Consider the following 72,089-nt stretch of genomic DNA (forward strand, 5'->3'; position numbering starts at 1 on the left):
TTGTCCAATTTTACAAGAAATTTCCCTGTATGTTTCATCCACTGATACAGACTATAATTGCATTCTAAAATACTGACACTGTGCTAATTTTTCCATATACCCCACAGAAAAATTTCCAAAAACTTGAATAAAAAATTTTGGAGAATATCTTCAATTGTAGAAAGCTTAAGTGGTTGAGTATACCACAATGTTGTAACCCTACTATATGTAATGGGTATTCTCTCAAGCACTTTGTACATTTAACAATTCATGGTATAGCTGTCAAGTTAAGGTCTCCATCGTGAGAGAACCCATCCTAGCTAATTTAAGCAGGATTCATTAAATCATATTATCCCACAGAATCTCTGAGGAGACCAAGGATTTAATTTTGACACGTAATTCAAATTATACCCCCAGGTCAGTCTAGATGATACAGGTGTGGCATTCACTCTGCGAGTGCTGCCCTTGGAAACAAACATTTCTTGCCATCCTCACCACAGTGATTCTTCAGGGAACTTCTTTCCTCAAGTCATTCTTTTCAAAATCAAAGTTGCACACAAATGTATCTTGTTGGAAAAGCCCAGGTCCCATGCCCACAGTCACTTGCAAGAAAAGGTGGGTAAGTGAGATTTCTGTCTTTCTAGAAAGGTGACCCATATCATGTAAAGTCCCACAGCTAGAAAGAATATGGGCAGACAGGAATGTCCATTACAGCAAATGTTAGAACCACCATGTTACAGATAAAGAACTGAGGCTCAGTGAATTTCTCAAAATTCCACAGCAAAAACTGACTTCAAACTCAATTCTATCTGGTTCTAAACCCTGAAGCCTCTGTGCTTTTTGCAGCAATGCCTTCTTTATGCAGCATTTTATCATGATGATTTTTTAAAATCAGATAAAATTGACATATAACATTGTATTAGTTTTAAGTGTATAATATTCATCACCAGACATAGTTATGAGCTGTTTTTTTCCTCTTGTAATGAGAACTTTTAAGATCTACTCTTCTAGTAACTTTGAAATATACGACACAATATTGTTAACTACAGTTATTATGCTTACATTACATCCTCAGGAATAATTTATAGTGTAAGGGGAAGTTTATACCTTTGGACTACCTTCACCTATTTCACCCAACCCCACCTCTGGTAACCACCAATCTGTTTTCTATATCTATGAGCTCTGTTTTGTTTTCGATTCCACGTATATGTGAGAACATACAGTATCTGTCTTACTCTGTCTGGCTTATTTTATTTAGCATATAATGTGCTCAAGTCTATCCATGTTATGGCACCTTGCAGGATAATCTTCCATTGTATCCATATACCACACTAAATTTTCTTTATTCACTTATCTTTTGATGAACACAGCCTGTTTCCATTTCTTGGCTATTGTAAATAATGCTCAATAAACATGGAGGTGCGGAGGTCTTTCCGAGATAGTGATTTATTTTCAGATAAACACCCAGTAGAATTGCTAGTTCATATGGTAGTTTTATATATATATATATATATATATATATATATATATATATATATAACTTTTTTTGAGGAATCTCCATACTGTTTTCTGAAGTGACTATACCAATTTATATTCTCTCAAACAGCGCACAAGAGCTCACTTTTCTGTCTATCCTTACCAACACTTGTTGTTTCTTGTCTTTTTGATAATATGCAATCTAATGGGTATGAGGTCAGCTCTCATTGTTTTGGTTTTCATTTCCCTGATGATTAGTGACATTGGACACATTTCATGGAGCTGTTGGTTGTTTGTATGTCATCTTTGGAAAAATGCTTATTCACATCCTCTGCCCATTTTTTAATTGTTTTTGTTCTATTGAGGTGTAGAAGTCCTTTATATATTTTGTGTATTAACCCCTTATCACATATGTAGTTTGCAAATATTTTGCCCTTTTTGGTAGGTTACTTTTTCATATTGTAGAGGGTTTCTTCTGCTAAACAGAAGCTTTTTAGTTGGATGCAGCCCCACTTGTTCATTTTTGCATTTGTTGCCTTTGCTTTTCATGTCAAATCCAAGAAATCTTTGCAAGGGCCAACCCTAACCCTAACCCCGATGAGGGAGAAAGAGAAACTGGGGAAGAGGGAGAGAGACATTGCCTTTTAAAAATTGGCTCAGTGGGGCGCCTGGGTGGCGCAGTCAGTTAAGCGTCCGACTTCAGCCAGGTCACGATCTCGCGGTCCGGGAGTTCGAGCCCCGCGTCAGGCTCTGGGCTGATGGCTCAGAGCCTGGAGCCTGTTTCCGATTCTGTGTCTCCCTCTCTCTCTGCCCCTCCCCCGTTCATGCTCTGTCTCTCTCTGTCCCAAAAATAAATATAAAAATTGGCTCAGTGATCAGGGAGGCTGGCAAGTCCAAATCTCCAAGAGGTTGGAGACTCAGGGAAGAGCAAATGTTATAGTTCAAGTCCAAAGGCCTTCAGGCTCAAAAGACAGGAAAAGCCTATGTTGCAGTTTGTCTGAAGACCATCTGCTATCAGAGTTCCCTCTTGTTCAGAGAAGTTCAGTTTTCTGTTCTAGTCAGGACCTCAACTGATTGAATAAAGCAGATCATCCTTCATAATGTGGATGGGCCTCATCCAAAGTCCACTTATTTAACACCCTCAAAGAAACATCCAGAACACCTATGAGCACGTATCTGGGCACCATGAGTCAGTCAAGTTAACTTAAAATGAATGATCACAATATGCCACAGGTGTTATGATGTGCTTTTCTACATCCTATTGAAACAAATTTCAAAACAATTAGCTAGCATTTGTTAGGATTAACTGTGAGATACACACACACACACACACACACACACACACACACACATCCCTACCTCATTCTTTTGTGTTTGGAATTTCATTTTACCAAATTTGGAGGTGTGAAAAAAAATTACTATATTTAGGAAAGTTGGCTTTATCTGGTCTCAAGTACTTATTGATGATAAATAATTAGAAGTGGCTGTCATTGGAAGCTAAGTTGGAACATAAATACAAAATATTATTGGTTAATTTTCTTTGAATGTGCTTATACTATTTCTGAGATACTTTTATAATACTGAATACACTTTAAAACTATACTTATGCATCATAGGGAAAATAAAAGAAATTTCTAGATGAATACCCAATAAGTAATAGATATTAATTACACATTTTCCATATATATATATAGATAGATAGATAGATATATAGATAGATAGATATCTATATATAGATATATATATAGATATATATATATCTATATATATATCCTCAGTATCTGTTTCTTAATTCAAATCAACACAAATGTACATTATAATCTAAATTGGCTGGATATACATATATACCTTTTAAAATTAATTTTGAAGTCATAAACTTTTGAAACTATAAAAGATAAAATAATTTTCATTAGCACGTATTTAAAAGTGTTCTTAAACTAGTGTGTTTTATTCTAACTCATAAAGTGGATTTTAATGATCTACAAAGCAAAACATTTGCCAGATGTGAATGAAAACAGGCAAAGATTGTTCCCCTGCTCACTCCATTTCCATCAGAGCTAAATGGGATTTTGAGATTCCTCATTTATAAAATGAGTTTATAGAATGAGGTAAACATGATTTTTAAAATGTATTTTTCTTTTCTTAAAATTTTTTTAATGTTTATTCATTTTTGAGAGAGAGCTCGCAAGTGGGGAAGGGGCAGAGAGAGAGGGAGACACAGAATCCAAAGCAGGCTCCAGGCTCTGAGCTGTCAGCACAGAGTCCAACGAGGGGCTGGAGCTCATGTGCTATGAGATCATGACCTGAACCAAAGTCAGATCCTTAACCAGTTGAGCCACCCAGGTTCCCCTAAAATATATTTTTCTAAGTGTGAAAAGAAGTCATTGCAATAAGCCTATAGTTATTGTGTCTGTTATAGTAACCATATATTAGACTTTGAAAATAATTATTTCTGCTTTTCATTTTTTTTCCTAGACCTCACTGGAAAAAGGGCCTCTTAGAAGTTTGAGAAAGCCATTAGATTTTCCTAAAATATTACACACACACCCCAAAAAGAAAGAAAACTTCATTGAATCAAGAGGAAAAATACTATATTTAGAATTAAAAAAATAATAGAACGCATTTTTTATTTTTTAGAAGAAAAAATTATTCATCTAGAACACCCCAGAAGAAAATATTTTTAGGAGACTAGATTTGTTAATATAGAGAGTTAAATACTGAGTGCCTTAGTTATTCTTTTCTCCCCCCCACCCCCTTTTTTTTTAATGTAGGAAGTTTGGGTGGGAAGAATCTACCTTCTCACTACTATTACCCGATGGAAAATTTAGAACCCTTTTCATTTAACGGGGCATGAACAGAGCAAGTAATTATATACTTGGTTTTTGCCTATCATTAAAATCTCTGTCAAATGTGAAAAGCACAGAAGAGTCAATTTATGGCTATGATTATCTATACATAGATGCAATTGACAGGCCTACATATAGAATAAATTATAAAATTTTAGAGCGCAATTAGATTCAAAATACTCCTTCACCAAAATACATAATGTAGTATTCTAAGCATATAATTATGAGATTGAGGTAAATTTACAATATTGGCATTTGGATAAAAGTCCTTCATGGCAGAGAGAAATTCCAAGTGCCAACAAACTCAGTATTTTACTGTTGATTTCAATGTGTATGTCTGATGCTTTACATTTATACGGTGTTTAACCATCTCCTTTTCTTTGCTGTCAACTTACTTTAAAAAAAAAAGTTATAAAGAAAAAAAAATTCCCTCCCAAATCATGGGATCTCTTTTCAAAAGTTGTTCTACAAGGAAGAAAGATAAACATTTTTTAGTGATATAAAACAGATAAATATCGTTAGAACCAAGGTGGTTTTCCAACTGAATACACAAGCTGGTAATATTTCCAGTAACATATCTGATAATTATCAAGAGAGGAAAACAAAACAGAGCAACAAGAACAATAAAAAGACAACAAGAATGCTCCTCTTTGCATGAATTGTACCTGCCTTACTTAGCATAGTTGATAAGATATCCACATTTTTAGGTTTTCTATGAATGCTGGTGTACATTCTTCTGCAACAAAGAAACTTTGATCTTGGAATAATACAAACGAGGAAGGGGGAAGTGTGTTGGAAGTAAATAGTCTCCCTAAATAAACTTTGTGTATTATGTAGAAGAAACTGCCTTTGGAGCTAAGTAGCTGGAATATCCCACTTCTCATCATGGTCATTTTGACTACTGTCGATTTGTTTTGCATCCCTGTAGCCACTTTTATTCCACTACCTGAATGATACAATTAAAATGACTCATCTGTGTGTTTCTTAAATAGATGATGCTGATTGTATTTTGAATTTAGTGATGAAATTTCATTATGTACCATTATTGAAATGTTTGTAAAAAGTTATGTTTATAGAGGCTAGTTGGGTGTTTTGGAAAAAAAGAAAAATTTGATATAAGTAATTGTGTTAGTTGAGGCTGCTGCAACAAGTAGCCACAGATTGGGTGACTTGAACAACAAAAATTTATTTCTCACAGTTCTGTGGACTGGGAAGTCCAAGATCAAGGCTCTGGCAGATCTGGTATCAGGTGAGTACATTCTGCCTGGTTTGTAGACAGCCCTGGTATCATTGTACCTCCTCATCAAAAAGTGAGAGTGAGTATGTGCTAGCGTTAGTCACATCACCCTCTTATAAGGACACTAATCCCATTCATGGAGGTTCTACATCATGACCTAATTCCCTCCCATAGCCCCCACTTCCTATTACAATTATATAGGGGGTTAGGATTTAAACATAGGAATTTGGGGAGATGAAAACATTCAGTCCACAGTAGATAATTATACTAATGGGTGACTAAGATTTATTAAAACTGATTGTAAATACTAAACTCTAAAAAGGTACTGCCCATAGTAGAGCAAATATATTTCCTATAGTACTCAGAAAGTACAGTTTGTTGTGGGGCACCTGGGTGGCTCAGCTGGTTGAGCAACCGACTTCAGCTCAGGTCATGATCCCCCAGCTCGTGGGTTCAAGCCCCACATCAGGCTCTGTGCTGACAGCTCAGAGCCTGGAGCCTGCTTCAGATTCTGTGTTTCCCTGTCTCCCTGCCCCTCCTCCCTCAAAAATAAACATTAAAAAACATTTAAAAAGGGGTGCCTGGGTGGCTCAGTCAGTTGAATGTCTGACCAGCTCAGGTCATGATCTCATGGTTAGTGGGTTTGAATCCAGCATCGGGCTCTGTGCTGACAGTTCAGATCCTGCTGGAGCCTGCTTTGGATTCTATGTCTCCCTCTCTCTCTGCCCCACTCCTACTGTGCTCTGTCTCCGTCTCCAAAAAATGAATAAATATTTAAAAACATTCTTTTTAATTTAAAAACAAAGTACAATTTGTCTTAGTTGTTTTATTCTGGGGTGCCTGTGTGTCTCAGTTGGTTAAGCATCCAGCTCTCAGTTTCAGCTCAGGTCACGATCTCACAGTTCGTGGGTTTGAGCACCACATCAGGCTCTGCACTGACAGTGAGAGCCTGATTGGGACTTCTCTCTCTCTTTCCCTAGCTTGCTCTCTATCTCAAAAATAAGTTTAAAAATTTTTAAATTGTTTTATCCTATTTTATGTTACATATACTATATATTATGTAATTATTACATACAATAAATATACATTGGATTTTTAGGTTAAAATAAAAGTTTATATACCTTTATGTACTTATTACTTTAGGATTCTCTGTCTTGACTGGGTTTTAATTTTTTTTTTAACATTTATTCATTTTTGAAAGGCAGAGAGAGACAGACAGAGTGAGAATGGGGGAGGGGCAGAGAGAGGGAGACACAGAAACAGAAGCAGGCTCCAGGTTCTGAACTGTCAGCACAGAGCTGGATGCGGGGCTCGAACTCACAGACTGTGAGATCATGACCTGAGCCGAAGTCAGCCGCTCAACCAACTAAGCCACCCAGGCGCCCCTTGACTGGGTTTTAAATGAACTGGCAAATAGAATTTATATTTTCTCTCTCTACTTTCACTTCATCACTAAGTAAATATATAAATAATGCCTTCATGTGTGGAGAAGGTACCTTACTGAAGATAGCTAGAAACATGTTTAAAGCGATGTGTCCTTGTCATTTTTTTTGCTTTTCTAAAGTCTCACAGGCATAGTTAATTTTTAAGTTTCTCATCAAATGTGTAGTAGAACAACAACTAAAAATAATTATTGTTTGACCACATTAGTATATTCTGGCCCTATTAATTAACTGGACATTATATTTCACTTTTCAATGTCAATTCAAAAACAATAATAAAAATAAACAGGTTTTTGCTTCTCCATTTGGCTTAGAAATGAATTTGCCATTTTCTCAAATAGCATTAGCAGTAGGCCTTAGATAAAAATCATTTCTAGGTAAGTGCTTGTCTCTTATAAGTCATTTACGAATTAGATACAACACATTTGTCAGTTAAACAAAACCTTTGTGTACATCCCCCCCTGAAGTCAGCAATGGAAATACTTCATCATGATCAGGAGCCAGAGTGTAAGAGGAACACAAAAATGCTGGGCTAAACCTGCCCCAAGGAAGGAAAGTTTTGTTTTGTTTTGTTTTGTTTTGTTTTGTTTCTGAATTCTCACAGAGGGGACTGATGAGTTAGCCCCTGGAAGAGGCAGTGATTCCATTATTTCTCGGACACTGGAAACCTACTTGGGCTGCTTGTAATTAGAATAATCTTACTGCTATGATTGTCAGTGAAAGACAGGCCCTGTGCATTCATCTGTGTGCCCTGCTACAACATACTGCTCATGCACCCTGGTGATAACGTCTTTGAAAAGTGTCTTTCTCATTGCAAAATTCTAGAGGGAAAAGCAGTAGTTTATATTTCATTTATTCATCTACGCTTTTATATTGAAGTTCTTTTTTAGAACTTGGATTAATGGCTTGAAAACTGCATCTCAGCATTTGTCCTCATGTCATTGGATTGTCTAGAGGGACACCTTTTAAGTAGGGCTACATTTTACTGACATACTTGCAAGATCTAATTTTCCGTTTTTCCTACATTGGGAGTAGATCAGATGAGAAGATTACTTCTCCAGTCTTTCTGAGCTTTTCAAAACCTAGACTCTTTGTGTGTTTTTTGGTTCTTATTGTTTTGCTGTGTACAATTCTGATCTTTACTTGAAGCTCTCAGCTCCCAATTGCATATTTTTTAATGTACTCATACCAACAGAAAAATAACAATCATACTGAAGTGGCAAAAATTCTGCAAGTATTATATGACAGAATATATTTCTCTAAAAAGGAAAATCAACAGGGACACCTGGGTGGCTCAGTTGGTTAAGCATCCAACTTCTGCTCAGGTCATGATCTCATGGTTTGTGGGTTTGAGCCCCACATAGGGCTATGTGCTGACAGCTCAGAGCCTGGAGCCTGCTTCAGATTCTGTGTCTCCCTCTCTGTGGCCCTCCCCTGCTCGTGCTCTCTTTTTCTCTCAAAGAATAAATTAAAAAAAGGAAAATCAATATTTAAGTGGGAATATGTGTGCCAATGATGCTTTGTCTGATGATATGCTCCACCCGGACCTGGGTTAAATTATTTGTCCCTCAGAAGGCCACTTTTTTTCCTGCTTCTTTTACCTCTCTGATTTTTATTTACACCTGTGCTTGTCCTCCAAACCTCCAAAAATGTGTACTGTATGACTCCTAATCTCTTGATATTCCAACTGACCAGATCTATGAAGAAAGATTAAAAATAGCATATATACCCAGAGCCATTGGGAAGCCATTGCATGCAGAGCCATTGGGAAGATGTTGCTTGCACATTGTGCATTTATCTTTGTTTCTGTGAGGAAGGCTCTTTGTCAGAGCCCATTTGCTTCATGCCTAGAACAACAGCATCCGCACCTCATTATTCTTTCCAAATTAGCCCAGCTCTAAGCAGAGAATATAACTTGCTGAGTGTGCAGAAATTTTGACAAATACTTAACCCCACTCACCAGTGCTAACATTTTTGAAATTCAGTTACCTTGGTCCCCGGGAATAGGGGGCCTATTATGATCCAGTAAGGAATAACATCTTTATCTTGACTTTTTAGACCATTTCATTATTGTTTTATTTTTTAATGACTTCATATTGTGTAAGATGGTCTACTCTAAATCAGTCTTCAGCTGATGATGTTTTAGGACACTATTGGTTCTCTAATTGGTTCCTTTAAGGTTGTTGGGGACTTACCTTTCCATATATAAAGCATCCAAAGAATTTGGTTCTGGTTTTCGAAAGGTATTGATTAGAAAACAGTGACCAGACAGACCTTTTGTTTCTCAATAATCCTGTGTCAACAGTAATTCTGTTGAAGATGTTTGGTAGTTTTTCCTCCCCTTCAGAGTTATATATTCACTAGACTGGGGGTTCAGTATTCTTGAGAAGAGACAGCTAGCTCGAAGAAACATGCTGAATTCATTTATCCAGCATATGTTTACTGAGTATCTTTTAATCTGTATTATTTGCTGTGAAAATACTGAAAAGACATTGGAGAACAGATTGGGTTATTACCTTTATGAGATTAGAGTCCAGTGGAGGATGTAGACATTAATATTTGCAATGTCTGAGGGTACCTGTGAGGCTCAATTGAGCATCTGTCTCTTGGTTTCGGTTCAGGTCGTGATCTCACAGTTCATGAGTTCAAGCACCATGTTGTACTCCGCACTTAGAGTGCAGAGCCTGCTTGGGATTCTCTCCCTCTCTTTCTGTCCTTCCCTCCCCCCCCCGCCTCCAACCCTCAGCTGTGTGCTTTCTCTCAAAATAAATAAACTTAAAAAGAAATTTGCAATTACTTTTGATGAACTAAATTATTTCCATGGAGGTGGGAGTGCTGACTAGTCCCAGGCCTGGAAAGATTTCCTAAGGAATTAGGAGAAGAAGGAATTTACAGTTAGTGTAGGGAGAGGACAATTCTAGGCCTAGGGAACAGCATATGTAAAGGTTCTGATATGGGAAGAATGTGGCCTCTCATGAAGGGGAAGGAAAAGATGATAAAATCCAAAAGTTACTAAAAAGAAGTATTTTTTTCTCTGATTCCAATACCGACTTGTAAGAATTGTACCGAAAAAGAAATCCTGAAAGAGATAAACTTATTAATATTCATAAACTGAATTACAGATACCAAATCCATTTGTGAGAGCCTTATAAATTTTGATTTAGTTCAAGTTCTGCATCAACTTGATTTAGTAAACTGTTTTTCAACACTGTTGCTTTGACTTTCCTACTTGTTAAAGGGCATTTCAGTTCCCACCCTCAGCAATCTGAACTTGTTACTCTTAATAGCTTGTCATACAGTTCAATCTACAGCAAACTAAAAGCTAAATCAATCTTATCTGTTTGTCAAAGAATTTACCACCAAAATAAGCTGGGGAAGTTCTGTATCCATATCCTTTTATGTTCTATTTCCTTTCCTTTCATCATCTTCTAGTAAATATTTTCACTTACAAACACCGCCTTTGGTTTTCACCTGAGGTTTCTACTGTTAACCTTTACTTTGCCTAGTCTGCTGCTGCTTTCTAACTATCTTAGCTTCTCAGATCATTCTGGAGGGAAAAATCTTTCCAGGTCGTTTCATTGTCCCTGCTGCTTAGCACAGTCCCTGGGACATGTTAGATATTTAATAAATACACTCTTAATTTTTTTTTTTTAGAAATGTCAATGAAAACTCTCCCTTCCTATTTTCTTTTGGGAGGGTTATCTAAAGGGGGCTCCATAAAGGCAGAGATGTTTTTGTTTTCGTGTCTGGTTTATACCTACTCCTTAGAATGGTATCTGGCACATAATAGGCATTCTATAAACATTCATTGAATTAATGATTTAATCAATATTCATATTTTCTAAAGCATTGTATATGAATTCAAAAAACTTGAGTACTGACGGTAGTGTAATAGAATTATATCAAACAATATTTTAAGGCAAAAGTTAACATGACATGAAATTTACTTCCAAATACTTGCCTGTTATTTAGCAAACTATGGGCAGTGTAATTTTTCCAGTACTGGTACATATACCTGATGTAGTGGAGGTTACTGTTAGGTAATTAAAATATACCTGAATAAGTAACATTTCAATTCAAGATTATACTGCTATGGGATCCTAAGTGACTACATTTACTGATGTTGTTGGCTATGGTCCAAATGTGAAATATCAGGGTTATTAAATGTACCTGTTGGCATTTGATCTGCTAATTACTGTGTAAAGGAAACGTCCTTGACATTTCAAGAGTTATTTCCAATCATTGCGGCTACAGTGTGCTATATACTGCTTTTCCTTGCAAAAAAAAAGGAGGGGGAATCCTATAAAGCTATAATAGCAGATATTGAATAAATATTGTCATTAGAATAGAATAGCTTCTTACAGAATAACAGCCATACTGGTAAAAAGGCAGCCCAAGAATCCCTATGGTATGAGAATCACTAACTATTACTTAATGCACTCTTGGAGGTACTGCACTCCGAGTGGCCACTACAGTGTGTGGTGTGTGAGTGAGTGATTACTAAGAAGGTCTAGGCTGATTGGTTTAAGCCTTTGTCTACAAACCAGTGAGGCACGAATGATTCCTTGCAGAAGCCATACTCTGGTATCTTAATTTTCTGCCTCCGGTTTTAGCTGGTACCAAATATGTTCTCCGGTACAAGTTGAGACAAAAGCCTGACAATCAAAAGGAATAAATTTCTAGCTTTAGAAATTAAACATATGTCAATACTCTTGAGATCTCATTCAATTGCAAATATAAAGAAGTTCTGTATTCTGATTCAAATAAAAAAGACTATAAAAATTAAGACAATTGGAACAGTTTGAGTAGATTTTGATGATATTAAGAAATTGTTTCCTTTATAGAAGTGCGATAATGACATTAGTGTGTTTTTAAAATGGCCTATTTATGAACAAAATGATATGATATTTGGGATTGGCTTCACAATGATCCAGCAAGGGGAGTAGGTATAGGTATGAATGAAACAAGCTTGGTTTTGAGTAGTAGTCATTAAAACTATGTGTTGGGTCCCTGATGTTCAATACAATATTCTCTTGTCTTGTGTATAGGTTTTATTTGTCTATAATTTAAAACAAAACCTAGAAGCAAAATTCTCCTATAAATGGAAGAGAAGACTGAATAAGGAGGAAAGGATGCTCCTTACCATAAAGGCAAAGAGAAATGAAATTAGCCTCCACAGAGCTGTCTCTTCCCAGTCTATGTTGCATATAGTAGTAACAGAACTACCCCTTTTAAGTAAATATTTTCCTATTTCTTCTGTATTTTACCCAACTATATTCTTAGCTAATGGAAGGAAGCTACTTTCTCTTAAAATGTTTTTGTATCCTCTACAATAAGCAGAAGCTGATACTTTACTAATAATTTTTAACTAGAAAAAGTAAAATGGAAATTTCTATTAAAGTAACTACAGTATCTAAATTAAGATTAAAGACAATGTAAGTGTATGAATACATGAAGCAGACGAAAACTCAGGAAGGATTTTAAACAGAATAGGAATCTCAAAGAGAAGGATAGTTGGTCAAAGGAAGAAATGTAAACAGAGTAAATTAAGTGGAGGGAACTTAGAGATGATGACAAAATACAATTGGGGAAATGGAATAAGTATTTGGGGCCACTGGGTGGCTCAGTCAGTTAGGTGTCGGACTTCAGCTCAGGTCATGATCTCATGGTTTGTGGGTTCAAGCCCCGGATCAGGCTCTGTTCTCACAGCTTGGAGCCTGGAGGCTGCTTCAGATTCTGTGTCTCCCTCTCTCTCTCTCTGCCCCTCCCCTGTGCATGCTCTCTTGCAAAAACAAATATTAAAAAAAATTAAAAAGAAAAAGCATTTAATCCCTACTATGTGTCAGGCACTATTTAAAGAAGTAGGTCTAAAGCAGCAAATAAAATACAATTTCTGACGTCATGGAAATGTCTTTTCCCACCTTTATTGAGGTTTTATTGCCAAAGTTGTAAGATAAAGACTATAACTTGATTATTTGATATATGTACACATGGTGAAGGGATTTCCCCCCCCCATCGTGTTAGTTAACACATCCATCACCTCACATATTTACCTTTTTCATTCCTTTCGTAACTATACTCACCAAGTTATACATTAGATCCTCAGACTTTATACATCTTGTAACTGAAAGTTTACACTCTTTTACCCTATTTCCTCCATCCCCTGGCAACTACTTTTTTACTGTTTTTAGTTTGTTTTTTTAACATTTATTTTTGAGAGAGAGAGAGGGAGAGAGAGCACGCACAGAGAAAGGGAGACACAGAATCTGAAGCAGGGTCCAGGCTCCAAGCTGTCAGCACAGAGCCCGCCATGGGGCTTGAACCCACAAACCATGAGATCATGACCTGAGCCGAAGTCAGATGCCCAACCGACTGAGCCACCCAGGCACCCCCCTTTTTACTGTTTTTAGAAGTTTGGGTTTTCTTTTTAATATTCCTCATATAAATGATACCATTCAGTATATGTCTTTTTCTGTCTGGCTTATGTCACTTAGCATAATGCCCTCCAGTTTCATCCATGTTGCTTACAAATGACAGGATTTCCTTTTTTTTTTTTTTTATGTGTGTATTTATTTTTCAGAGACAGAGCACAAGTGGGGGAGGTGCAATGAGGTGGGGGGGGGGGGATGGGATCCAAAGCGTACCCAACACTGACTCCATGCTGACAGCAGAGAACCCCATGTGGGGCTCGAACTCAGGAACCATGATATCATGACCTGAGCCGAAGTTGGCCGCTCTACCAACTGAGCCACCCAGGTGTCGTGATTTCCTTATTTTTTTTAAGGCTGAATAATATTCCTGTGTGTGTGCGTCTCATTTTTCTTAATTCATTGATCCAGTGATGAACATTTAGGTTGTTTCTATATGTTGGTTATTGTGAATGATGCTGCAATGAACATGGAAGTACAGATACCTCTTATAATGGCTTCATTTCCTTGGACATACACACAGAAGGGGCACTGCTGTGTCCTATGGTGGCTCTATTATTTAATTTCTTGAGGAACGTCCATACTACTTTCCATAGTGGCTGTACCAGTTTACATTCCAACCAAAGGTGTACAGGCTTCCCCTTTTTCCATATCTTCTCCAGCATTTGTTATCTTTTGTCTTTTTTATGAAGGCCATCCTAACAGGTGAGGTGATACTTAACTGTGATTTTGATTTCCATTTCCCCGATGATGAGTCATGTTGAACATCTTTTCATGCATCTGTTGGCCATTTGAGTGTCTTCTGTGGGAAAATGTCTATTCAGGCCCTTTGCTATTTTTTAATAGGGTTGCTTTGGCTTATTCCTAATAAGTTGTATTAGTTTCTTGTATTTTTAAACATTAACCCCTTGTTGGATATGTGGTTTGAAAATATTTTCTCCCATTCCATAGGTTGCCTTTTCATTGCGTTCACGGTCTCCTTTGCTGAAGTGTTTTAGTGTGATGGTATCACACTTATTTATTTTGCTTTTGCTGTGGCAGCCCAGTTTTCTTAACACCGTTTATTGAAGAGATTTTTTTGTTTCCATTGTATATTCTTTGTTCTTTGGCTGAAAACCGATTGACCATATGTGTATGGGCTTATTTCTGGGCTATTTTGTTCCATTTGTGTAAGTGTGTTTATGCCAATAACACCCTATTCGATTACTTTGGCTTTGTAATATAGTTTAAAAATCAGGAAGTTTAATGCATCCAGATTTGTTCTTTCTCAAGATTGTTTCCCTATCAAATGTCACAAAATCAAAAAGTTTAAGAGTGAGGGGGCTCACTTTTCTTAGAAGATGGCGCATTTGCCCTTTGCTACATGCTAACATGCACAAGTGGTTGGTCCCTCTTTATTCCATCTGAGCCTTGGGTGAGGGAGGCAAGAAAAACAAAGCCATGGAAGGCCACACAAGCAAAACCTTAATTTTCAATAGTGGTGGTTCTACTTAGTGTTTGATTACTGGTGGAAGCACTGCTCTGAAACCTGGCCGGTTTACTGCATCATATTTCTGTTTGTTTACCTGTGATATGGGTGACCATCCAGCCTCTGATTGTATGAATCTACACAATTTCACAATCCCCTGTGTCATGCCTGCTCAGGTAATCATTTGGTGTGTCTCTTACCCCTCATTTTGCAACGCACAGATAAGCCCTCTGTTCAAACAAAGTGGTGATAATGACCAACTCAGCAAATTACTAGGTAACTTGTACCACAGTTGAGTTTTCCTCTGAAGACAGACCTCCTACTGGGAAGCATACAGCAGTAAATATAAAGTGGGTACGAAGTAGTTCTTTGTGGAAATAACTTATGCTTTCTTCTGGTTTGGCTGATGTAGAGATAATGTGTGAAATCAACATGTAGCATCAGATAACCTATTTGCTTCTCTTTGGTATATAACCTGGTATATTTCTGTAGTGCCTAAGGTAATTGGTTAACTAATTAGAAAGATGATGGGGATAATGATGAATGAGGAGGAGGAGATGATGATTTTTGAGACTAGGTAGAACTTGACTGTACCTCAGAGTTACCTGAGGAGCTTTAAAAAACCTTGATGCCCAGAAACTACTCCATATCAATTATATTAGAATTTCCGTGAGTGGATCTCAGGCCACTTTTGTGCAGTCAAGTTTGAAAACAAATAACACAGGGGGTGCCTGGGTGGCTCAATCGGTTAAGCATCCGACTTTGGCTCAGGTCATGATCTCAAAGTTTGTGAGTTCGAGTCTCCTGTCGGTCTCTGTGGTGAGAGCTCAGAGGGTAGAGCCTTCGGATTCTATGTCACCCTCTCTCTCTGCCCTACCCCAGCTTGTGCTCTGTGTCTCACTCTCTCAAAAATAAATAAAACATTAAAAAATATTTTTAAAAAAGAAAATAAATGACATAGAGTAAACAACCTATCCATTAACTGAAGTTTGTACCTCTCATAAAGTTTTAGTAGTGTACCTGGACCCACAAGATACTGTGCTTATTATTTGTTCTTTTACCACCACTTAGGGTCTGTATGAAATTGGCCAATTTCTCTCTCCATTCTGAGTAACAGTTTCCCAGCCTAGAAGCTTGAAGTGATGCCGTTTCCCTGAGGGTGGCTCTGGGTGCTAAATGAGTTAATGTGCATGTAGTACATATCACATTATCAAGAACATACTAATCACTACTGAATAGAGGCTAACGATTTAACTTCTATGTATATAGACTAGTTTTGCATCTTGGGAATATTGAGGAAGTAGACGAATCATTTTTGGTATTCTCTAGTGAAGATGATAATCCAGTTTGAGAAATACCATTACAGATAATTCTTCCAGACTTTGAAATAGTCCTAGATTTAAACTGACCTATTCATTTACTAGCTTTTTGTTGGAAAAGTTAAACTTCCTGAGCATTCAGTTAGCTCATTTATAAACTGGAGAGAAGGCTTGTTTCTCACAACAATCCTGAAAAATAAATGCCCATCCATAACATTGTGTAGGGCATGTAGCAAGTTCTCATAACATGTTGGTTAGCATTATTTTATAATATTACTCTTTGTATACTTTTAGAATTATTTTGTGGCAAGACAGGTAATGAAGATAGTGTTAGAGGTACAGAAAGAGGATTTGACAAAAGGATAACAGGAGTACAAGAAAAGGAAGGTAATAAAAGTTGTGGCTTTCGCCTTTATTTCTTGATGCTTAACATTTTGATATTCCTATAATTTTAGTAAGTAAAGTTGGTTTGAACTGAGATTAACCAGTGTGACCAAAAGTAATATTTAACACCATTATTGCTAGTGAGAAATATACATCATTTAAGAGATTATCCACTCCATAATAACATAATAATTCCATTGTAACCTTGGAATGCTGAATTTGTAAAAACTGACATGTATGGTGATATTAAAAAGTGTTTCTGGTAGATATAGATATCTATGAGTATAACTGACCCTTGAACAATACAGTATTAGGGGCACTGGCTCCTACACGGTCAACATTGCCCATAAACTTTTTGATTCCCCCAAAACTTAACTAACAATAGCCTACTGTTAACTGGAAGGAAGCCTTGCTGACATAAATAATTGATTAACATATATTTTGTATGTTACACGTATCATAAACTTCATTCTAGAGAAAACAAAATGCTATTAAAATCATAAAGAAAATGCATTTACAATACTATATTGATACTATAAGTTTATGTCATTTGTTTACAAGATGAATCATCTGTCAGCTGCATCAATATTTTCCTAGATGATAGAAAACACTGTAGATATTGAGTATTACTAACACTAAACATCAAAAATGGAAAGATCTTGTGAAAAAGAAATCTTTATGGATATAATGATTCATTCACTGCTAACAAAAAAAAGTAGCAATATTAATGCTTTATGACAGCTTAGTGTAATTGATATGATTGCTTCATGGTAACCTACCTTGTACTAACAATGATGATGAAAATTTTGTGGCACACAGTATTATAGTCATGTTTATAGAACAAGAAAAAATGGTAATTTGTTTTTTTGAAAAACCACTTACCTGTGATGATAGACTGATACAGTTTCTTCAGATGGTATGGGGTGGGGGCATACTATATGGTAATATAATTCTTCAAACAAAGTCCTAAAGCAATAAGAAAACACAATATTAATTTCAGTTATTAAATATAAGTCAATTTACGCTTATGTAAGGATTGGCTAACCACATCCATACAAATCTTTCACATGATGTTCTACACAGTGAATACTTAGGCAATGAGGATGATAACACAAAAATGTCTCCTACAGTTCTTGCCACACACTAATTCGATTTTTAATTAAAGACACACACACACACACAAAAGATAATTATTATGCCATATAGTTCATAAACTTATTTGCTTTTCACTAAGTGGAAGTGGGTCATCCTAAAGGTCTTCATCCTCAGCATCTTCACATTAAATAGGCTGAGGAGAAAGATGGGGTTGGTCTTACGGTCTCAGAGTGGTAGAAGGGGAGGGAGGGGAGGTGGGCATACTCAATATAACTTCATGGAAAGATATCAAAATTTATGGCTTTGTAGCTTGTTCATTTCTCAAGAAATATTTATATAGGGCACCAAACATTCTTCTACTGTTTGCTTTAGTTTCAGTGCCCATATCCTAGAAGGGTCCACATCATAAAATAAGTCAAAACCAGTCTTAAATCATTGGAACGCTTCTGCCATAGTGTCCAACGTCGATGTGTTGTGTGGCACTGCTTCTTCTACATCTTCATCATCATCTGGCACTGGGTTGGGAAGAACTCACCTCCATCAAGTCGTCTTCTGTTAATTAGCTCTTGAATTTCTCTAAGTTCCAGATCTTGAAACTCTTCACCCCCACGTTTTTTGTTTTGTTTTGTTTTTACCATATCCACAATCTCTTTTAGGATTTCGTTGGTTGGCTCTGTCATACATCCTGTGAAGTTATGCGCACCATTATCAAGACACCATTTTCTCCAGCAGGATTAGGCTCAGACTTGATGGTTTTCCTATAACAGCATCTTCAGTGGCATTTCTTCAATCCTTCCTGACTTGCACGATGTTCTATCAGGATTCTCTTCCATAACATTTACAATCCTTTCCATAGAGTACCATGTGTAATGAGCCTTAAACGTTCTTATGACCCACTGATCTAGGGACTGAATTATAGACGTTGTGCTTGGGGGTAAGAAAACCATTTCAACAACTTCCTAATCTGGGGGTGTGGGGAGTCACAAAGAACATACATTAGTAAGGAAGAGAAGAAAGCACTAGGATTTAAAGCAGGAAGGGATAAGCTGACTACTGTTTTGTACAAATTCAGTTAGGTTATGATCAGGACTGCCCTTATCTATAAAGCTGCTAATCCCTGAGCCTTAAAAGGAAAAGATAAAAACCAACTGCCGTTTTGGGGGTTGCACAACAAGAAGTCCTAGACAAGAACACCTTTTCTTGATTGGTTCTCTGGATGCTTTGTCTCTGAGGTCAAGAAGTACCTTCAAGTGAAGGACTGCATTTTAAAGTTCTTTTGCTGTTGGACAATGTCTCTGGCTACCCAGATCCCCATGAGTCCAATGTGACTTTCATCTGCCATAAAAATCTGTTGAGGCAGATATCCTTTCTCCTCAATGATTTTCTTAATGGTGTCTAGAAACTTGTCTGCTGTCTCTTGGTTGACAGACGCGCTTCCCCTTTATCTTGACATTTTTAAAGCCAAACCTCTTGATCTGAAATTAAACCACTCTTTGCTGGCACTAAATTCTCCAGCTTTGGATCCTTCACCTTCCTTTTGCTTTAAATTGTCATATGATGACTTCACTTTTTCTTGAATCCTGTTGCTGTCTATAGGAATGCCTTTCTTGTAGCAATCCTGTACCCACATAAAAGCTGTATTTTCAATACAAGATAAAAAGGCATTTTGTAAAAAGTGCAAAGTTTTTGCTCTTGCTGGTGTACCTGCAGCAATGGCTTCATGAATTCCTTTTTTTTATTTTTTTTAACAATGGTCCTTACAGCGAATTCATTTATCCTGAAATGGTGGCCAACCTCAGAAGGAGACCTCAATCTATGGTACATATCAAGCATTTCGACTTTTTCTTGTAATGTCATGACTTTTCTCTGTTTCTTGGGAGTGCTTCAAGAATCACTATTGGCACTTTGTATCGTTCCCATGGTGTTATTCAAGGTTTATAGTTTTGCACGGAACACAATGAAAAATACACGAGAATCATGAGATCCCTTTTTACTGCAGTATGCAATTTAGTAAAGAGATAACTGCTCATGCGGAGATAATTAGTGTCACAGGGCATTTTGAGTGGATCCTTGCAATACTTGAGCTCACCCAATAGCACCAGGAGGTGGCTGTGAAATTATTACAGTAATACAGTATATACTATAGTTAATTTTATGCAGTTATGATTTAATGCTCATCTTACATTTCTCTTGACCGTAATGGTGCCATGTTATGGTCTGTGTGTTTCTTTAAGTTTTGATAAATTTTAAAATTTGATCATATATTTGGCTATGTTTATTAAAATTATTTTTCAATGTTTATTTATTTTTGAGTGACAGAGAGACAGAGCATGAGTAGGGAAGGGCAGCGAGAGAGGGAGACACAGAATTGAAAGCAGGCTCCAGGCTCTGAGCCGTCAGCCCAGAGCCTGAGGCAGGGCTCGAACCCATGACCCGTGAAACCTTGGCCTGAGCTGAAGCCCGATGCCCAACCCCTGAGCCACCCAAGCACCCCATAGATGTTTTTAACATAAAAAGTTTAATTAAATTATTAAGAACTTCTATAATTTTAATTCAGAAGTTGATATCTTCTGGGCATTATAATTTTATTATATTAAGGGCTATTTACAAATATTTTTTGCCTAGGGGCACCTGGGTGGCTCAGTTGGTTGAGCGTCCGACTTCAGCTTAGTTCATGATCTCACAGTTTTTGGTTTGAGCCCCACGTCAGGCTCTGTGCTGATGGCTCAGAGCCTGGAGCCTGCTTCGGATTCTGTGTCTCCCTCTCTCTGCTCTTCCCCTGCTCACATGCTGTCTCTCTCGCAAAAATAAATAAAGAATACAAAAAAATATTTTAAAAAGCAAATATTTTTTACCTTTAGAAATAACAGATTTGCTGAATTTGCTAACTATTGCATAATGCATTATTTCTAAATAAAATAACTCCTCATTTTTGGAAATTGAATCTTGATTTGTCACAAATTGAGTAAAATAGTTCCTATCACTATAAAAGGAAACAAGAATTCTACATTCTAAAAAATTTCTATTAATTGTTCTTAAGCAATAAACTAACAAGGTGGATAAATTTGTTACAGACCAGGCTTGAGATCTCTTTTCTGTGAAAAGCAGACAAAACTCCAAAAGAAGGGCTGAGGCACCAGATTTCCCAAGTAAAAATAACCTAAGGTTGGTGACTTTACTGTACCCCTCTCTTATTTACTCCATTTTTTTCTTTTTTAATCTTTTTTTTAACTTTTTTAATGTTTATTTTTGAGAGAGAGAAAGCGCAAGCTGAGAGGGGCAGAGACAGAGAGAGAGAGAGAGAATCCCAAGCAGGCTTCATGCTGTTAGCAGGGACTCCAAAGTGGGATTTGAACTCACGAACCACAAGATCATGACCTGACCTGAGGGTGGAAGCTTAACCAACTGAGTCATCAAGGTGCCCCTTTAATCTTCTTATTTTGACATAGTTTCAGGCTGAATGAAGAGGTGAAAAAACAGTATAAAGAATTCCCTATCATCTTTCTCCAAATTCCTCAAATGTTAACACTTTACCACATTTGCTTTTGCTTCTCTCCTCCATTTCTCTGCTGTTGAGGAAATATAATTACAAAGAATATCTCTCAACCCAGAAAACCTTTCCACAAAGGTAGAAGAGAAAGTTTTATTGAATAAGTATTAATCCCAAAAAATTCCAGATGCTTTTCATAGGCAGTCTGCTAAGAAATTGCTTAGACAGAAAGAAATATTGTCCTTTTATATTGCTAAGCAGGTACAAGAACTTTGCAGCCCAGAGCAAGGGACCCACTCCAGTTAGACTCGTACCCTTCCACAGAAAATGGGAGATCTCTTTCCCTAGATGATTATATTTCAGAGATGGTTCCTAGGTCTTTAAAAAAGATTATTCCTGGAGCTGAAAGCTGACAAGAGGCTTATTTAGCTTCTAAAATTTAGCTTCTATTTACTTACCTTTCAAAGATATTGAGAATACACTTACAAGTTGTCTAAAGTTCATGCTCTATGAAAAGAGAGAAGGAAAGTCACTTATTTTCAATAGGAATAATTGATCTTCTTTTTAATTTGTATTTGCCTTTACAACACACACATATATGCTTAAAATTTTTATTCTATACCTTTTGAGAGTAAGTTCAGACATCTATATTTACTAACTTGCTTAATCCCAGAATACACAGAAAACAGTTTGTGAACTGCTAACCTATACAACTGAAAAAGCATACCTCCTCACTGGAGTTCAGTATTTGTGTCTATAAATATTCAAAAGTTAATTTTTTTTCTTCCCCTCCCTTCAATGAGGACTCATGTGAAACATGGTTCAGTTCATTTGTTTTTGTGGTTTTAGGATTTTTACCTAATCTGGTTGATTTTTAAAAATTATGTTTGAGTGCATGAGACAATAACATGGTTCCAAAGTCAGAACTGCATCAAGGTTATGTTTAGAGAAGTGTCTTTACCCCCTCCCCACATTTCTTCCTTTCCACTTTGTTCTTTCCTTATAGGTCACCAATCTTCCTAGGCTCATTTTCTTCTTCATGAATTCCTTTCCACAAAAATGTGCATCTATCTATATATTTTCCTATTTCCTCTTATTTTTTACAAAATGATAGTACACTAAAAATACTCTTACTTTGCTTTTTCACCTGACACTTGGTTTCTCCTGGACATCATTCTATATTGGTTCATAGAACCTTCCTCATTTTTTTTAAAGAAATGTAGTACTTCCCTTTGTGAATATACCAGTTTTCTCATCCATTACCCAAATAAAGTCATATAAGAAATTACGTTTTCCAAAACAATTCTGGAATGAGTGATTGTGCATGTATATTTTTGTACTGTTGGGGATATAGATCTTCCAAAGGGAAACTCTTATTGTATACATGTAGATTTCTATGCAATCTCTGTGTCTAACACAGGGCTCCAACTCGACTCTGATATCAAGAGCAGCATGCTCTACTGACTAAGCCAGCCAGCCACCCCTTGTTGGGTATATTTTTAGGTTAAATTCCTGGAAGTGGGTTGCTGGACAAAAAATATTGTAAAAATTTGATTTTTCACCAGCAGTGTAGGAGAGTGCTTGTTTTCTTAAAAAAATTTTTAAGGTTTATTTAATTTTGAGAGAGAGTGAGCATGAACCGGGAAGGGGCAGAGAGAGAGGGAGATACAGAATCTGAAGCAGGCTCCCTGCTGTCAGCACAGAGTCTCATGCGGGGTTTGAACCCACAAAACTTGAGATCATGACCTGAGTCACAGTCGGACGCTCAACTGGGCCACCAGGTGCCCAGAGGAGTGCTTGTTTTCAGATAGTCTGCTCTTGCAAGTCTGATCAGTAAAAGGAAAACTTGACTTAGAATAATCTCAAGTTTTACTTCTCTGGATGTTAAAGGAATTCAAATATTTTCAAACATTAAATGCCTAAAATATAATTTGATATTTAAGGAATGAAAGGTTTAAAAACTTTACCAATATTTATGTCTTATTTTCTACTTTAAAAAGTCAAACCACATGCCTACTGTTTTGCTCTACTACGCTCCAGTAGGATAGTATCTCATTTCTTATATACTGCCAAGTCTTTGGGTTTGCTAATGATTTCTTTTCCTTTGTGAATATTTGTTTTTTTACTGTTTATTTTTGAGAGAGAGAGAACGAACATGAGTGGGGGAGGGGCAGAGAGAGAGACAGATACAGAATCCGAAGCAGGCTCCAAGCTCTGACCTGTCAGCCCAGAGCCCCAGGTGGGGCTTGAACTCACAAACTGCGAGATCATGACCTGAGCCAAAGTTGGAAGCTTAACCAACTGAGCCACCCAGGTAACACTTTGTGAATATTTGTATTCCTTATTAAAAATTTTGCCTGGATATCCATTTTTAGTCCCATAGAATGCTATTAGAGTCTTGTTGGGAAAAGCTGCCACTTGTTTTTTGATGTATTCTTTAAATGGTAAATATTATACTGGTCCTTTTCTGTTTGTCACCTACATACATACTTGTCTAAATTTCTTAAATTACATTTTGAAAAAATAATCACTGGTTTTTTTTATTTTTTTAATTTACATCCAACTTAGCAGCATCATCAATGATGATTTCAGGAGTAGATTCCTTAATGCCCCTTATACATTTAGCCCATCCCCCCTCCCACAACCCCACCAGTAACCCTCTGTGTGTTCTCCATATTTAAGAGTCTCATGTTTTTGTCCCTCTCCCTGTTTTTGTATGATTTTTGCTTCCCTTCCGGTATGTTCATCTATTTTGTATCTTCAAGTCCTCATATGAGTGAAGTCATATGATATTTGTCTTTCTCTAATTTTGCTTAACATAATACCCTTTCGTTCCATCCATGTAGTTGTGAATGAAATCTTGCCATTCTTTTTGATTGCTGAGTAATACGCATTGTATATATATACCACATCTTCTCTATCCATTCATCCATCGATGGACATTTGGGCACTTTCCATAATTCAGCTATTGTTGATAGTGCTGCTGTAAACACTGGAGTGCATGTGCCCCTTCGAAAGAACATACCTGCATCCCTTGGATAAATACCTAGTAGTGCAATTGCTGGGTTGTAGGGTAGTTCTATTTTTGATTTTTTGAGGAACCTCTGTACTGTTTCCTAGAGTGGCTGCACCAGTTTGCATCCCCACCGGCACTGCAAAAGAGATCCTCTTTCTCTGCATCCTTGCCAACATCTGTTGTTGCTTGAGTTGTTCATGTTAGCCATTCGGACAGATGTGAGGTGGTATCTCATTGTGGTTTTGATTTGTATTTCCCTGATGATGAGTGATGTTGAGCATTTTTTCATGTGTCAATTGGCCATCTGGATGTCTTCTTTGGAGAAGCGTCTATTCATGTCTTTTGCCCATTTCCTCACTGGATTATTTGTTTTTTGGGTGTTGAGTTTGATAAGTTTTTTATAGATTTTGGATACTAACCCTTTATCTGATATGTCATTTGCAAATATCTTCAGTCATTCCATCAGTTGTGTTTTATGTTTTGTTGATTGTTTCCTTTGCTGTGCAGAAGCTTTTTATTTTGATGAGGTCCCAATAGTTCATTTTTGCTTTTGTTTCCCTTGCCTCTGGAGACATGTTGAGTAAGAAGTTGCTGCGGCCAAGGTCAAAGAGGTTTTTGCCTGCCTTCCCCTTGAGGATTTTGATGGTTTCCAGTCCTGCATTTAGGTCTTTCATCTGTTCTGAGTTTATTTTGTGTATGGTGTAAGAAAGTGGTCCAGGTTCATTTTTCTGCATGTCGCTGTCCAGTTTTCCCAGCACCACTTGCTGAAGAGATTGTCTTTATTCTATTGGATAGTCTTTCCTGCTTTGTCAAAGATTAGTTGGTCATACGTTTGTGGGTCCATTTCTGGGGTCTCTGTTCCATTGATCTGAGTGTCTGTTTTTGTGCCAGTACCATTCTGTCTTGATGATTACAGCTTTGTGATACAGCTTGAAGTCCGGAATGTGATGCCTCCAGCTTTGGTTTTCTTTTTCAAGATTGCTTTGGCTATTTGGGGTATCTTCTGGTTCGATACAAATTTTAGAATTGTTTGTTCTAGCTGAAAAGAATGTTGGTGTTATTTTGATAGGTATTGCATTGAATATGTAGATTGCTTTGGGTAGTATTGACATTTTAACAATATTTGTTCTACCTTGTTGGGGAAAGCTGCCACTTGTTTTTTGAAGCAATATTTGTGCTTCTTCAATTTCTTTCATAAGCTTTCTATAGTTTTCAGTGTATAGGTTTTCAATTCTTTGGTTAGATTTATTCTTAGGTATTTTATGGTTGGTGCATAATCACTAAGTTTTAATACTTCATTGCTAAGTATTTGCTAATTTTCTTATGTTCATGATCTCATTTAAATCCTCACTGTAATTCTATAAAGTAGTTTATTTTTAAACATATAAAGTATGTTTATTTCTCTAAGATCAGAAAAATTAAAATACACAATTACTAAGAGTCAGAGCAGAGATTCCAAACAGGTTCTTGCTGACCTGGGAATGAGGGATTAACCACTATTCTATTATGCAGTCTTGTAAACCAGGGTTGTTGACTGAGTAAACTCCAAGTTAGCTGAGGGTGAACCTTTGTTTAAAAATCACATTTTCAAGGGAAGTAAGCTCTTCAGGGATTAAAAAGTCAGTAACCATCCTCCCCCCAAAAAAGTTAACAAACCCCAATCTTGCATTTTTGAGTGACAGGGTAAACCAAATCTATAGGAAGTGAAAGTCGAACTAAGAAAAATTCAAAAAATTCCCCAATTCAAAGGTTTTCAACATAACATTGGGGGAAACAGGACTCTTTTCTTCTTTCTATGCTATGTACATGTTAACTAATTGTAATATGTATCTAAATTAGGCTTCATATTTATAGACATGGGATAAAAAAATTCTAAACCAAGTATTACAAGAGTAAAATTATAAACCTTAGGAATAATTTTATCAGAAAATAAATGGCTCCTGTGTGACAATAACATCACACTGAAATAAATATGCCTCTGAATCCTCTTCCATGACTGATTCTGTTATTCTTCAATGGAGTTGAACTCAGAGTGGGCTATTTTAATCTTTCACATGGCTGCCTTCCCAGGCATGTCAAGTACTCTCAAATTTTAGATTCATCAGTCCAAATCTCTTTGCAGTAGTTATTCATTTTAGGCCTTATAAGCTAACAGAGATGTGCCTGTCACAAAATATGAATGGAAGTTCCTTTTCCTTTCTTTTTATCTACCTTTTTTACCCTCTTGTTGCAGCTGTTATTTCTGGAACCTTGATGCATTCAGGATATCAATTGCACTGATTCACCTCCTACATAAGCTGGTTTCATGCATGAAAAAGCAAAAGCCTTAAAATATTGTAAGTGGAATGAACTTACAGCAAGTATTAAATGTTTTCATTATAGATAAGGTATATATACCTGTCTTGAATCTCAAAAAAAAAAAAATCCTAAACTTTTTTTCTCATCTTAAATACAAATTGCTCATGAAACATGATAAGCAGGAGAAAAATGCAATCTCACTTCAACAGAATAAATTAAATAGTGAATATTTTTACAGTAGATTTTACACCCATATAGGTCACCACAAGCCACCTCTTTGGGGCATTTAATTTTTCATTCTCATTGTTTTTAAGCCTCTTTATGTAGAAAATGATAACCTTGAAAATCCTGTAATAAGAGACATATTACTGACACTTATGCAGGAAAATTCAGAGACTATTCACTCTCAAGTATAGCTGAAATTCTGTTATCTAAACACTTCATACCATAAAATTTACATGACTGAGAATCAAGTAACTTTGAATTTAAATTTTCTTAACATCATTTATTAAAAATCTACTTAGTATGAGGAATAGCTGCATAATGATTTTTATATGCACTATAGACAGATGTATTTTATGTAGTCATTATTTTAGAAACATGAAAATTTCCCTTTGAAGCAATACCTACCCTATTTTGTCCTAGGTAAGCAGAACATACACATTTCTGATTTCTCCCCCATAATTAAAAAACTGATGGACAGATTTCCGTGAGGTTATGGCTTAGTGAATAAGACAATCATATGGGAAATAACAAGTTAGAAGAAAATAAAAATTAAATAGAATACCAAATGGAACATGAGGTATTCAATTAATTTTATCAACTCATGTCTCTTTTACCTTTAGGCATCTGTTCCCTTTGAATTCCTATAGTTGTATGTAGTACTTCCTTCAGATTATTTTGTCAACCTCATACAATGTCAACTTCTGACAAAGAAAAATGGGATTATTGCCAACTCCCAAGTCAGTACTAAATATTAGGCATTATGAAATGCATCTTCAGTTCCTTTTGGAAAGCAATTTCACTTAGTCCATTTTCACTAAAGTTTCAAGTTTATTATTTATTTTGAGAGAGAGAATCCTAAGCAGGCTCCATACTGCCAGCACAAAGCCCAATGCAGGGCTTGAACCCACGAAGCCACAAGATCATGACCTGAGCCAAAACCAATGATCAGATGCTTAACCAGCTGAGCCCCCAGGTGCCCCAATATCCATGATGGTTTTAAATATTTGATTTTAGTTCTTTGGAGCTCATATTTATCAAGATTTTATATATGCTGCACACATGAGTACATTAATATTCATAGGGATTTTTACAAATGCTAAAGAGGTTAGAAATTTTCTCAAATAGGCAACAAAAATATAATTGACTGATGGTTGATTGCTTCTAAACTATTGTATGTCTTTAATCCTTAGGATTGGGACAGAAGGGATGAAAATACAGTCCCAAGTGATTATCTTAATTGGGTTTCTCTAGTAGAAATCTTCTGGATTTCTGACTCCTTTCCTTTTACTTCTCCAAGACTGACTTAAGTATTTGGAGTAGAATTTTGTTTTATGGAGCCTCATTGCTTAAGAGGGGGAGCCTTAGATCTACTTAGTGTTCTTTTGTGTTTTCACTCATCTCTATTTTGAACTAGTGGTTGGAGTGGTGGGTGCTCATGTGATTGGTTCCACCTGAGTGTCAGGGATAACTGGGCAAATGCTGAACTGCAACTGGTTCTACCTGAATGTTAGGTACAGTCTACGCCTCCAACAATTTCCTACCATCTCAAAGTTTTTGCCCCACCTCTACCTAGGCTACCAAATCTCCCAGATAGATATTCAGAGTCTCCAAAATGGGACATATGGAGCCTTGTGGCTTCCTTACCTATGGTGCAGAAACGAAGAGTAATTCAGGCTCCTTTGCATAATGTTGACTATCAATCATTGCATGCCATTCTGGTAATAGCCCAATGATTAAGGCATCTCCTAAAGCAAGTGTGCCACAGGTAGAATATTGTCACTCCATGTTTTAATACTAACTTGGATGATTAGGATATTTCTAAGGTATCCCCACCAACTCTGGATTCAAATCCTGCAGAAACTGACATCCTACCCATTTAATGTCCTTCCTCTTTTCTCTCCTATCGACTTCTCCCTACAACCCACTAGAAACTGGAGGTTCAAGATTTAGGTTTTTTAAATTCCTCAGCATTATTTCCTTCTTTTATCTAATGCAGAAAACTTAGTTTTCATGAACAAAGAGATGTCCTTTCAATACTTGGAAGAATTCAAACTATAATTTTTTAGTATTCATTCATGATCTAGTAAATGAAAGCTAAGGAAATCCTTTCTTTATCCACTAATCTCAGATTTCAAGATGAGCTTTTACTGCAAAATTCTGCTTTAAATATCAAAACTGAATATTTACTTTTTTCCCTTAAGTATTCTTCACTTCAGCCTTTAACATTCAATCAACCGACCCCAAGGCAGAAAATTTAATTACATAAAATGTCAAAGGAGAAAAGCACATTGACATAGTTTAGAACTGTTAGAAATGGATGAGACCAACACTCATTTCTCAGGATTACAAAAATCATGTATCATAGCTTCATAATAGAGAAATCTCTTGTCAAATCCAGAAATGGGATTTTACAAAAAGTATCATGGGATCGATAGCAGTCAGAATAAATCTCTGTCCCAGTAACATTCAGACAATAAAAAACAACCAACTAATTGCCCATGCTTTGGAAGTTTACAGGAGAAATTTAATATTTCCTCTGGTTATGACCATTAACCAATTCCAGTGACAACCATACCCAGAATATGGTTACTACTCAAAAACATTTGTTGTATGAATCAACTAAAACATTTCTTTATCCCTGAGAGATCTATTGTTTGAAAATCTTAAATATCTAATGGAACCACATGTCCCTGTTACACAGGACTCTACCAGGTCGGCTACAACAATTGTTCTGGTAGTATTGGCAACTGCCCCTCAAAACAACACCAATGTATTGATAGTCTTCAATGATTTAATCCTTTATATCCCTATGGGTGTAAGCTTGTCAAAAAATCTAAACTCCATCAATTTCATCACAGCTAATAATGACACTTCTATAGATAATATTCAAGTCATCTCTCATCTTTGGTGATCAAAGAATAGCTGTAATTGAAATTTACTCTTACCTAATTTTTGTTTTCCATTATAATTAACCCATTTTGAGAGTTTAAGAGATGATTCATTACTGAGTTATCTGTTCATAAATGATGAAGTTTTATTGAAAATAGGTTTCTTTTCCTAGGGATAGTCACATATTCCTACTCCAAGAACTATCCATTCACTGGAAAATATTAGCTAAAACTACATCTGATTGTTATTTTGTGTATCATAATCAAATCTATACAAAGAACTATACTTGGGAATTACGAACATACTTACCATACTCTATTAAAGTCCTCAACTTTCTGAAGGATTATAAATAAAAAGGCCTTATAAAAAGTCAGCATTAAATTTGCAAGACTATTTTAATGTGTTATAGAAAGCTAATGGTTTAAGGGGGCTTCTAGTCCAATTTAATTCAAAGTTTCAGGTACAAGGGGTGATGTATTTAACTCAGCCTATTGTAAAGAATTTTCAAAATACTTAAGCTACTTCAAATACTAATGCTACTTAGCATTCATACTGAAAATTTTGTGCATATCATCAGGGATATCTTGAGGCCAATATCATAGGAGAATGATGAATAAGGCTTTTGAGTTCACTTATTCAATGTGCCACACTGTAGTTAACACAAATAGTAATGTTGATTTAAGATATGTCTATTCAGAATTTACTGCAGGCTTATTATATACAAATAAGAATGCATTATAGATGATGTTATTTTTTACATCCTCATGTTAATTTTACCCTAAAATGTTTAATATTTCCTGGGCAACAGAGATATTTGACCTTTAATTAAGATTAAGGGTTTTAGATTGTAAAAGTATAAAAAGATCCAGAGGGAAAATAAGGTAGTACAGCATTGCTATTTTGGAGACTATTTCTTTGCAAACATGTAATATCAAATTAACAGATTTTTTTTATCTATACTTTTTGAAAATCACAACCATCCTACAGTAGTTGATAAAGGTTTAACTGACCTCTCTCTGTTGATAGACAGACACACACACACACCCTGTGAGGCTGGCTTCATCTCTATGCAAGATTGTACAGGTGGAGAGTGGCTTATCTAGATAGACACTGAACCTAGGATTTTTGGCTCCAAAGTCTTAAAACCATCACCCTCTTCTACCTAGATCATCTTCAGTTTTATTGTTTCTATCTCCACAACCAGGAAATAAATACAAATCTCATGCAATTATGTCATCCCTTTCCTAATATATACTGATATATTTTATGTTATTTGTCATGGTTTGTAGATTTTAATAGCTACTTGTACATATGAATCTCTCCTAGCAAACAATACTCTATACATGTGGCACATACCAGGTGTTATGGATGACACAAAGAAGGAACAGGCACAAGCTTTATATAAATGATACACAAATGTATTTTCTGAACGAACTGATCATTTACTGAATATCTTAGCACACTTTTTCTCAATGTGTTAAATGGGATCATGGCTATTTTTTGAGACAAGCTCCTGTTCCATCCCAATTATTCCTTTAGTATAAACCTGGACACAAGAAGGTTCAATACATATGAAGCCTGTATCCTAGTGAGGCTTATTTACTTTCATGAAAGTCTATCAGCACTTTTCTATGCTCAGTTGTACATCAAACCCATGGGTACCCTTCCCTGGCAACATAGCAAAACTGAGCTTCATATTCTTGACATAAAATATAGCCTTGATCTTTCTGATAATCATTTTTTCTTAAAGCTTGATTACACGAAATGAGGGGCGCCTGGTGATTTAGTCAGTTAAGCATCCGACTTTGGCTCAGGTCATGATCTCGCGGTTTGTGGGTTCAAGGCCCACATTGGGCTCTGTGCTGACAGCTCAGAGCCTGGAGCCTGCTTCACATTCTGTGTCTCCCCTCTCTCTGCCCCTCCCCTGCTCATGCTCTGCCTCTCAATAATAAGTAAATGTTAAAAACATTTTTTTTAAAAAGAAAGAAATTATACATATGCCAGACATAGATACATTCTTTTCTTGCCCCTTATTAAGAGAATTTTGCTTTTTCTATGGTTCAGCCATACATTTTGTTTACAGTCGCCACCATCTCAAACTTTCTTGCTTCTAGCAGTAGGCATGTGACTTAGTTCAAGTGACTGAAATGTAAGAGGAATTATAAGATATAACAGGTGGGTCTCTTGGAAATTTTTTTCAAAAGGACAGAATAAGACTGCATCTTTCTTCATTCTTCTTCCTGCTTAAAATAGGATACAATGAAGGTACAGGAAAACTTTTGTGACTGAATGGGCTAAAGGCACATGCTAAAGATTTCACAGCAACAGGATAGAATGCCTGGGTCCTCCATGATGCTAAGGAACTGCTGTGTCTTTTCTCCCTCACACTTTGTTACAGGAGTAGTACCCCTCATCTAAGCCCATGATGTTAAGTGTTCCACACTTCCAGCTGAATAGAATTCTAACTCACACAATATTCATGAAAGACTACTGAAAGCCATGTTTAAGGCAACCTGTGGTCCATAGAATACCATTAAATAAAGTACTGAGATCTGCAAGATAATAAGGACCTAATGTGACTTAACCATAGAAACTCCAAAATTAAGAGATATGCATTTTGTTAGATTTTATCCTTAGATCAAACTAGATAATCAGAAAGCTGCTTAGATAACATTGTTTTCTTGCCTTGTAAAATTTTACTCACTGATTTGCTTTCCTTCTTTGTTTATGCCACCAGGAAGTACAATACTTAATACATAATCACTTCTAATGACTATAGACTCCGGGACTTGATGAGATCTATTTTATATACTAATCGTAACTCTAACTTATCATCTTAACTTTATACTATCATCTTAATTTTATTTGTGGTCATATTTTCTCAGTTTTTATATTGGTCTATTATTATATAGGCTTATACACAGTTTCATTTATAGAGTAAGGCTGCTTATACAGAACAAAGTATCCTCTATACCACAGGCCATCCCGAACAAGTGAGCAGGAGTCGTTATTACTTCCAGCAGTGGACTGGTGTTTGGATGGCAAAACTATTCTCTGTAATAGCCCCACAAACTGCACAAATAACAGCATTCTTTCCCTTTCTGGTCTATCGATAGTGAAGTACACAATTTCTAATAATTTGTTAAAGAAATGGTCTTTGTTTTTGAGCACTCCCTCTCCATGTTAAAGACCTCAACACTATCTCAGAAAAAGTGTTCATTTCACTCCACATACAGTATCCTAAAAATTATGTATACAGCTTAGGAAATCCAAACCAACAATTACTTTTACCTTTAAGCGAGCTTTCTGAATTGCTTCAACAACAGTCTCCAAATGTTTCAGGTATTTTTCCATGACTGAACTAAAAATAATCAAGCCATCAATACATGTTATTGCAAAGGATCTCATTTTAGGCCACAAATAATCCATCATTTACTTGAAACTAACAATATTATTTTTTAAACACCCTTGAATTATCTCAACAGACTTTTCCAGAATATACCAGTTTATGGTCAGAACATGAAATAAGCTTTGTGCAAAATGATTTTTATCTACTTTTTTACTCAATAGGAAAATTCCACACTTAATATAATCCTCCATTAAATTAATTACAATAAATTGACACTTTAAAGATAAACAGCAAAATATCTTTTTTTTCTCCAGAAACTCCTTAACATACAAAAGCAAATATATTTGTTATTAATAATTTTGAAAGCAATATTTTAAAATAAAATCAAAATTCATGAATAATTATGGATAGTAAGTGGTTACTATTCTCCTTTTTTTTTAATTCAGTACCAGTTTCCAGAATATTCCATTATTGAAAAATGAGAAAATATCAGGGAAACACAGATATTTAGAGAGAATATTCCATGAAAATGGCAGTGGCAAATCTTAAACAATTCTCAAATTTCAAGAGTTTAATCTTTTTTTCACACCCCAAGTATTTTATTAGTTTTAGTACTACTTTTACAAGTTAAAAAAACAAAAACAAACAGCCCTCAAGTTCTATTAGCTTGTGTCTTCTCAGCATAGAAATTCTAATAGAAGAAGATTAGGTTTGAAAACAGCATTTATTTTCCTATAATCAGTTAAGGCCACCTGAACATCCATTACTGTCACTATTGCCTCTGCACATTAGAACAGAACACCCAGGATTTTTTACATACCTGTGCATCCCAAAGTGAGCAGAGAGGACCTCTGTGTGGGCAGTGGATCCAAGGGAATGGGTGAACCTGTCCTACCCCAGTTTAACACAATCAGGAAAAGAGGAATGGAGAGGGTAAAAAACTGGATGGATGCCATTGGAAGGTAGAGAATTTGCAGAGGTCCAGCCTGCCTGACGGGAATCCAGCATGCCATCAGTGAGAAATAAAGACAAGTTTTGAGGCAAGGGAGACAGAACTTGCCAAGTCAGCATTGAGCTTTTGGTAGCATAAAAGGCTACCTCTCCAACAGAGGAGATGGAAAGCAAAAGTGACAAGTGACTACCTAGTTGCCCCAGTTGATTGAGTCACAAGTTAAGGGATCCATTTCTCTCCAGCAGCACCTGAATTGCTAAGGAAAGATCTCTGGGAGGAAAGTGAAAGAGGCAGACAAGTTTATCAAAGGGCACTGAATGAACATAGGTCCTGATGTTTGTTTCAAGATTTCAGCAGGAGATCTCTCATGAACCTCTGGGAGTGCCTCACTTGAATATTCCCCTACTGGGCCAGTGGGCACCCCCCAAAGCCCCAGATGCTAAGTACACATCTTTCCCACCTCTGCAACTAGCTCTTGCAGCAGGAGAAATCACAAACTTGAGTAATAGTCACCTTCTAGTATGCAAAAGAAAGGATTCTAATTGCCAGACTGTTGAATTATAAGAGACAAAGTAAACATAAATCCTTACCTGAGGAAGGTCTTTGCTACTCTACATGTGAATCGTTAGACATCATGAAAAATCAAGGAAATAGGTGTCACAAAAAAAGAAAATAATTCTCCAATAACTTAACTCAAAGGCATAGAATATTGCAATCTAACTGATAAAGAATTCAAAATAGCTGTTTTAAAGAAATTCAATAAATTACCAAAAAACTCAGAAATAATACTGGTAAAGTCCTCCTTCTGTTGATTAAAGAGACTTAAATTATTAAAAAGAACCAAACAGAATTCTGGAGCTGGAGAGTACATTGGCAGCATTGGTAACAGGGCAGACCAGATAGAAAAAAGAATATGTGGCTTCAAGGATAGAAATATAAAAATAATTCAGTTCAGAGAAGAGAACAGTTTTAAAAAAAACTGTTCATTTAGAAAGCTATCAAATTCATTTAGGAAGTCAAATGCAAGAATCATCAGTGTACTAGAAGAAGAGAGGGAGAAGGGAGCAGAGTTTAAAGAAATAACAGCCAAGCATTTCTTAAACTTTGGGAAGGAACTGTACATAAAGTCCACAAAGTTAATACAACACCCTATTATTATAATGCAAAAAGACCTTCTCCAAGACCTAGTAAAATAAAGCTGTCAAAAATAAAGAAACTTAAAGGCAGTCAGAGGAAAAAGGAAATCTACAAAGGAACCCCCATTAGGCTACTAGCAGATTTCTCAGCAGAAACTCTATAGGCCAGAAGATAATGGAATGGCATATTCAAAGTATTGAAAAATAAAAATTGCCAGCCAAGAATGCTTTATCTGTCAAAGTTATGCTTCAAGTACAAAGAAATAAGGCTATCCTAGACAAAAGCTGAGGGAGTTCACCACTATTAGAACTGCCTTGCAAGAAATGCTAAAATGAATTCTTCATGCTGAAATTAAAAGATGTCAGTCAGGCAAAATGTGGACATAATGCGAGTGTCTATCCATAGATGAATGGATAAAGTAGTATGTATATATGAAGAAATATTACTCAAGCATAAAAAAAAAAGACTGAAATCTTGCCATTTGCAATGACATGGAGGAATCTAGAGGGTATAATGCTAAGTAAAGTAAATCAGAAAAATGTGGAACTTAAGAAGCCAAACAAATGAACAAACTAAAAGTGAAACAAACCGAAAAACAGACTTTTAGATACATAGAACTAATTGGTGGCTACCAGAGGGGAGGTAGTTGGGTGGATGCGTGAAATAGGTGAAGAGGATTAAGAGTACACTTATCAGGATACCTGGGATAGAGCTCAGTCAGTTAGGTGTCCGACTTCAACTCAGGTCATGATTTCACAGTTGGTGAGTTCAAGGCCCAAGTCGGGCTCTGTGCTGACAGTTCAAAACCTGCTTCCAATTTTGTGTCTCCCTCTCTCTGCCTCTGCCCCCACTCTCACTCTTTCTCTCAAAAATAAATAAAAACATTTTAAAAACTACACTTATCATGATGAGCACTAAGTAATGTATAGAATTGTTGAATCACCATATTGTACTCCTGAAACTAATGTAATGCTTTACCTTAATTATATTGGAATTAAAGAAAAAAGATGCTAATCAGGGACACGGAAACATACGGAAGTATACAACATTCTGGTAAAAGTGAAAAATAGAATTAGAAAACTGGAAATTTACTAGAATGGTGTGTTAACAAATTATAGTATAAAGGTTATAGGGAAAGAGCATTAAAAATGACTATAGCTACTATAATTTGTTAATGAATTCACAGCATAAAAAGAGGTAAATTGTGACATCAAAGTTGACATAAAAGTTGAGGAGCAAAAGGGCAGAGATTTTATTGGCAAATGAAGATAAGTTGCTATCAGCATATAATGGACTTTTTATCTATGAGATCTTTTATGTAAGCCTCATGGCAACTGTAAAGCAAAAATCTAGAGTAGTTCGGGAGACATAAAAAAAGTATTCTTATGGAAAACCACCAACTTACAAAGATAGTTAGAAACAGAGGGAAAGGAAACATTGGAGATACAAACAACCAAGAAGCAAATGACAAGAAGGTGGCAGAAAGTCCTTAGATATCAATAATCACTCTAGATGTAAATGGAAAGTAAAATGGTTGTTACTAGAGGATAGGGGTTAGGCAGATAGGACACATGTTGTTGAAGGTACAAACTTTCAACAAAGAGTAAATAAATCCTAGAGATCCAGTGTGTGGTATAGTAAATATAGACAACAATATTGTATTAATATCATCAAACTTGCTAAGAGACTAGAGCTTACTGATTCTTACCACTAAGATGAAAAGATAATTATGTAATGTAATAGAGGTGCTAATTATCTCTACAATAGCAATCATAACAATCTATAAATGTATCAGATTAACATGTACACTTTAAATTTATATACTGTTGTATGTCAAATATATTTCAGTAATAAAGTTCTTGGTCTTATGTGAATTAAAAAAAACATTTAGCTCTGATTTTGCATGTGTAAATTTCATTTTTTAATTTTTAACAAAGTCTAGGTAAAAGTTATTCACACATTACCATCCAACAGACTTTGTATACAGAATTTTACATTTTTTCCTTCTTTTAAATTTTAGCATGAGTAGTGAACAGATAACTAATACTTATTTCTAATGTTGCAAAATCTTTAGGGTGTAAATTTACAACATGGCCTCAGAATTATTAGATATTTAGAAGTAGAACTATTTCAAGCTAATAATTTTTTATATATATAAGAACTCCAAGAATAGTAATTTCTAATGACACATCAAGTCTTTTTTCCTCCTTTAGGTAAGGAATGAGAACAGAATCATTGTGTCATGTTTTCCACTTCAATATCTTCCTCCTACACATTAAAATGTCTCAGTAGTATTCTGGGTAAATACATTATAGCTTATGATTAGAAAACATTAATCAATAATAATAATGATATTTTGGGGGTTTGTGTGTGTGGATTAAAAGGTTGCTGACACTTGATTACTTCTCTAAGTAATTGGTGATGTAGTTTGGTTTAAGTTGCCCATTTTCCTATTTTTTTCTATTGGTGCCATCTGTTCTTTTTCACTTATTTTTCCTTTATTCTACCTTCTAGTATTACTTATTAATCCATATAGTCTTTTATATTCCACTCTATCTTTTCTATTGGCTTTACAGCAATACTTTAAAAATAATTGTTAATTGGTAACTCTAGAGATTTCATCATATATCCTTATTATAGTCCAGTTTGAGTTACTATTTTACCATTTAACACATAGAAATGTACCTTGCAATAGTATATTCCTATTTTTTTACTCACTGCCCTTCATGCCATTGGTGTCCTACTTTTTACTTTTCCCAGTCAGACCAGGAAAAGAAAAGTGAAGATAGCTTAAGGGACTAATGAGACATCAAGCAGACCAATATTTGCATTATAGGAGTCCTAGAAGGAGAACAGAGTCAGAAAGGGGCAGAAAATTTATTTAATGAAATAGTAGCTAAGAACTCCCTTAATGTAAAGAAAGAAACAAACATCCAGATCCAAGAATCCCAGAGAGTTCCATAAAAAGTTGAACCAAATTAGACCCACACCAAGACACATTATAATTAAAAAGTCAAAAATTAAAGAGGTAATCTTAAAAACAGCAAGGGAAAAACTATGTTTTAGCAGAAAATTTGTGGGCAGGAAGGACTGGCATGATTTATTTAAAATGCTGAAAGAAAAAACACCGCCAACCAAGAACAGTCTACTCAGCAAAGTCGTCCTTCAGAATTAAAGGAGAGAGAACAGGTTTTCCAGACAAGCAGAAGCTAAAGGAGTTCCTCACTGGAATGGCTTTAAAAGAAATGACAAAGAGACTTCTAAAAGCAGATATGAAAGGGCACTAATTAGTAACAGGAAAACATATGACAGTACAGTAAAACCTTAGATTGCATTTAACTTGTTCTGTAAGTGTTCTGCAAGACTAGCAAATACTTCTAATAAATTTTAACTTGATAAACAAGCAATTTCTTGCAATACGAGTAGTACATGATGCTGAACATCACATGATCCCCACTGAACCAATGGTTCCTCTCTCTCTCTCTCTCTCTGGGATTGTAGGTGATCATCTCCCATACTCAAATGTTTGGTCTCAGGCCATGATGTTTGGCAGAAATCAGTGATTTTTCAGAACGTCAGAAGGCACCCACAACTGGCACTAGTGTATTTTTTGTCACTTCAAAGCACCTATGGATGGTCTTTTGCTTTTCCATGCAAGAGTAAGCTTAGGAATGCTTTGTTTCATTCTTGGTCAGGCTGCCTCTGCTGCCTTATTGCCAGTGACATTAAATATATGAATAAAGTTTGTTAGTATATATTGTAGCCAACATCTGTGCAAGTGTATATAATGGCCCCTATGCAGAAAAAAACTGAAAAGAAAGGTGGTAAGGGGAGGATTATGGTGGAAGGTAAGAAGGAAATCATTGAGAAGTATGAAAGAGTATGTGAGTAGCCAAAATTGAGAATTTTTATAAGAAGTCTGTATGTGCATCTCTTCTGCAGAGAGGAGAAGAAAAAGGCAGAAGAATCCCTCACTTCAAATGAGATTAGGGAGATGTGTAAAATGTGCACAACAGTGAAAAATTTTATAGAAAAGCACCACCCGAATAAGGCTGTAGCAGTGTGAATGATGAATCTGTTAAACAACAATGCAGTGTCACATTTCCACGAAGTCCTCAACAGGAAGCGAAAGCAAGTATCATTGGATGGGCTCCTTGTTAAAGTTGCACAAAAAGAAAAAGATTCCATTGAGCCAATAGGTAGCAGTGATTCTATTAATGATAATGAAAGTTATCCTACACAATAAACCTCCCTCGTCTCTCTCACCAGCCACAAAAGTTTTCAAAGATAAGTGCAGATTAACTTGTATGTTTTTCTTTATATTTTCTTTATTATTTAGTATTACAATATTGGAATCATTTTTATATGAATATTTTTGGGTTGTGGAATGAATCATTTTTCCACTATTTCTTATGAGAGAATTCACTTTGATATACAAGTGCTTTGGATTAAAAGAACATTCCCAGAATGAATTATGCTCATAAACCAAAGTTTTACTATATAATCTTATGGGTAACAGGAAATATATAATAAAATTTGGAATAATGTAATGTTGTAAAGGTAGTGGTTAGTCACTTATAAAGCTAACATAAAGGGTAGACAATCAAAGTAGTAAAAATAAGTAAACTACAATAATTTGTTAAGGGCTACACGATATGAAAGCTATAAACTATAACATCAATGACATAAATTTTGGGTGTAAGTGATTAAAAAAAGTAGAACTTTAGAATATATTCAAACTTAAGGTGTTATCAACTTAAAATGGACTATTATAAATATGTTGTTCTGTGTAACCCTTGTGGTCACCACGAAGCAAAAACCTATAGTATCCACACAAAAGAATATAAGCAGAACTCTAAAGAAAGTCATCAAATCACAAGAAAAGAGGGTAAGAGAAAATTAATAGAAGGCCTACAAAACAGAACATCATTAACAAAATGTCAATAAGTGCATACCTATCAAAAACCACATTAAATGTAAATGGACTAAATTCTTCAATAAAAAAACATAGTGGTTGAATGGATTTAAGAAAAGAAAGACTCATATGCTGCCTAAAATAGACTCACTTCAGATGTAAGGAATTATATAGGCTGAAAATGAAGGGATGGAAAAAAGATATTCAATGTAAATGTAAACCAACAGAAAGCTTTGGTAGCTATACTTATATCAGAAAAAAAATAAACCTTAAGACAAAAAATGCAATGAGAGACCAAGGTAATTATGTAATAATAAAGGGGTCAATCCAACAAGAGGTTATAATATTTGTAAGTATTTATGTACCCAATATAGGAGAACTTAAATATATAAAACAAATATTAACAGACCTAAAGGGAGACATAGGCAGCAATACAATAATAGAGAACTTCAATACCCAACTTTTACCAATGAAGAGATCATTGAGACAAAAAAAATCAGTACGAAAACATTGGCTTTAAAAAACACTTTAGACCAGATGGTCTTAACAGATATATATAGAACATTCCATCCAAAAGCAATACAATACACATTCTTCTCAAGTGAACATGGAAAATTCTCCAGGATAAACCAGATATTAATCTGCCAAGCAAGTCTTAACCAATTTGAGATTTAAATTATATTAAGGATCTTTCCTGACCACATGTTTTAAAAATATAAATTAATTACAAGGAGAATATTGGAAAAATTTAAATGTTAAAATTTAAAATGTTAAATGTTAACTTTTAAAATGTTAAAAACAACATGCTACTGAACAACCAATGAGTCAAAGAATCAAAAGAGATATTAAAAAACTACCTTGAGCAAAATAAAATGGAAAAAACAAAACCATGGGATATAGCACAAGCAGTTCTAATGGGTAAGTTCATTGCAATAAATGGCTATATCAGAAAACAAAAAAAAATCTTAAATGTACAGCCTTACTTTATACCTCAAGTAACTAGAAAAGAACAAAGTTAACAGAAGGAAAGAAATAAAGAATAGCATGGAAATAAGGAAATAGAGACTGCAAAAACAATAGAAAAGATCAATGAAACTAAGAGCTGTTTTTTTTTTTTACATATAGACAAAATAGGCAAACCTGTACTTAAGACTTACCAAGAAAAAAAAAACATTATAGCAGAAACAACAGATACACAAATGATCATGAGACTACTATCTATTGTATACTAGTAAGTTGGACAACTTAGAAGAAATGGATAAATTCCTAGTAAAATACAACCTACCAAGACAATGAGGAAGAAAAAATATATATAAATTGAGGGGCGCCTGGGTGGCTCAGTCAGTTAAGCATCTGACTTCAGTTCAGGTCATGATCTCACAGTCTATGAGTTCAAGCCCCACGTCAGGCTCTGTGCTGACAGATCAGAGCCTGGAGCCTGCTTCAGATTCTGTTTCTCCCTCCCTTACTGCCACTCCCCTGCTCATGCTCTGTCTCTGTCTCTCAAAAAATAAATAAATGTTAAAAAAATTTTTTAAGAAAATATAAATTGATTACTAGTATGGAGATTGAATTGGTAATCAAAAACCTACTAACAAAGAAAAATGTAGGACCAGATGGCTTCACTGGTAAATTCCACCAAGCATTTAAAGAAGAATTAGTAACAATTCATCTCAGACCCTTTCAAAAAATAGAACATTTCTGAACTCATTTTATAAATAGAACATTTTTAAGTGACACTGTTTAGAATCAGCATTCATGGGGTTTTTTTTAATTTTTTATTTATTTATTTTTTTTACTTTATTTTGAGAGAGAGAGAGGGAAAGAAAGAATCCCAAACAGGCTCTGCATCATCAGAGCAGAGCCCAATGTGGGCTCAAATTCACAAACTGTAAGATCATGACCTAAGCTAAAATCAAGAGTCGGATGCTTAACCAACTGAGCTCCCCAGGCACTCCAGAAGAGAACATTTCTGAGCCAGAATTACCCTGATACCAAAACCAGACAAGGACACTACAAGTAAAGAAAATTATAGATCAATATCCTTTATGACCACTGGTACAGAAATCCTCAAGAAAATATGAGCAAACTGATTTCAACAGAACATTAAAAGGATAATACACCATGATCAAGTGGTATTTATTCCAGGAATGGAAAGGTGTTTTTATATTTGAAAATCAATGTGATGCATTATATTAAAAAAAAAATGAAGGATAAAATATTATCATCTGAACAGATACACAAGAACATTTGACAAAACTCTACATCCATAAAAACTATCAACAAAGTAAGTACAGGGAGTACACACTTCAACTTAATAAGGGCCATAGAAGACAAACCCATAACTAATAATATACTCAATGGTGAAAGGCTAAAAGCTATTCCCTTAGGTCAGAAACAAGGATGCCCACATTTGCCACTTTTATTCAACTTATTATCAAAAGTCCTAGCTAGAGCCATAAGGCAAAAAAGAGAAATAAAAATCATCCAAATAACAAAGGAGAAAGTACAACTATGTGCAGATGACATGATGTTATATATAGAAAACCCTAAAGACTCCACCAAAAACCTGTTAGAACTAATAACAGTCAGCAAAGTTACTGAATAGAAAATCAACATACAGAAGCCAGTTGGTTTCTATATACTATAATGATCTATCAAAAAGATAAATTAAGAAAATCTCATTTAGGGGCATGTGGGTGGCTCAATCGGTCAAGCATCCAACTTCAGCTCAGGTCATGATCTTGAGATTTGTGGGTTCAAGTCCCACATCAGGCTCTGTGTTGACAGCTCAGAGCCTACAGCTGCTTCAAATTCTGTCTCCCTCTCTTTCTGCCCCTCCCCTGCTCACGCTCTCTTTCTCTCTCTCAAAAATAAAACATTAAAAATTTTTAAAAAATAAAATAATCCCATTTACATTTGCACAAAAAGAATACCTAGAAATAAATTTAACCAAGGAGGTGAAAGACATGTACATGGAAAACTATAAGAAACTGATGATAGAATTTGAAGACACAAATAAGTGGAAAGATTTTCCATGCTTGTATATTGGAAGAATTAGTATTGTTAAAATGTCCATCCTACCCAAAGCAATCTACAGGTTTAATGCAATTCCTACCAAATTCCAATAGCATTTTTCACAGAAATTGAAAAATCCAGGAATGAAAAAGATATAACAGATGCAAAGACCACGAAGAGCTTGGCATGTTTAAGTAAGAAAAGAAAAGTCCCAGCACCCAGTCACAGTACCTTGGTTATGCTTTTTCTGGAACCCAGAAAAAGAAGAGATTGGTAGAATACAACAGATGGAAGGTAGATTACATAGAGTCTTATAGGCCAAGGCAAAAGTTTGGTTTTGATCCTAAATATAGTAAGTCATTACAGGTTTCTTTCATTTTATGTTTTTGTTTTAGCAGAGAGCTATGATCTTATTTCAGCTTTTAAAAGATAATTTTAGGGGCACCTGAGTGTCTGAGTCAGTTAATCTTCTGACTCTTGATCTCAGCTCAGGTCATGATCTCACAATTGGTGAGATCTGTCTGTGCTGACCGCATGGAGCCTGCCTAGGATTCATTCTCTCCCTGCCTCCCTCCCTCCCTCTCCCCCCCCTCCTCTTTCTCCACCGTCTCTCTGAAAATAAACAAATAAAGCATTTTTTAAAAGAGATAATTTTAGGTTCAGCCTACAAAGAACGTTTTGTAAGAAAACAAGCATGGGGATAGAGATACCAGAGTTCAGTTTACAGACAATATGGATTTGGACTAGCATAATGACAGTGAAGATGGAAAGAAGTGAGCCAATTTAAGACACAGTTTAAAGATAGAACAATCATGATCTATTAGTAAATTAAATATGGGCACAAAGCCAATAGAAATAAAGAAAAATCCAGGGTGTTTGACTTGGAAGATAAGTCCTAGAACATTACAGTGCATTACAATATAGTTGTCAAGGTGCTACATTTCTTTCCACTAATTATATCATGCAGACATTTTCCTGACAGTGCAGAGACAATAAAATACAATGTAAAGGAGCAATTAATTATGAGTCAGAAGACTTTGGTAGCGTACTTGCTGTACAAGACTTTCTCTCAAACCAAAAGTTATAAAAATAACTCTAAAATGATTCTGAGAATTAAATGAGATACCGTCAGCAAAAATAATCAGTATAATGCCTAGCACATATTATTTATTCAGTGTGTTACTTAAATCTGAATATAGACACATATTCAGAAAAAATTCATATTTTATTTTTTTTAAGTTTATTTACTTTGAGATTAAGAAAGAGGGGGAGACAGAGAATCCCAAGCAGACTCCACACTGTCAGCACATAGCCCAGTGAGGCTCTCAAACCCACAAACTGTGAGATCATAACCTGACCTTAAACCAAGAGGCTGACACTCAACCAACTGAGCCACCCAGGTGCCCCATCTTTTTTATTAAAGGGTTCTTCAGATATTAATCTTGTCAAGTTTAACATCAATCAAATTTATTTATGCTTAAAGACAAATGACTTGTAGTTATTACCAGTATATTTTCTAAAATATGTCACAAACTAAACTATCAAAAGAGGGTATAAGGAAGGCATTGAATAACATGATATGAGTTGTTTTTTTTTTTTTTTTTAGGAGTAAACTCCATCTCAAGTCTTCCTTATGCTTTATACAAGACAAATCTCTCTGAACTGAGGTTTTCATAATGGTAGCAGATGAGCAGAAATTGAATAGATGGTCTTTTGAGCCATATTTATGTCAAAACTCTAGGAGAGAATATGCTACATTTCTTGCTGATAATAGTTAATCAGATGATGGGATTATATACAGAAAAATCCTTTGTCAATTCTAAAGTATTAATTCCTTTTGCAAATATTTATTGAGCATTTGCTATGTCCCTTGCCAGCCATCTACATCTTAGAGCTAACAGTCTAGTTGTAGGTAAATAATCAGTAATCGAATTAATGAATCAAAAAATAAAACACACGTAATATTTGGATTAACGAATGAATCAAAAAAACACAAGACAATTATTAAGGGCCAAAGAGGAAATAAACCAGAAGATGTAAGAAATGGACAGTAACTAGGACTGAGTGGGTTACTTAAGACAACGTAGGCCCTACTAAGGAAATATCATTGCAACTGGAACTTGATAGATAAAAGTAACTCACCTTTGTTGCAATAAAATGGTAGAGTTCCAAAGATACATAAAAATAAATACAAATGCCTAAACTAACAAGACCGTAGATTGTTGGAGGAAAATAAGTATTCTAAAATGGACAGAGAAAATAAACTCAAAATGGATGAAAGACCTAAATGTAAGACAGGAAGTCTTCAAAATCCTTGAGGAGAAAGCACACAAAAACTTCTTTGACCCTGGCCGCAGCAACTTCTTATTCAACACATCTCTAGAGGCAAGGCAAACAAAAGCAAAAACGGACTATTGGGACCTCATCAAAATAAAAAGCTTCTGCACAGTGAAAGAAACAATCAGCAAAACTAAAAGGCAACTGATGGAATGGGAGAACATACTTGCAAAGACATAACAGATAAAGCGTTAGTATCCAAAAAACAAATAATCCAGTAAAGAAATGGGCAAGTGACATGAATAGACACTTCTACAAAGATGACATACAGATTGCCTACTGACACATAAAGAAATGTTCAACGTCACTCATCATCAGGGAAATAACAGATCAAACCACAATGAGATGCCACCTCACACCTGTCAGAATGGCTAACATTCACAACTCAGGCAACAACAGGTGTTGGTGAGGATGCAGAGAAAGAGGATCTCTTTCACACTGCTGGTAGGAATGCAAGCTGGTGCAGCCACTCTGGAAAACAGTATGAAGGTTCCTCAAAAAATTAAATATAGAACTATCCTATGATGCAGCAATTGCACTACTAGGTATTTATCCAAGGGATACAGGTATGCTATTTCGAAGGGGCACATGCATCCCAATGTTTATAGCAGCCCTATAAACAATGGCCAAAGTATGGAGAGAGCCCAAATGTCCATCAATGCATAAATGGATAGAGAAGATGTGGTATATATATATATACAATGGAGTATTACTCAGCAATCAAAAAGAATGGCAAGATTTCATTCCCAACTACATGGATGGAACTAGAGGGTATTATGCTAAGCAAAATTAGAGAAAAACAAATATATGACTTCATTCATTGAGGACTTTAAGATACAAAACAGATGAACATAAGGGAAGGGAAGCAAAATTCATAAGGGAGAGGGACAAAACCATAAGAGACTCTTAAATATGGAGAACACACAGAGTTACGGGAGGGGTTTTGGGGGAGAGATAGGCTAAATGTGTAAGGGGCATTAAAGAATCTACTCCTGAAATCAAGTTAGTTAGCATATAGTGCAACAATGGATGTAAATTAAAGAAATAAATTTAAAAAATAAAAATAAAATGCAGAGAGAAGAAGAAACGGTAGAGAATAATATAAGAATGGTAAGATGGCAGGCAGAGGCCACATTACTTATGACTGCATAGGCTATGGAAAGTCATTTGGATGTTTTTAAACATGACAGAAAATGATTGGAATATTTTAAACAATAGAACTACATATTTTGAAATAACCAATTGGTACAAATGCAAGATTAGAGACAAATAGATCAAATAGATCAATCAGAGAAGATGAGAAACAAAAATTAGGAAACGTATTGAAATTAAAGTAGACAGGAATTGATGGATTAGATGTACAGAAGTCAATAGTGACTCATATGTATATATATACACATCATATATATGATGTTTATATATATACGTATATATATGTATATAGGAACTGGATCAATGATGTCATCATTTACTGAGATGTAGAAGATTGGGACAGGAGCAAGATGAAAACAGAATTCTGTCTGAGACAAAGTTTAGAATACCTACTACATATCTGTATGGCGTTATTGAAAAGAAAATAGTCATGTGTTATTCTTAAATTCAGAGATTGGGACTGGATGTATCAACTTGATAATCATGAGCATAGATGGTATTAAAGTCATAGGACTATATCAGGTCATGTAAGGAGAAGGTGTGGACACAAAAATTCTGAGAATTTCTAGGTTGAGAAACAAAAATTGGCCACTGAATTTATCAAAATGGAAGACATTAGAGATTTTTATAAAAGAAATGTTAGTAGATTGATGGGCAAAGAGTTTAACTGAAGTCTATTGAAAAGAGAAAAGTAGAAGCAGTGTCTAGAATACATGTTTGAAAAAGAGAAGAGAAATGGGGGAAGGGAGCTAGAGGAATATGTGAAGACTGGCACTTATTTTTAAGAAGATACTACAATTTTTATGTTGATGTGAATTTTTAGATACAAGAGGTATAATTGATTATGAGAAGAACTACACTGTAACTACAGAAGCAAAATCCTTCAGTAGACCACAGGCAATGGATGTAATGACCAGAAAAACTACTGTCGGACGAGGAGGGAAGATGGCGGCGTAGGAGGACGCTGGGCTCACCGCGCGTCCTGCTGATCACTTAGATTCCACCAACACCTGCCTAAATAACCCAAAAAACCACCAGAGGATTAGCAGAACGGAGTCGCTGGAGCCAAGCGCAGACGAGAGGCCCACGGAAGAGGGTAGGAAGGGCGGCGAGGCGGTGCGCGCTCCACGGACTGGCGGGAGGGAGCCGGGGCGGAGGGGGGGCTCGCCAGCCAAGCAGAGCCCCCGAGTCTGGCTTGCAAAAAGCGGAGGGGCCTGACGGACTGTGTTCCAACAGCAAGCGCGACTTAGCGGCTGGAAGGTCATAAGTTAACAGCTCTGCTCAGAAAGCGGGAAGGCTGGAGGACAAAGGGAAGGAGAGCTGCTGAGCCCCTGGACGACAGAGCTCAGTTTGGTGGGGAACAAAGGTGCTCGCCAGCGCCATCTTCCCCGCCCATCCCCCAGCCAAAATCCCAAAGAGAACCAGTTCCTGCCAGGGAACTTGCTCGCTCCGCGCAAACACCCAACTCTGCGCTTCTGCGGAGCCAAACCTCCGGCAGCGGATCTGACTCCCTCCTGCTGCCACAGGGCCCCTCCTGAAGTGGATCACCTAAGGAGAAGCAAGCTAAGCCTGCCCCTCCTGCCCCCGTGCACCTTGCCTACCCACCCCAGCTAAGACGCCAGATCCCCAGCATCACAAGCCTGGCAGTGTGCAAGTAGCCCAGACAGGCCACCCCACCCCACAGTGAATCCCGCCCCTAGGAGAGGGGAAGAGAAGGCACGCACAAGTCTGACTGTGGACACAGCAGTGGGCTGGGGGCAGACATCAGGTCTGATTGCGGCTCCGCCCACCAACTCCAGTTAGACACCGCAGCACAGGGGAAGTGCCCTGCAGGTCCTCACCACGCCAGGGACTATCCAAAATGACCAAGCGGAAGAATTCCTGTCAGAAGAATCTCCAGGAAATAACAACAGCTAATGAGCTGATCAAAAAGGATTTAAATAATATAACAGAAAGTGAATTTAGAATAATAGTCATAAAATTAATCGCTGGGCTTGAAAACAGTATAGCTGACAGCAGAGATTCTCTTGCTACAGAGATCAAGGGACTAAGGAGCAGTCACGAGGAGCTGAAAAACGCTTTAAACGAAATGCATAACAAAATGGAAACCACCACGGCTCGGATTGAAGAGGCAGAGGAGAGAATAGGTGAACTAGAAGATAAAGTTATGGAAAAAGAGGAAGCTGAGAAAGAGAGATAAAAAAATCCAGGAGTGTGAGGGGAAAATTAGAGAACTAAGTGATACACTAAAAAGAAATAATATACGCATAATTGGTATCCCAGAGGAGGAAGAGAGAGGGAAAGGTGCTGAAGGGGTACTTGAAGAAATAATAGCTGAGAACTTCCCTGAAGTGGGGAAGGAAAAAGGCATTGAAATCCAAGAGGCACAGAGAACTCCCTTCAGACGTAACTTGAATCGATCTTCTGCACGACATATCATAGTGAAACTGGCAAAATGCAAGGATAAAGAGAAAATTCTGAAAGCAGCAAGGGGTAAACGTGCCCTCACATATAAAGGGAGACCTATAAGACTCGTGACTGATCTCTCTTTTGAAACTTGGCAGGCCAGAAAGAGTTGGCACGAGATTTTCAGTGTGCTAGACAGAAAAAATATGCAGCCGAGAATCCTTATCCAGCAAGCCTGTCATTTAGAATAGAAGGAGAGATAAAGGTCTTCCCAAACAAACAAAAACTGAAGGAATTTGTCACCACTAAACCAGCCCTACAAGAGATCCTAAGGGGGACCCTGTGAGACAAAGTACCAGAGACATCACTACAAGCATAAAACATACAGACATCACAATGACTCTAAACCCGTATCTTTCTATAATAACACTGAATGTAAATGGATTAAATGTGCCAACCAAAAGACATAGGGTATCAGAATGGATAAAAAAACAAGACCCATCTATTTGCTGTCTACAAGAGACTCATTTTAGACCTGAGGACACCTTTAGATTGAGAGTGAGGGGATGGAGAACTATTTATCATGCTACTGGAAGCCAAAAGAAAGCTGGAGTAGCCATACTTCTATCAGACAAACTAGACTTTAAATTAAAGGCTGTAACAAGAGATGAAGAAGGACATTATATAATAGTGACAGGGTCTATCCATCAGGAAGAGCTAACAATTATAAATGTCTATGCGCCGAATACCGGAGCGCCCAAATATATAAAACAATTACTCATAAACATAAGCAACCTTATTGAGAAGAATGTGGTAATTGCAGGGGACTTTAACACCCCACTTACAGAAATGGATAGATCATCTAGACACACGGTCAATAAAGAAACAAGGGCCCTGAATGAGACATTGGATCAGATGGACTTGAAAGATATATTGAGAACTCTGCATCCCAAAGCAACAGAATATACTTTCTTCTCCAGTGCACATGGAACATTCTCCAAGATAGATCATATACTGGGTCACAAAACAGCCCTTCATAAGTTTACAAGAATTGAAATCATACCATGCATACTTTCAGACCACAATGCTATGAAGCTTGAAATCAACCACAGAAAAAAGTCTGGAAAACCTCCAAAAGCATGGAGGTTAAAGAACACCCTACTAACGAATGAGTGGGTCAACCAGGCAATTCGAGAAGAAATTAAAAAATATATGGAAACAAACGAAAATGAAAATACAACAATCCAAACGCTTTGGGACGCAGCGAAGGCAGTCCTGAGAGGAAAATACATTGCAATCCAGGCCTATCTCAAGAAACAAGAAAAATCCCAAATATAAAATCTAACAGCACACCTAAAGGAAATAGAAGCAGAACAGCAAAGACAGCCTAAACCCAGCAGAAGAAGAGAAATAATAAAGGTCAGAGCAGAAATAAACAATATAGAATCTAAAAAAACTGTAGAGCAGATCAACGAAACCAAGAGTTGGTTTTTTGAAAAAATAAACAAAATTGAAAAACCTCTAGCCAGGCTTCTCAAAAAGAAACGGGAGATGACCCAAATAGATAAAATCATCAATGAAAATGGAATTATTACAACCAATCCCTCAGAGATACAAACAATTATCAGGGAATACTATGAAAAATTATATGGCAACAAATTGGACAACCTGGAAGAAATGGACAAATTCCTGAACACCCACACTCTTCCAAAACTCAATCAGGAGGAAATAGAAAGCTTGAACAGACCCATCACCAGCGAAGAAATTGAATCGGTTATCAAAAATCTCCCAACAAATAAGAGTCCAGGACCAGATGGCTTCCCAGGGGAGTTCTACCAGACGTTTAAAGCAGAGATAATACCTATCCTTCTCAAGCTATTCCAAGAAATAGAAAGGGAAGGAAAACTTCCAGACTCATTCTATGAAGCCAGTATTACTTTGATTCCTAAACCAGACAGAGACCCAGTCAAAAAAGAGAACTACAGGCCAATATCCCTGATGAATATGGATGCAAAAATTCTCAATAAGATACTAGCAAATCGAATTCAACGGCATATAAAAAGAATTATTCACCATGATCAAGTGGGATTCATTCCTGGGATGCAGGGCTGGTTCAACACCCTTTCTTAATAAAAACCCTTGAGAAAGTTGGGATAGAAGGAACATACTTAAAGATCATAAAAGCCATTTATGAAAAGCCCACAGCTAACATCATCCTCAACGGGGAAAAACTGAGAGCTTTTTCCCTGAGATCAGGAACACGACAGGGATGCCCACTCTCACCGCTGTTGTTTAACATAGTGCTGGAAGTTCTAGCATCAGCAATCCGACAACAAAAGGAAATCAAAGGCATCAAAATTGGCAACGATGAAGTCAAGCTTTCGCTTTTTGCAGATGACATGATATTATACATGTAAAATCCGATATACTCCACCAAAAGTCTGCTAGAACTGATACATGAATTCAGCAAAGTTGCAGGATACAAAATCAATGTACAGAAATCAGTTGCATTCTTATACACTAACAATGAAGCAACAGAAAGACAAATAAAGAAACTGATCCCATTCACAATTGCACCAAGAGGCATAAAATACCTAGGAATAAATCTAACCAAAGATGTAAAGGATCTGTATGCTGAAAACTATAGAAACCTTATGAAGGTAATTGAAGAAGATTTAAAGAAATGGAAAGACATTCCCTGCTCATGGATTGGAAGAATAAATATTGTCAAAATGTCAATACTACCCAAAGCTATCTACACATTCAATGCAATCCCAATCAAAATTGCACCAGCATTCTTCTCGAAACTAGAACAAGCAATCCTAAAATTCATATGGAACCACAAAAGGCCCCGAATAGCTAAAGTAATTTTTAAGAAGACCACTAAAGCAGGAGGCATCACAATCCCAGACTTTCGCCTCTACTACAAAGCTGTCATCATCAAGACAGCATGGTATTGGCACAAAAACAGACACATAGACCAATGGAATAGAATAGAAACCCCAGAACTAGACCCACAAACGTATGGCCAACTCATCTTTGACAAAGCAGGAAAGAACATCCAATGGATAAAAGACAGTCTCTTTAACAAATGGTGCTGGGAGAACTGGACAGCAACATGCAGAAGGTTGAAACTAGACCACTTTCTCACACCATTCACAAAAATAAACTCAAAATGGATCAAGGACCTGAATGTGAGACAGGAAACCATCAAAACCCTAGAGGAGAAAGCAGGAAAAGACCTCTCTGACCTCAGCCGTAGCAATCTCTTACTCGACACATCCCCAAAGGCAAGGGAATTAAAAGCAAAAGTGAATTACTGGGACCTTATGAAGATAAAAAGCTTCTGCACAGCAAAGGAAACAACCAACAAAACTAAAAGGCAACCAACGGAATGGGAAAAGATATTTGCAAATGACATATCGGACAAAGGGCTAGTATCCAAAATCTATAAAGAGCTCACCAAACTCCACACCCGAAAAGCAAATAACCCAGTGAAGAAATGGGCAGAAAACATGAATAGACACTTCTCTAAAGAAGACATCCGGATGGCCAACAGGCACATGAAAAGATGTTCAGCGTCGCTCCTTATCAGGGAAATACAAATCAAAACCACACTCAGCTATCACCTCACGCCAGTCAGAGTGGCCAAAATGAACAAATCAGGAGACTATAGATGCTGGAGAGGATGTGGAAAAACGGGAACCCTCTTGCACTGTTGGTGGGAATGCAAATTGGTGCAGCCGCTCTGGAAAGCAGTGTGGAGGTTCCTCAGAAAATTAAAAATAGACCTACCCTATGACCCAGCAATAGCACTGCTAGGAATTTATCCAAGGGACACAGGAGTACTGATGCATAGGGGCACGTGTACCCCAATGTTCATAGCAGCACTCTCAACAATAGCCAAATTATGGAAAGAGCCTAAATGTCCATCAACTGATGAATGGATAAAGAAATTGTGGTTTATATACACTATGGAATACTACGTGGCAATGAGAAAAAATGAAATATGGCCTTTTGTAGCAACGTGGATGGAACTGGAGAGTGTGATGCTAAGTGAAATAAGCCATACAGAGAAAGACAGATACCATATGGTTTCACTCTTATGTGGATCCTGAGAAACTTAACAGGAACCCATGGGGGAGGGGAAGGAAAAAAAAAAAAAAAGGTTAGAGTGGGAGAGAGCCAAAGCATAAGAGACTGTTGAGAACTGAGAGCAAACTGAGGGTTGATGAGGGGTGGGAGGGAGGAGAGGGTGGGTGATGGGTATTGAGGAGGGCACCTTTTGGGATGAGCACTGGGTGTTGTATGGAAACCAATTTGACAATAAATTTCATATATTAAAAAAAAAAAGAGGAAAAAAAAAAGAGGAGAAAATTGCCTTCCATGGGCACAGAGAGAGTTTCACTGATTTCAACAGGAAAGAAGGGAAGGTACAAGGGTACAGGTAGTACGTTACTACAGGTAGTAAGTAAATATCTCCATCTCAACCTCCTCTCTCTACAAGAGTTAGCTGTGTTTAGTGTATGCTGTGGAATCCTGTTGACTTGACTTAAATTGCAGCTCAGTGTGACTAAGAAAAACTCTGATCTGTGCCTCAGTATCTTCATCCATAAAATGAGGACAATAATAGTACCTACCTCAAAGTTTTAAGACCCACAGCTGACAGGAAATGACAAATATATGTTACTCTTGTAGTTATCATTACTACTAGTATGGCATTGCTATCTTACTATATCCAGCATTCTAGATTGCCACTTGGGTGTCTAGATATCTACCTACCAGGCACCTCAAGCACGGTACGTCTATAACTAGCTAAATATGTAATATCCTAACCTTGTTCATGCAAATCCAAAGGAAGAGAATTCCTGAACCAGATCCTAGGTTATATTTGTATTTATTTACTTTTTCTTTTGTCTTTTAAAATTTGAAATACTATTTTTTAAGTTCTGTAAGTTAACGTGTTGTAAAAACATAAAGCAACATCAGTTTAGAAAACATTTAGATTGTTCCCTTTTCCCCATCCATATTCATTTTAAAGATCCTAATTATCTTCCTGATTTATTTTTAGTTTTTAACAAAATTATATTTGTTTCATTTTTTTGGCACAGAAGTCAACTTATAAAGGATAAACCTAAATTAAAATCAGTCAATTTCAAATTATTGTAATTGATTTTATTGGACATTTTAAAAAAATATTTGGTAGAAAATGTTCTAAGTTTTCTTTTTGCTGTCAGAACATAAAATGATTTTCATTTTCCTTCTCTTCAATGAAATATAATTAAAATGGTAATATTCTCAACTGAGGGGGGGAAACAATCAATTAAAAAACAATCTGCTTTATTAAGTTAGAATTTAATTTCAGGTTTCATTAAATGCAGCTGCATTAAAACACACTTCAGCATTTATATCTGTTTTCAAGATATGTACAGAAGTACTTCAGACTGTCAAGGATGTCACATTGTTTTAGTAAAGGCACAAGTAGTCTTAGGAAATGAAATGTTACCACCAAAATTGTAAAATATAATAATCCCTATCAGCAATTAATGATCTGTAACCAAAATGGATATATGAAAGAATTAAACCTTGTAATGAAATATTCCTTAGGGAGAATATTAGGAAAATGTACTTAGAGGTTATTAAAGTCAGTATTTAATTAGGTAGTTACTGTTGCACATAAATTTTATCTCCTTTAAAAAACTTCTGGAGAGGTAGTTTCCCTGTATTTGATAGTTTTCAATCAAAAAAGCAAATAGAATCAAAGGGTTTATACATAATAAATGTGCTATACATTGAATTGTGCATTACACAGAATCCTAAAACAAAGTTTTCATTAATTACTGAGTATTGTGCTGAGTCTTGGAAAAATAGAAAGTGCTTCAAATATATTTAATCCAGAAATATTTCATATATTTACAACACTAGAAAGTAGAAAAAATGTAGTCTCTCACCTTATCATTGACATAAACCCATTTTATATGGTAAGCTTTTAAGGAAACCAAACAAAAACAATTTAAAAATACTTATAAATCTAAGGATATTAAACATATATTTTCTAATGCCCTTTGCACTGCATGTCAAAAAGGACCATGTCTTTCACAAAACAAGATTAGGGAAACAAATATACTAGGTTCAACTATATGAAACTCCCAATCTTTGATCACTTTTTATTTGCAAAAGTATGTTTTATGATTCAACTTGATATAGTATAAGAGGGTAGGAAAGATATTAATCAGTTTTACATGTTAGAGATACCTACAAGAAGTTAATTTTCCAGTTGTGGTTAAGAGTAGGTATAACATAGAGAACACACTGAAGGTTGCTGTGGGGCAGAGGGGTTAGATGGGTCAGGGGCATTAAGGAGGGCACTTTCAGGGATGAACACTAGATGCCATAAGTAAGAGATGAATCACTGGGTTCTACTCCTAAAGCCAAGACTACACTGTATTTTAGATAAATTGAACTTAAATTTTAAAAAATACTAAATTTTGGGCGCCTGGGTGGCGCAGTCGGTTAAGCGTCCGACTTCAGCCAGGTCACGATCTCGCGGTCCGTGAGTTCGAGCCCCGCATCAGGCTCTGGGCTGATGGCTCGGAGCCTGGAGCCTGTTTCCGATTCTGTCTCCCTCTCTCTCTGTCCCTCCCCCGTTCATGCTTTGTCTCTCTCTGTCCCAAAAATAAATAAACGTTGAAAAAAAAATAAAAAATACTAAATTTTGTAAATAATTCAAGTTTTAAATAGCTCCACAAGCATCTAACTTTTAACTTCATTAATTCACTTTTAGGTAATCATGTGTAAAAAAGAAGAATAAATAATTTTTTATTAAGAACATTCAATTTTGATATCATATAAGAAACAATAATTTATAACCACTTAAATTTTGTGTCTATTTTAAAGGGCATTTATTTTTTCCCCCTGCTTTCACCTAATCACATTCTCAGAACTTTCCAAAATCCATGTGCCACCTTAGAAGCTTCACATTAAATGTCAGAACATCTACTGTCTACCACATTGGCTTTTTAATACAAGCTTGATATTATCTAATTAGTGAGAACTTTTTCTTCTGGGAAATGAAATTGTGTGAAAGCTCAGTGATTAAAAAACTGCTGCCTAATAGGTCCTCTGTCTCAAGGAACTTGTTAAGGGAGCCATTACTCCAGTGGTGGATTTTCTCTTGTAACTTTCCCCAGTGCCCATGGATGATCTTGGGAAATCAGAGGAAACTCTGTACAGTGAGACCAGAAATTGTTCAACAAGAATCAGTGAAAGGTCAGCATATTCAGTCTGATCTTTTAGATTTGCATACATTAAATACAAAATTCAATACTCCACAGATTCAATACTTAAGGCTAAGCAGAAAGAAGAGTGTTGGGGAGTATTTAACAATGCTACCTCCACAGCTTTCCTATATATTAAGTAGCTTCAGTGGCAGGTCTTTCTGTTCTTATCACACACAGGAAAAATCCTTGACACCAAATTCATAAGAAACATTCTAGTTCACTAATGGTAGAGTTGGTTTTTATTCACTAAGATTCAATCAGAAAAATCTGACAGTAATTCTGTAATTAATAGATGCCTGACATTAAGCATCCGTTATCATCTCAAAGGCAAAGTAGGGCCTCTTCACAAGTAGATAATGTTTTTCTGCTTATAAAATGTTTTTATCTTTGATTTCATTTTACCATTAGTAACATCTAAAATATATAATATCCCATTTTACTGTTGGGGAAAAGTAAACCTAAGTGGATTAGGTTTGCCCAAGTTGATACAGGAAGTAGCAGAAATAAAACTAAAATTCTTGGGATGCCTGGGTGGCTCAGTCGGTTAAATGTCAGACTGCAGCTCAGGACATGATCTCATGGTTCCTTAGTTCGAGCTCCCAGCTGACAGCTCAGAGTCTGACAGTCGGATTCTGTGTCTCCATCTCCCTCTGCCCCTCCCCTACTTGGGCTCTGCCATTCTCTCTCTCTCCCTCAAAAATAAACACTAAAAAAATTTTTTAAAGTTCTTACTACATACATATGTCTCTTTTATAACATGGAGATTTTTTTTTACATACAATGCTATATTGGTTTCGGGTGCACAATTCTAGTAGTGATTGACAGTTCTATACATCACTCAATGCTCACAATAGATGTAGTCGTCATCTGTCACCATACATTATTACAATATTATAGACTGTATTCCCTGTGCTATACTTGTCATCTCCATGACTTATTTGTAACTAGAAGTTTGTACTGTGCCTATTTCACTATTATGGAAAAATTTTAATAGACTATGCTAAACATATTACAGGATATACAAAACACTAAAGTTTGAACATTTACATTTTGCTGCCCTTGATTCCCTGCTTTGGAGACCTAGCCACAGTCAATTCCTGTCATTATGTGACATTGTATTGCTTACAATCATGGTCACTGAACAATCAATGACACCCTTGAATTCAATATCAGTCTAGAGGCTCTTAACTCTTTTTAAGTCCTAAGAGAGGAACTAGGAGAAGACTCTGAATGAAACAAACCAAACAAAATCAATAAAACAAACCAAAAACAAGACCAAAACTGAAAAATACCTCACACAAATAACCAAATGAAAAAAGATAACTGTTTAAGAAATTTGATTTTTGCATAGGTATTCTAATCACTAGTAATATATATATATATATATATATATATATATATATACACACACACACACACACACACATATATATTGCATTCTTTTATGCTATTCTAATTAATGAATTTGGAGGAAAAAAGGTAATACACCAAATTTATTTTTTTCTTTACATGGCTCTTGTCATAGGCTCTAAGTCTAAAATTCTCTTTTGGCCAGCAAAAGAGCAGGATGCAGGGATGGCTAATGTCCAGGAAAGGACAAGAGTCCCAAATAAGGGTCCTTGCCCTGTTTTTATTAGGATCAGAGGGCTTACAAACATGGCGATGGACGTGCACAAAGAGACAATCTGTGAAGATTATCTTGTGGATGTGAGGGACACAGGGTCTTGAAGATATTTGGGGTTAGGGGTTTGGGTTAATACAAAACAAAATCCTGAGGGTAGGAACCAAGATGGCAGAACAGCATAGAAGTTTTTTGTGTGTCTCGTGTCCATGAAATACAGCCAGACCAACACTAAACCATCCTGCACACCTAGAAAACTGATTGGAGGATTAACACAACAATCTGCACAACATGAACCACAGAATTCAGCAGGTATGCGGCACAGAGAGGTGAATTTGGGGAGTGAGAAGCCACAGAAGGTAGGGAACCCCTTTTGCGGGCAGAGAGAGGATGGAGACTGGAGGCGGGAGGGATAATATGGGGAAAAGCACCCCTCACCAAAAGCAGCTGGAGAGAAAGTGGAAAATTGGAAACAGCCGCAGTGACTAAACTAGAAAGGGAGAAAGGAGAGGGTTTAAATTCCATTAAGACTGTAAACAAGGGGAGCACAAAGGCTGCAATTCCGCAGCTTGATACCTGGAAGTGCTCTGGTGGGAAGGGTGAATCCCCAGGAGCAGAGTGGGGTCAGGGAGGTTCTCAGGCCACACAGGGAAAAGTGGTTCCACTGCTGGAAGGACATTTGGTAGAGACTGTTGAAGCCAACTGGTCCAGCAGACCCCAGAAGGTGGCCACATTCACTGGTGCTGGGGCACTGTCATTAAGGGGGAAGCCTGGTGCCAGATGTGTGTTGTGATTTTCCATAATCCCTGAAAAAGCTGCTGATACACTGTCTCACGAACTTTTTTGGGGCAGGCTGGCACCTGGCCACAGTCTTGGGACATCGGTAGCAGAAGGGTACAGTGGGCGTTCCTGGGTGCAGCTGATTCTCGGCCATTGCTCACTTGGCCATTGCTAAGTGAGACCCTCGCACAGAGGGGCAGAACGGGTCAAGGCCGCAGTCCTTCAGAAGTAACGGGCCAGGGAAAGCAGCCGCATCGGGGACAAAACTCAGGAGAGAGGTACTGCCTGGGGCCTGGTCACGGAGAGTTAAAAAGCGGGGAGTGGATGAGAGCTAAAGACAGGGATAGGTGCACGATTGCTGATCCAGGAGAACAGACTGGGTAGCTGGTGGCGCCATTTTCATCACTCCTCTGCATGTGCATACACACCTACAACTACAACACTCCACTCCAGTAGGCTAGAAGCGCCATCTAGTGGAGAGCGGAGCTGTTACACTGAGCCCCGCCCAACTGTGCCAACTTCGTTCTTTAAGAACACAAGGCTCATGGCTGTCTTAGTTTATAGACTTTAAAGCACTACATACACTGACTTCTAGGGGAAAATGAAGCAATTTCAGTCCTACTTCAATCTGTTAGCAAGTTCATGTATTCAATTTTCTTTCTTTATTTTTTTTTCTTTTTCTCTTTTACACTTTTCTTTTTCTTGACAGAAAGAAAAAATTCATTTTTATTTTCAATTTTTATTAAAATATTTTCTTTAACTTTTATTACTATTTTTTTTACTTTTGTGTAAATTTTTTCAAATTCTATTTTACTTCCATCATTTTAGTCTATTTTAGTGTATTCACCTTTTCAAATTTTCAAACAATTTCCTTTTTTCTATTTTTTCTTTTTCATTTCTTTTTTCTTGAATGCAGAAAGAGAAAAACTTCATTTTTACTTTCAATTTATATTAAAAATATTTTTATTTAAATTTTTTACTATATTTTTTGCTTTTATGTAAATTTTTTCAATTTATTTTACTTCCATCATTTTAGTCTACTACAGTGTATTCACTTTTTCAAATTTTCAAATGATATCGTTTTATCTTTTTTCCTTTTTTCTTTTCTTTTTTCTAAATACAGAAAAAAATTCATATTTATTTTTAATTTTAATAAAAATATTTTTCTTTAATTTTTTCTACTATACTGTTTACTTTTGTGTAAATGTTTTCAAATTCTATTTTACCCCCATCATCTAATTTTAGTCTACTTTAGTGTATTCATTTTTTCAAATTCTCAAACTATTTCCTTTTTTTTCCTCTCCCCCGTTGTTTTTCTCTAATCTGTCAAACCACTTTCAACACCCAGACCAAAACACACCTAGGATCTAGCATCATCTATTTTATTTCTGTGTGTGTGTGTTTGCAATTTTTAATTTTAGTATTTTTTAATTTCAATTCTACCTCATTAATTCCTTTTCTCCCTTCAAAATGACAAAATGAAGGAATTCACCCCAAAAGAAAGAGCACGAAGAAATGACAGCCAGGGATTTACCCAACACAGATACAAGCAAGATATCTGAACCAGAATTTAAAATCACAATAATAAGAATACTAGCTAGAGTTGAAAATAGATTAGAATCCCTTTTTGCAGAGATGAAAGTAAAAATAGCCAGAATGAAATTAAAAATGCTATAACTGAGCTGCAATCACAGAAGGATGAAGCAGCGGCAAGGATGGATGAGGCAGAACACAGAAGCAGCGATACAGAGGACAAACTTATGGAGAATAATGAAGCAGAAAAAATGAGGGAGATTAAGGCAAAAGAGCACAATTTAACAACTAGAGACATCAGGCTAATTAGAGGTATCAGGGGTGCCTGGGTGGCTCAGTAGGTTAAGTGACCAACTTTGGCTCAGGTCATGATCTCGTGGTTTGTGAGTTCAAGCCCCGAGTGGGGCTCTGTGCTGACAACTCATAACCTGGAGCCTGCTTCCGATTTTGGGTCTCCCTCTGTCTCTGCCCCTCCCCTGTTCACGCTCTGTCTCTGAATAATAAATAACGTTAAAAACAAAAAAGAATTAGAGAAATCATAAATCCTTTTTAACTCATTAAAAAGGAACATCAGAATCATAGGGGTCCCAGAGGAGGAAGAGGGAGAAATAGGGGTAGAAGGGTTATGTGAGCAAATCATAGCAGAAAACTTTCCTAACCTGGGGAAAGACACACATCAAAACCCAGGAAGCACAGAGGACCCACATTAGATTCAATAAAAACCGACCATCAACAAGGCATATCATAGTCAAATTCACAAAATACTCAGGTAAGGAGAGAATCATGAAAGCAGCAAGGGAAAAAAAGTCCCTAACCTACAAGGGAAGACAGATCAGGTTTGCAGCAGACCTATTCACAGAAACTTGGCAGGCCAGAAAGGAGTGGCAGGATATATTCAGTGTGCTGAATCAGAAAAATATGCAGCCAAGAATTCTTTATCCAGCAAGGCTGTCATTCAAAATAGAATGAGAGATAAAAAGTTTCTCAGACAAACAATAAAGGAGTTTGTGACCACTAAACCAGCCCTGCAAGAAATTTTAAAGGGGACTCTCTGAGGGGAGAAAAGATGAATATATATATATATATATATGTTTATATATATTTATGTTTATATATATTTATGTTTATATATATATATGTTTATATATAATATATGTGTGTGTAAATATATATATATAAATACCAAAAGCAACAAAGATTACAAAGGACCAGAGAACACCACCAGAAACTCCAACTCTCTAAGCATCATAGTGGCAATAAATTCATATCTTTCAGTACTCTAAACGTCAGTGGACTCAATGCTCCAATCAAGACATAGGGTAACAGAATGGATAAGAAACAAGAACCATCTATATGCTGTTTATAGGAGACCCACTTTAGACCTAAAGACACCTTCAGGTTGAAGATAAGGGGATGGAGAACCATCTATCATGCTAATGGTCAACAAAAGAAAGCCAGAGTCGCCATGGTTATATCAGACAATCTAGACTTTAAAATAAAGGCTGTATCAAGAGATGCAGAAGGGCATTATATCGTAATCAAGGGATCTATAGGCCAAGAAGACCTAACAATTGTAAACATTTATGTGCCAAATGTGGAGGCACCCAAATATATAAATCAATTAATCACAAACATAAAGAAACTCATTGATAGTAATACCATGATAGTAGGAGACTTCAACACCCCACTTACAAAGCAAAATCCTGACCCCAGGCAGTGGGGTGGAAGGTTGTTTACAGCAGGCATGAGGCACACCTCTGTTTATCTTAGCTAGCCTAGGGGATGACCGGTAGGATGTATGACCTCAGAGTTAACAAGGCACCTTTTCTTTTGTTAATCATCTCAGCTCTGGGCTGCTTCACCTGCAGCACAGTGGTCTATAGCTCAATTTACCTGTTTACCTAGCTTGGTCCTACCTTCCTGTGAAAGCAGCTTTCTGCTATAGTACTAAATTGGGGGGTGCTTCTACCCTGAATACCTAATCTTGTTTATTTCATATACCTGTGTTCTATATTGGGTCCTTTGCCCCACCCTTTCTATACTGGGACTTCTGCCCCGCCTTCTCAATACTTATTTACCTAATCTTGTTTACCCAAATTTGGGTGTGAGCATCCTATGGCTTTGTAATTCTTTATGCCTTGTTAACCCATTGGTGTAAGCCCAGGGAGTTTCTAAGCTTATTCCCCATAGGTTGTCTCCTACCAGTATAAGAGTGAATAATTCCCTAAGAAAAATATACAAAAGTTAAAAAAAAAAAACACCTTGGAGATTTTGTATTTTTATATCCTTTTGCATTGCATTCTTATATAGGATATGTAGAAAACTAAGCCCAGAAACATTAAATTTTTGATGATTTCTTTACAAGAGTTGTTAAGTACTTACTATTCTATATAAGGATGTTTTGAGAAAACTATTACCATTGATGACTTTGTAATATCATTAAATACATTTTGGTTTTTTTATAGTAATATAGTGGTAGCGTTAGGAATTCAACACTCTTTTACATCATCTTTGCCTAGGAAAAAAAAAACAGATGTAAATTGCCATCAAACTGTTGGTGATTGTGTGTGTGTATGTAATACGATTACCAAATAAAGATTTTAGTCTATGCATGGAATAAATAAAAGAAAGAAACTGGCCAGGTATGATGTGTAGGGTAAATTAATTTAGTTTTCCTAACTATGAACACATTTGTAGACAATTCCAATAATATTAAAACTTTATATGTCAGAAAAAGTGCAGTGCTAAAGATGTAAAAGTTGATCCTCCTGAAGCAATGTACAATTTAGCCTTCATTGGGAAGACAAGAATATTGTTGTGCAGTAGACTGGAGGGAACTTGAATTAGCTCAGTCAATTAAGTCATGATTAATTTATGTTAGATCCTGCTCCCCTGAGTCTATAAAAGCCAAGACTTTAGTTAACTGGCAGTATTTAGTTTAATAAAAGTAAAGTCTTTAAAAATGAATTCTGGAGAGAGAAAAAAAAATCTACTGACACAATCAATAGACAGCAAGATTCCCATTTTAATTTGTGTCAATGGAAGTTAAAATAAATTTAGAAACTAATAAGAACAGGGTTGCTCCGTTCAAATGGATAACCAAATTTCCCAGATAGTTATTAGCATGGCTTATACAGCAGCTCTGGGTGGACGTGTGACAAATCTTAAATATGCACAAGAGCAAAGGCTTTCTTTGTGGCAATTGCTGCCACGAGTGACAGTTCATGTTCTCTCCGGATCTAACAAGAAACATTCAGTTGCTAGTATCTTCGGTCAAAAATGATTCTGCAGGGGCTGCAAGTAGATTTTCATTATTCTAATTACCCATCTGAACATAATGCATGAGCCTAATGTGCCTTTGTGTATTTAGGGTATATTGAGAGAGAGTATATGTGGTTATAGACCTAGCTGGGTTCCTGAGCCACAGAGAAAAGAGTAGAGGCTTATTCAATCTATTCAAGGAAAAAACCAAAAATGAATCTTAAGGCAAATGTCTGAGCTCCATTCACACAGCAGCTCAGAGAGTCTAAATATTGTGTGAAAATTTTATTGAAGACAGGATTAACAACTCTAGGAATATCTTCTTGGCCCATGAAGAAAAATTATGTAACTGATTGGACTCATCTCATTTTTCTGAAACATTTGAATAAACCCTACCTCGGTAATCTGAGTTCTAGAAAAGTCATGAATAATGTCATCATAGGGGACTGACACTGAGAGAGCAATTATTGTATGTGATGCAATGAATGTTTTCTACGAGTTCAAATATTATGCTCTCTACACCACCATGTATGGATATTGCCAGACCTAATACCAAAGAGTTGAGAACTTTGGATCTGGAGTCTAACTGCCTCAGTTTCAGTTCCAATTCTGTCATCTACTAGTAGTGCAGTCTTAAACAATTTATTTATCCTCTTTGACCTCAATTTTTTCATTTAATACTGATTAAAGTGTCCACTATATAGGTTGTCATGAGGATGAAATAAAATATGTATATAACATCCTGAGCACTTTGCCTGACATGCAGTAGAAACTCATGAAATGTATCTCTATTTGTTGTTTAATGTCAGTTACCAACTTACTTACAGAGTATATTGGGTGATATCTGGGGGCCTTTATCAGTTTCTGGCTAGAACACACAGTTCCATGGTTCTAAGCCCTTTGTTTTATGCTCAGAAAGAAAAAAGTGCATAATGGGATGAATTAGAACCATTTGTTTACCTACTGGTTATTTTCCATCATTTTTAATATGTCAACGTAACTCTCTTATATGTATTATAAATTTTAAAATCACAGTATGTCATGCAAAATGTCAAAATCATAACATTTAATTTGTTTTTTAATTATTTATATTTCTATTTATGTAAGTATAAATGTAAATATATTTATACTTACTTGTTGATTTTTAACAGGAAAGAATCATACTTGAGCTTTTTTTCCTCAAACTTAACAGGTTTTCTGCATTCCTAGGAATTCTGGCTAAGGACATCACGTCAGATATGAAGTAACTGTTCAAAAAATGACAATGAGAAAGACAAACCCGCCATGATTGTAAATGCCTAAGTGCTCACATTATCCTTCATGAACCACACGCTTCAAGTAGTGATCAAGCACAGACAGCCGTCCTTCTCACAGGCAATGTGGCATAAAGTAAGGAGTCCCATCTTTGTGACATGCCATATTTCACTGCCAGCAGGAGAGAATTTTTTGCTGTTGCCAAAGTCAGTCAGTAGATAATGATCTAGTATCTCAAATGTGTCATTTTTCAGAAGCAACTATCATAGTTTCTATTGGTCTGGCAAATCAACAATGCCTTGTTCACATTGAAACATTAACTGTACAATGGAAAGAACGTGTTGTTGACGACAATGCCACTTGTATTAGGATCTTGAAAACAAAACCCAAAGAGAAAGGTATGATAAGTGTTCTGTTCTCTGCAGTGGAGATGATGATGCCCTTGTGTAATGATAGACTGATGTCTCTAAGAGGAAAATAACAAAAATGAACTGCTTTCTAGGTCTGACAAAGGATAGATCACTAGAAATAAATTTTAAGAATTGGTTAGGAAAAAAAAAAACTGTGGAGACCTCGTATATCTGCACAAAAGTCAGGTACCCTTTTGAAAATTGGGGAAAATGGTAAAAAACAATTACTGTCCCATGTGCCTAATTGTTACCTCAAACGCTCATTTTCTTTTTTTTTTTTTATTTTTTTCTTTTTATTTATTTTTTTTTAATTTTTTTATATGAAATTTATTGTCAAATTGGTTTCCATACAACACCCAGTGCTCATCCCAACGCTCATTTTCTTACAAAGAAACATCTGTGCATTGTCAACAACTTGTAAAATACAGATGGACAAAAAAAGGATCATTAAATAATCTGTTATCCCACTGCCTACTTTTGCACCAGCATATCACATTTTCTGCAAAGAAACTACTGTGAGCTTTCTAAATTGTGAATCTATTCAGAGCTCCCTAATGGCTCCTGGACACACCTAAAATAAAGTTTAAATTTCCATGCCAACACAGCCAGGACAACCTGGTCTCAGGCATTCTCTCTTCCTGAATTTTCCACCATTCTCCCGCTAGCTCCTTTTGCTCTAGCCAAGAATTGAATGGAGATTTATCAAACATGTCAAGCACATTCCTAGCATGGGACATTTTTGGCTGCTTCTTGATTGGAATATTCTTCACCCAGTTACAGCCTTTGCTGTGCACATCACTCAGAATTCTGCCCAAACCTCGTCCCTTCAGGGGCCCTCCCTGACAACCCACCCAAAGCAACACCCCTCCCATGACACCCTGTCCTTCACCCTGTTACTTTGTAACCACTGCACCACTTACCAACTTTGTATTGCTGTTCACTTGTTGACCTCCATGTTGTATAAATCCACTAACATGTAAGCTGCTTGAGGATAGGAACTTGATGTTTTGTACATCAGATGCATCCCCAGTGCTGATCAAGTTCTATACCTATTGTGTGCCTCAAACAATATTTATTGAATAAATGAATACCCAAGGTTAACATTTGGGTTACTAAAGTAAAAAATAATGTGTTGTGGTGCTTATCTGTGCCAGTGGTTCTTCTATATGCTTTATGTGTATAAATTTAATTAATCCCACCAACACTTGAATGGGAAAGGTGTTATTTCTCCCCCCTCTTATGAATGAGGAAATGGAGGCTCGGGATGTTGAATAACTTGCCCAAGATGGAGTTAGGAAATGATGGGACTAGAATATGAACCCAAGCAGTCTGGCCTTAGAGCCAAACTCTCAATCACTAGTTCTCCCTCTCACACTCATACACTCACATGCACAATATGCACACACAGTCATACTGAACAGAGTGTATGGGATATACTTTCCCACATAATTAAATATCCTCTGGCAATATCAATTTTATGCCTGTGCCATATTCCACACTGGGGTTTGCCAGAGGGATTTTTAAACCATTATCATAAGATAAATATTTACAGCTATTTTTCTTCACTACTGTTATAATTAATGTTATTTTCTATAAATCAAATTATCAGATTAAAAAGATGCATGGTCTCTGGGCTTTAAACAAATTTATGTTAGCAACTGGTTCCCCCCAAAAATTAACTTTATATCCATTTATATTACCCTTATAAACCTGAGCAATATATATATTAAATTTTAAACATTTTGATAAAAATTTTGTATTTGAATTTTAATTATTTGTATGTTTTGAAACCCTTTTCTAGTTTGTAATTGCCTTGAAATTTATATGTTGTTTTATGTCAAAAAGGAATTTCATTTATATAATTATGTGTGTGTGCACATGTTTTGTTCAGAGAGAAAGAGACTGCAAAAGCAGAAGAGAGGATCAGAGAGAGAGAGAGAGAGAGAGAGAGAGAGAGAGAGAGAGTCTCAAGGAGGCTCCAAGCAGAGCACAGAGCCTGCTTTGAGTCTGGATCTCATGACCACAGGATCATGACCTGAGCGCAAATCAAGAGTCAGACGCTCAACTGAATTAGCCAACCAGGCCCTCCTTTTTGTGTGTGATCTTTTATTCTGTGGTTCCCAATTAGTTTTTTACATTATTGAACAAACAGCCTAATGCATACCATATTCAGCCTACTTTTAATCTTTGGTTTTGTTTACATGCTTTTATTCTAAAATGGAAAGCAGGTTTGCAAGCCCTCTGTTTTGGCAAATGTTTACCTTTGATACTAAGCCAGTCATTGGGCACACTTGGTATTTCCCCTAAAAATGAAGAATTAGTTAAAAGAAAGCAAATAAAAAGAGACTAACATTTCACCCAACTATTGACTTGGTCTCCCGTCTCTCTGGGACTACCAGAGAGAACCAACGAGGTAGATAATGATATGTGTGCAATAGAGGAAAAATGCCAGATCATTTCATGAGTTTATATTTTATCTTCACCTAGCTGGTTACTGAGTAATTTATTACAAAACTTTGCCAGGTCAAAAAAGAGGCATTTAATTTTTCACAGTGGAATAGTGAGCTCAGAATTAACTTCGTGCTAGGGGCTATGCTAAGCAATTGATGATTTGTGTGTGTGTGTGTGTGTGCGTGTGTGTACACACACATATAGCATATGCACATATATTTTTTACATATCACACATATCTTACATATACATCACATATTATGTATGTAATTTCATGTCAATTACAAACATATTGATGGATAGAGGCAGCTGGGTGACTCAATGGGTTAAGTGTCTGACTTTTGATTTTGGCTCAGGTCATGATCTCGCCTCGTGTCAGCCTCTTCGCTAACAGTGAGGAGCCTGCTTAGGATTCTCTTTATCTCCCCATCTCTCTCTGCCCCTCTCCTTCTCTCTCTCTCAAAATAAATAAATAAACTTTTTTAAGAAAGAAAAAAACAAATATATTGATGGATAGATCATCCAGTGGCAAAACTATTCTTTCTCATCTAATTCAATGGAGGTTTTCTATATAAATGCTCCCACTTCTGGAGAACATTTTGGTAAGAGGAACACACAAACATTTTTTTAGTGCCTTTCACCAGTGCCCAATGGTAAATAAGAGAAAGAATTTGGGAGCAGAAATTCAATTGAATTATTCTGAGCACTGAGCTTTGAATAATTTTAAGAGTTGCAGAACTCTTTGTATCCACAGTGATATAAAGAAGTCACCAAGACATGAATCAATACAACACTGACTGTCATGGGTCATTGGAGCAGCCTGGAGAAAGAGACAGAATCAGATGACAAAAGAAGAGGACATTTAAAACAGAACAAGAAAACAGTCTTTTGAGAGGCTGTCTTGAAAAAAGGTATCTCCAATTTCTAGAGAAAAGGGATAAAGTCAAACTTGAACAACTATCAAAAATAGGTGACTCGACTGCACTGTGGATAAACATTTTTAAAATAACCTTTTGGTAAAATATAGGCCATTTTTTCCAAAGAGTAATTTAACTCTTCTCAATAAATAATGATACTTGATTAAGTCTCATGTTAAAAGAACTCCTTTAGATGCTGAAACTATATCTAATCAGCACTAGAATAAATCCCATTGGTTTCAGGTTGGCCAGTAGAGCAGAGTTCGAGCATTTTTAAAATGTCACTATTACCCTTTCCCAAGCCAACATCATCTCTGACTTGGAACACTGCAAAGGTTTTCTAGTGGGCTTCCCTGAGTCCACACTTAGTGCCCTCTACACTTTACTCCCTGTACAACAGGCAAAGTTCAAGTAGGGTTGCCTTATATCAAAGAGTGTCATGCTACTATTTGTACCAGTGCCTTTGTGATGAAATCAATGATTCAGGCAACTTCAAAGGAAAGAATTCATTATTTTTGTAACAAATTGGAGATATAACCACTATCCCTCTCCATGTCTGTCCATAGACCCTGAACACAAAGTTCAGATACCTTCTGCTTCTGTGGGCAAAGCATCTTTTCCTGTGTCTCAGTAAAACATTACTCCAGTAAGAGATTATTACTCCAACCAGTAACAATCATTTGATTTCAGGTTACAATTCGTAAACTTGGTTTCCCTTATCTCCCTGACCAGTCTTTAATTTCTATTGATGATTTCTGCTCCTCTTCCCAATTTTGGAGTAGTTGTGCCCATTCTATACTCTTCTATTCTAAAATTATACCAGAGCTGAACTCACCCAGTCCCATGGCTTTATATAGCATTTGTACACTAACAAACTAGAAAAGTAGATCTGGAATTCATCTCTTGCTTGAGTGACTATTTCATAAATGCAGCCACATTCAGCATATCCTTTGTAATGTCCAATGGATAACTCAAAATTAATAAGTCCAAACAGAACTCTTAAATTTTTCCTCTGGTCCCTAAAGTGTGCATTTCAGAAACTCGGCAGCAAAATCCACTCTGTGGTTCTGCTCTAAAACTGTGAAATCATTCTTCAGTCTTGTCTTTTTCTCATCTACTAACCCACTGCCATATCTATCAGCACACTTTATCTCCACAATCAAAACATATCAAAATAAAATTCAGAACCCAATCACTTCTCACATCTGCTACCACATTGGTCCAAACACCAGCTTCTCTTTTGTGGACTACTGCAACAATAGCCTGACTGGTTTTACTATTTTCACCCTTGCTCCAAAAACGCTCGGTGTTTCATTCCGCACCTACAGTGGTGTGTTTAAAATGCGAATCTGATCGTTTCACTCTCCTGCTCAAAGTTGCCCCAATTGTATTTAGAGTGAAATCCATCTTTCTTACTATTTTCTTCATGCCCTGTCCCCATGCTCTGATCCCTGACCTTAATCTTATAACTCTTCAAGTCTTCTGCTCTAGTCTTACTGTCATCTTTGTGGTATCACCAAGTCAGGAACAATCTCAACTCCCAGCCTTTTCCCTTTGGTCACCATGACTCAAAGCCTTTTTCCCAAATCCCACCACATTCTCACATATACACAAATGTTCACAGGACCTACTTTTAGTACATTCAGGCTCTGCTCATCTGTCACCCTCTCAGAGAGGTCTTCACTCAATGTTCACACCACTGTTCACACACATCTCCCATTATTGTAGATCTTCTTTTGATATTTTATTCACCTTCCTAGTCTATTACATCAGTAGCTGTTCATTTGCATATTCTCTGTCCTCCTCACTAGAACGTAAACTTTATGAGGTCAGGCATATCACTGGTTTAGTTCCTCTATATGCAAATTGTCTATACCCCCAGTGTCTAGAATGGTACCCAGCACATAGCAATTCTTCTACAAGTATTTTGAATTAATTATTATATTAGCTAGCATTCAAAGTTGTCACCCAACATTGCTTTGTTTTGCAATAGACACAGAACTGTTAAAATATATGGCAAAACTAATGCAAAAATTATCAAAATGACCTTTTAAAAATTAGTAGATATAAATGTATACAAATACCACCAATATCTGGGTATTAATTCTATATCCTGTCACTGTACTGAATTTGTTTCTTCTAGTAGTTTTGTGGTAGAGTCTTCAGGATTGTCTACATATAGTACTATGTAGTCTACAAATAGTGACAGTTTGGCCATAGCAACATTTGTCTAGATAGGTCTCCTAGGACAAGAGAAACAAAAACAAAAATAAACTATGGAACTCCATCAGAATAAAAAGCTTCTGCACAGCAAAGTAAACCATCAACAAAACAAAACAAAAAAATGAAAATCCATTTTTCTTACTATATTCTTCATGCCCTGGCCCCATGCTCTGAATGGGAGAAGAGATTTGCAAATGATATGTGCAATAAGGAGATAATATATAAAATATATAAAGAACTTATACAACTCAACACCAAAAAAAAAATCTTATTTAAAAATGGGCAGAGGACCTGAGTAGAAATTTTTCCAAAGCCATACAGATGGCCAACAGACACATGAAAAGATGCCCAATATTACTAATTATCACAGAAATGCAAATCAATACCACAATGACATATCACTTTATGCCAGTTAGAATGGCTAAAATCAAAATGACAGGAAATAACAAGGGTTGGAAAGAATGTAGAAAAAAAGAACTCTCATGCACTGTTAGTGGGAATGTAAATTGGTAGAGCCACTGTGGAAAACACTATGGAGGTTCCTCAAAAAATTAATAGTAGAAATACCATATAATCCAATAATACCACTATGGGGTATTTACCCAAAGAAACTGAAAATGCTAATTTGAAAAGATATATTCACCCCTATTGCAGCCATATCTTGGCTAGGCAAGATTTGATTTTGTCTAGTCATTTACAATGGCTTTTGTAAATCTAAATGTCCATCAATAGATGAATGGATACAGAAAATGTGGTATATATACACAATGAAATTACACATCATAAAAAAGGATGAGATTATGCCATTTGAGAAACACAGATGGACCTAGAAGTAATATGCTAAGCGAAATTAGTTAAACTGAAAAAGACAAATACTATATGATTCCACTCATAAGTGGAATCTCTAAAAAATGAATAAACAAACAAAAAGCAGAATCAGACCTATAAATACAGACAACAAACTGATGGTTGCTAGAGGGGAGAGGGTGAAGGGTTGGACAAAAATAGATCAAGGGGAAAGGGATGTATAAGTTTCAAGTTATGGAATGAGTAAGTCATGGGACTGGAAGACACAGCATAAGGAACACACTTAATGATATTGTAATAGCAATGTAATGGGACAGATGGTAGCTACACTTCTGGTGACATTAGCAGAACATATAAACTTGTCACATCACCTAGTTGTACCCTAAAACTAATGTTACATTATATATCAATTATCATAAATAATAATAAATGGAAAAAAATAGTAGATGTAAAAGGAGAGATCTGACCCTTGTATTTCCCGTAAACAAATCCACTGAAAAAGTGGGGATGAAGTCATTAATCCAAAATTTTAAACAGATAACATAATTTGTTAATCCATTACCACCATTACACCCAAAATATTTTTGTGTATAAAAAGTTATCACTTCCTGTGTAGATTATTGAATAAAGACTACTTCCTCTTGCACTGTTGGTAGGAATGCCAACTGGTGCAGCCGCTCTGGAAAACAGTGTG

The 72,089-nt window shown here is 36.3% G+C and overlaps 1 long non-coding RNA gene across 1 annotated transcript; it reads right to left on the minus strand.

Annotated features, from left to right (window-relative positions):
* Positions 1-17,411: 17,411 nt before the first annotated feature.
* LOC121031719 (uncharacterized) lies at positions 17,412-32,955 on the minus strand. Its single transcript, XR_005790862.1, has 3 exons — positions 32,884-32,955; positions 21,623-21,671; positions 17,412-17,545 (listed from the first exon to the last, which is right to left on the minus strand). It is a non-coding gene; the product is annotated as an uncharacterized LOC121031719 (long non-coding RNA).
* Positions 32,956-72,089: the final 39,134 nt, after the last annotated feature.

The sequence above is a fragment of the Herpailurus yagouaroundi genome, unplaced genomic scaffold (assembly GCF_014898765.1).
Source record: "Herpailurus yagouaroundi ecotype Mexico unplaced genomic scaffold, PumYag 141, whole genome shotgun sequence".
NCBI lineage: Eukaryota > Metazoa > Chordata > Mammalia > Carnivora > Felidae > Herpailurus > Herpailurus yagouaroundi.